This window comes from Fundulus heteroclitus, unplaced genomic scaffold, assembly GCF_011125445.2.
Source record: "Fundulus heteroclitus isolate FHET01 unplaced genomic scaffold, MU-UCD_Fhet_4.1 scaffold_735, whole genome shotgun sequence".
In the NCBI taxonomy this organism is placed as follows: Eukaryota; Metazoa; Chordata; class Actinopteri; order Cyprinodontiformes; family Fundulidae; genus Fundulus; species Fundulus heteroclitus.
This window is the reverse complement of record NW_023397181.1, coordinates 1-58,252: the sequence shown is the minus strand read 5'-3', so window position 1 is coordinate 58,252 and position 58,252 is coordinate 1. Positions and strand designations below refer to the sequence as shown.

General features: G+C 42.4%; 2 protein-coding genes and 1 long non-coding RNA gene across 9 annotated transcripts; 1 reads left to right on the top strand and 2 right to left on the bottom strand.

Annotated features, from left to right (window-relative positions):
* Positions 1-596: 596 nt before the first annotated feature.
* Positions 597-26,144, bottom strand: LOC105926724 (serine/threonine-protein kinase BRSK2). 7 transcript variants are annotated; one of them, XM_036134077.1, is made up of 19 exons: positions 24,719-26,144; positions 24,519-24,613; positions 21,970-22,055; positions 20,661-20,801; positions 20,385-20,501; positions 16,189-16,222; positions 15,005-15,073; positions 14,770-14,916; positions 12,152-12,183; positions 11,884-12,048; positions 11,605-11,702; positions 10,614-10,767; positions 10,437-10,497; positions 6,782-7,412; positions 4,872-4,935; positions 4,645-4,768; positions 4,104-4,314; positions 1,408-1,497; positions 597-1,174 (listed from the first exon to the last, which is right to left on the bottom strand). In XM_036134077.1, exons 1-19 carry the CDS (start codon positions 24,801-24,803, stop codon positions 963-965), a joined length of 2,616 nt encoding a protein of 871 aa, XP_035989970.1. In that variant the 5' UTR covers positions 24,804-26,144; the 3' UTR covers positions 597-962. The 7 variants fall into 7 exon arrangements, with proteins under 7 accessions (XP_035989970.1, XP_035989971.1, XP_035989973.1 ...); XM_036134078.1 differs by having other exon boundaries at positions 4,872-4,920; positions 24,719-26,143; XM_036134080.1 differs by having other exon boundaries at positions 6,782-7,058; positions 10,614-10,764; positions 24,719-26,141.
* A 4,101-nt stretch (positions 26,145-30,245) lies between these two features.
* On the bottom strand, positions 30,246-32,620 carry LOC110368574. Its single transcript, XR_004930306.1, has 3 exons — positions 32,503-32,620; positions 31,743-31,859; positions 30,246-30,856 (listed from the first exon to the last, which is right to left on the bottom strand). It is a non-coding gene; the product is annotated as an uncharacterized LOC110368574 (long non-coding RNA).
* A 6,269-nt stretch (positions 32,621-38,889) lies between these two features.
* Positions 38,890-55,600, top strand: LOC118561838 (proline-rich protein 12-like; the record flags this gene model as incomplete). The annotated part of the gene is given in 7 exon segments (XM_036134084.1): positions 38,890-40,097; positions 41,955-42,112; positions 44,141-44,302; positions 45,233-49,845; positions 52,575-52,802; positions 54,905-55,180; positions 55,183-55,600. Coding segments are annotated over 7 exon segments (5,935 nt in total), but the record flags the coding sequence as incomplete, so codon positions are not given.
* Positions 55,601-58,252: the final 2,652 nt, after the last annotated feature.

The window sequence follows — 58,252 nt, the reverse complement described above, 5'->3', positions numbered from 1 at the left end:
TCACATATTAACAACACACCACCACCCTCCCTCCACCCAGTAATGTTCATACATTTGTTTCAACCAGAGCAACGAGGGTCCGATGCAGAATGGTAGATGAATTGTTTCATAGCGTCTCTGAGTAAAAAGGAAACACAACCAAGCGGATGTTTGCCAGTGAGCAACGTTCAGACAGCGCGGCTCTTCCTGCTGCCGCCCGATGTCACTGTGCTGCTGACAATCCTCAGACAAAAGCCAATACGTTCAACACAAATCAAAACGAAATAAAAAAATACATTTTTTTGTTTTTTTCACATTCACTTACTTAGCTTACTTGTTGGGTTTTTTCTTTAGATCCACACAAAAGCCACTGCTGGAACTCAAGGATGCAGTTTCTCATGAGAAAAGCTCAACCTTGGGGTAAACGGGCTCGTAGAGTTCTGATGCTGCACTGCATCCACGCCTCTCTCCGGATGGACCGTCATCTGCAACGTTGCTCGACAGGGACAGGAGCGCCACCGTTAATCCAAGGGTAATTTCGGGTGTCCGAATCCGTCAGCCGACGGGATCCCGACAGACTAACCTATCTGCTCGAGGACCGACTGGCTAGCCTGGCATGCACATCAGCTCTTCTAAACTCTTGTTTTATCTGGGAAGCTACATTTTTTAATGGATGGATACCAAAACTGCTCATTCTCGGACTCCTTTTGTTTTTTTTAATTAAAGGGTGGTTCCTCAAAACTCGTTCCTCTTTTAATGGTCGGATTAACGGCGATCCAGAACGTCAAGATTATGTTGGCAAACAAAATGCAAGATGGGAGGGAATAAGGATCAGTCCTCGCTATAGTTAAGCACTCTCAGTAACTTGGTCGAGGAAGAATAAGGGGTGGCTCGTAGCTCGCAGGGATACTTGGAGATGGAGTTATTACTGTCTGGTTCGTGGTGCAGCTCAAGCATCCTGCAGCGTCGTCTCGCTCTCTATCCTACGGTTGGGACTGGGTTCCGTTGGAGGACAGGAGGCGGGTTCTCTCCTTCGCCGAGCCTCTGCGCTGCAGGACTCCTCCGCTGCCTCCTATGCCTCCGCCGTCTGCTCGGTCGCCCCACTCGCACCTGTCGCCCCCGCCCTCTGAGCGCCGCGAGTTTTGACGGGTGGGGGTCCCGTGGGGACGACTGTTCTTCTCATCTGGGAAGGGATCTACAGAGCGGAAGAGGAAAAGTGACTCCCAGCGTATTTATGCTGCATTCGTACGATCAAACTAACGGCTCTTATCACAAAGACGTGTCCATGTCCGGATTAAACCATTTCTAAGATAATAAATCAAATTCCGTTACATTTCCAGACTTTTCTAGGGTTCACATTGTCTGTTCGCAGTGTAAATTAAACTAATTGCTCCACTGAGGCTAAAGCTGGCCAATAAGCAGCCTTACCACAAAGGGCTTGCACCAGTGGCTGATCATGAGAGCTGAGAAGCTGGGCTTGGATCGTCTCCACCACTCGTCTGAACCGGCGACTCGGGCCTGTGGACAAAGCGGAAATACCGGTAATTAAAAAAATGATTTTAGGAAACCGTGATCTAGTTTTACACAACAAAAGAGATTGCAGACGGTAAAGCTATTTCACTTAACAGCTGATTATAGCGTCAAAGCCTGAGCCCAAACTGAAAGCAATTTGTTTGAAAACAGAAAGTGTTTAAAAAGAAAGACTTAGGAAGTTTCTTTTCAAAGAAGGCCACCAGCTTTATGCTGCTTGATTGCTCTGAAGCACAAAGGAAGAAGTCATAGCATTGCATTACAGTAAAGATTTAATCTTAATTGCTCAATATTAAGACATTTCTTCATGTAAGTGTCCAAAACTGTCAATTAATGTTTATGTTAAAGCAGGGTGCTTGCTCTTTTTCCAAATTAAAATTCCAGACTTTTTTAAAACTGATATTTTTTTTCCCAAGACCTTAACTTTATGTACTTGTATACTTGTGTGCCTACTGCCTACTTCATTGGTTGAGATTGTACAAACTGTTTATTAGAAATGTTAATTTTTATAGGCTAGTATTTAATGAACAAATGCATTATTCACAGTAAATTATGCTTTTACTGATGAAGACGTTTCAAAACATGAAATCACAAGTACATGAATTTCACATCAAACAAGTGTTTGATTCCATTAGGCGAATACAGTACGTGACCAGTTAGTAAATTATAGTTTTATAGCCTACCTTCCTATTTCTCATTTCACAATGCCTTTGAGCATACTGTAAAATTCTACCATACATTTTTTTTCCCCATACTTTATTAAGACTTTCACACAAAATTCAAGACTTTTCAAGGTCTGGAAAACAGTGTTTCAAAATTCCATACTTATTGAGACTTTCAAGACTTGCGCAAGCACCCTGTAAAGAAAAAAATCATAACTTATCCTTTTATTTTTCTTCTTCTACTTTTTTTTAACATTCTGCTGTATATTTATTATATACTCAGAATAAAGAAGGTTAAAAAATCAGAGCTTAGAACCTTTTATATTTCTTTAATGTTCTTTTTTTTTAGTTTTTTGTTTCAAAAAACTAATATGTCACTCAGCCATTAGATTTCTTCTGTCAGTCCTCTGAGGGGAGATTAGGGTTTTTCAAAGTAACTTCCAGAGTAGAAATCAAGACCCAGAAAGCAACAGCTCTCTACTTATCAACGTCCTCACTGAGTCTCGTTAAGTTCATCAGAAAATCTTTGTGGGAAATATCTCAGGGGAATAAAAACAGAGACTGACTACTTAAAAAGTTTGTCACAGTTAAAAGCTGAAGATAAACCTCAATCCTCTCCACTAAAATGCCTCTCACTAAAAATGGCCGTCTTCAGGCAACGTGAGCACAGAGCTCGTCCTAAATATCGTGTCCTGATTTTCTGTTCATCCTCAGATTGCTTCTATTTATTTTTAAACACAGTTTATAGTCATAACTTGGACATTTCTAACACTGAACCCTTGTTATCGTACCTTTTAAAGAGGATCTGAACTGTTTCACAGGGATTTTAAAAACGATTAAAGAAAAAAATCTTGTCTTTAAAGTGGTTTAAAGCGTTTTAAACCACGCTTTAAAAACATGGCTGTTTTATTGCTCCTTGTTGGTAACACTGTATCGACTGCACTGCATGCTCGGTATGAGGGATTGCTGCAAAGTCACAGACAAGCTACATTCAGACGGCTACATTCTCCTCCAGGAGTGAATGCTGCAAGACAATGACACGATGCAATCTGCTGGATGTCCTTAGACTGAAGAGTTTTTAACCGATCTGTCTGAATGATTTCATTAAACTCAAATTTTAACTGAATAGACAAACTGAACTGAACTGGGTTTAGATCAGGTTTGCTGCTCCAGTCCTTTATCTGAAAGCTAGACTTCACATTGAAGACTTGTTAGGAATCTAACCTGCGCCCTGCAGAGAGACATGAAGATAGAATAATCTGTACTTTTAAGACGTTGGAAATGACCGCTAAATGTAGCAAGTGTTTGTTTTATAGTCTTGCTCTGGTCTAAGTATAAAACGGTGGAGATATTTTAACTGGTTTAACGTATTTTAGCAGCAGTAATTTAGTGTTTATGCAGATGACATTTAGTTTTTTTTATTTTTAGAAGCCAGTGGAGGCCTGCGTTATACAGAACTTCAGGATGTTAAAACATGGATGGAGCTGAACTTCGGCTAATTGAGTGAAAATAAATCGGTAGTGATTGTGTTTTGGAAAACTGACCTGCTGGAAGGATGTTAGGGTGGCTTATGGTACGTTGAAGCGCTTTATGTATAAAGTTTTGATTTAATATCAATTGATGATATTGTGTTTAAAGTAAAAGCAAGTAGAATGTTTTATACGTTATTGTTTTAAGACTTTCTCTTAATAGTTTATTAGAATAAAAAAAGGCTAATGTTGAAAACCACGCTCCTCACTTTCTTTTTCTTTCTTACAGAAATCCATTCTTCTACAACAACAAAAGAAACTGTCTTCTTCCGATTTTACTATAAGAATGATTTCTAGAACACGGCCAAATTTCTAGAAAAATAACTTTACATTTGAGAATAACCAGAATAAGTTAGTTTAGCATCTTGCAGCCGCAGCTGTGGATGTGACACGAAGCATTTGCCTGATATGAGGGAGAAGGTCACGCTGTAGATTCCTGTTTCCCTCCTCCCCTCCCTCTCGCTCCTCTCCCTTTCCCGCTCCCTCTCGCCCTCGGAGAAGGCAATGTCCACTTGGAACTTGACGGGCTTCTGGAAGACGGAGGGACCGCCGGAGGACTTGTACTCTGCCCGGAAACTGGTCTGGGAGATGACGCTGTGGCTGAGCGACGGGATCTGCGTGGTGGGGAGACAGAGAAGAAGCAGAGAGACCGACAGACTTACGAGGCGGGAGAGGTACAGGGGGTCCGACGTGAGCATAGGGAGACAAAGGGTGAGGGTGAGGACAGGAGAGACAGAGAGTGAGCCATTGGTGGACGTAAAAGCGCTCCGTGTACGTGCCACAAGGGAGCGAGAAACCAAAAAAATCAAACAAAGAGTAGAGTGAAATAATGAAAAGCAATGAGGTGCACAGCAAGAGAGTGCATGTGAATGCCTTTCTCCCCCTGAGAGCCATGCTTGTGTACGAACAGAAGTGGACAGAGACAGACCACAGCAGATACTCACTGACAGGAAAGCGTGGACAATGTCGGCTTTGACAGAACTCAAGGGTTTGTCTCGGATCACCACGAAGATCTGCTCCTCTTTCTCCAAACCGATGAAATTCCCGAACCAGGACTTCTTGGCCAGCCTGGAAGCCAAAAAAAAAACAAAAAAAAAAAACACAAACAGTGAGAGAAACTGCAGAGCAGGAGCGTTACGGCAGGATGACAAAAGTTTAGGTCGTAACTCACTCAGGGCTGGATTCTGGCGTCAGACTGGACATGTCCTCTGACGTGGGAACTGGGAGAGAAAGATCTAAATTAAAGTTAATATCATAAACAGCTAGAAGCCGCAAACGTTGTATGCAAGATATAAACAAACAGACCAGTGGATTTTATTGGGTTTAGGACGACACAACGTAGCGCATGTGAGGAGAAAGGAAAATGATCCATGGTTTTCAAAGATTTCTAAGAGTAAAAATCTAAGAGGGATGCATTTGTTACAAGCCTCCTTTACACTAAATGAAGTCTAATGCAAGCAATTTACTTCCAAAGTTGCCTCAATAGTAAAAGTCTTGAATAACAATACTTGAATAATAGTGAACAAACCGTAGGATAAAGGATAAGGCAGGCCTCTTCACTCGTTTTTAAATCCCTTCTTAAGACCCATCTTTTTCCTTTGGCTTTGGGCACAATCTGAGAGGTTTCACTTTGTTTTATTGTGTCTGTATATTAATATGTATTTTATATTCGATCCTTTCTATTTTATAATTGCATTGTATTTTATGATTGTGTACAGCACTTTGGTGCTGTCGCTGTATAAAGTGCTTCATAAATAAAGTCGGTATGGTATGGTATGGTGTGGTAAAGACTGAGGAGCACATTAAACAGGCCAGGGACAAAGAAGATAGAGAAGTTTAAAGCAGAATGAGACCAAAACTGTACAATCTGGCCTACCATATTTTCCGGACTATAAGGCGCAATTAAAATCCTTAAATCTTCCCAAATATTGATGGTGCGCCTTATATATGATTAAAGTTGTGCTTACTGACTGATTTTATGAAGTACAGTATGCTCAAAAATCTGTTAAAATGTGTAAGCACGACTTTAGTTAGCAACGAAGGGAATTGCCAATGGAATAAATACTTATTCCATTGGCAAATAAGACTATTTGCCAATGGAATAAGTATTTTTACCCCTATAATAATATAATTAGATAAACTGCACTTGAAATAAGACGATGGAGAAGAATCGTTCCTATTTTAAGTGCAAAAATCTTATTCCATTGGCAAATAGTCCTATTTACCTGCTCAAATAAGGGAAAAATACTTTAATTTCAAGAAAAAAAATTCTTATTTTTAGGTCTATTTTTGCAGTGAGTTTATCTGTCAATGTGGCCTAGTCAAAGTCTGTTTATTATTATTATTATTATTATTATTATTATTATTATTATTATTATTATTATTATTATTATTATTAATAATAATAATAATAATAATAATAATAATAATAATAATAATAATAATAATAATAATACATTTTATTTAAAAGGCGCCTTTCTGGACACTCAAGGTCACCGTACAAAAAATACATAGAAACACATTAATGTGAAAAACAAAATCGAAACACAGAATAAAAAACATTTTAACAGATTAATTAAACAGCTGAGCTTTGAGTTGTGATTTGAATTGAAGTGAGTACGTGTTTCTAAGTAGGGGTGGTAGAGAGTTCCAGAGGCGGGGGGGCAGAGCGGCTGAATGCTCTGCTCCCCATGGTGGTGAGACGGGCAGAAGGGACAGACGGGTGTAAAGCAGATGAGGATCTGAGAGCACGGGATTTAATTATGAAATTAGAATGTGTGACAAGACTTAAAATTTGAGCTATTTTGCAAAGAAAAAATGGCCCAAATTTGGCAGAGACAAAAGAAATAGTTGCAGTAAAAGGTGGATCTCCACAGGATTCGGTGAAACACTTTTGTTTTGTTTGCAAGAAATGTTGAAAACCATGTCTGATTTCCTTACCACGCTACTTATGCTACTTGTGTTTGCCTATATCACATAAAATCCCAACAGTTCGTAGCTTAAACCTCAGATGGTGAGGGAATTTTAAAATGTTTGTGAATATTGTTGCAAGGTCCTCAGTCTTTGGACACAGAAACTCACCTTGTAACTTACGGCGGTGGAACCGCGGCGACCCCAGCAAGTTGTTCTTGAAAGAGTTGAGGCGAGTCCTCCAGTGGGCGGGGCTGCTGGCCGCCATGCCACCACCCCCTCCTGGGCTGGAGGGAGGGGTGAGCGAGAGCGAGCCCACGCCCCCGCCTCCCTCTGCCCGTGACGAGGATGAGGATGAGGAAGAGGAGGGCGGGGTGGTGGAAGGGTGGTGGGGATGGTGAACAGGGGTGCCCAGCGGTGTGGGCAGCGGAGAGCCCTGGGGGGTAACCTGTGGCACAGAGTGGGCAGAGTTTGGGTAGAAACTCTTAGTCACGGACTTAAGGACAGAGGACGAAGGGAAGAAAAAGCGAGGAATGGGTGACAGGAGCGGGGAGGGGGAGGGAGAGCGGGAGGACGGGTTGTGCAGGGGCAGGGATTTGATGGCCTGCAGGTGGGGACGGTCGCCGGGTCCTTTGGTGGGCAGGGTCTGGGTCTTGGGGTTGGGGGGCGCTTTGGGCTTGTCATGAGGGCGGGCTGAACGAGGAGTCGTGGCGTTTCCCTGTTTGGACTCCTTTGTGAGGGGGGAAGCGGTGGCGCAGGTGACGTCTGATTGGCTGAAAGTGAAGACGGGGCTCTGGTAGGACTGGGGGGGGTGGATTTGGAAGGAGTGTGGGAGTAGTGGGGGAGGAGAGATGGAAAACAAGAAAGAGAAGGGATGGAAAATGGAGAAAGGATGGAAATGAATATCATGCTTCATGACAGAAGAGTGCACCTTATGAACAGTGAATGTGCTAAATGCTGATTATGAAAGCTTTCACTTTGCTATATTTATCCTCCCTACAGCTGTTGAGCCAGAGGTGGAGTTAAAAGTGATGCAGGTACTGTGACCTTAAGTGGCCGCTTTGTACGAGCAATTAACCACTAGTTGTTTTCTGAAAAATGTCCTGTTCAACTGCTGCATGCACAGGGAGGAAGATAAATGAGATAAAGGGAGAAAATGCAAACTTCCTGTTGAGAAAGAGCTTAATTTGAGGAACTGGAAGTGGTGCGATGGTGTGTGTAAATGACTGGAGACACTGACACATGGATAGCACAGACGGTTGCAGAAAGTAGCTTCATATTTGACAGCCGTAGAAAATACTGACCAGGAAAGGATCTTGATGTTTTGACAATTGTTTAGTGAGAGAGTTAGTTGTAAAAAAAAAAAAATAAGCTACAGAAAACATCAAGTAATCACTGCTGTGCTACAGGCAAACATCTGTTTTAAACAAGAAAATGATGAAGAACACTGCAAAAAGGGAACTAAAAATAAATACAATTTTCTTGAAAATAATGTATTTGCCCTTGATTTGAGCAGGTAAATAAGATTCTTTGCCAATGGAATGAGTATTTCTACCCCTAAAATAAGATAATTAGATATGCTGCACTTGAAATAAGGTGATGGAGATGAATTGTTCCTATTTTAAGTGCAAAAATCTTATTCCATTGGCAAATAGTCCTATTTACCTGCTCAAATCAAGGAAAAATACTTAAATTTCAAGAAAAAAAAATCTTATTTTTAGCTCTATTTTTGCAGTGAACTACATTAACATCAGAAGATTGTTACAAAAGGTCATAGAAAACACGGACAAGAACAGTTTCACCTCATGTTAGAAAACAAAAACACTTAAATTTACAGAGACCGAAAATCTGAATAATTTTAGCACAGGGCTCCAACTTTCTGTGTAGCAGAACCCGCTGAACGACTGTAGTTAAATAATGTAAAGTGAAGAATGCGTATCTCTTGAACTTTTTCACATCTTGTCACATTATGACCACAACTTTTAATGTATTTTACTGGGGTTGTATGAGCTAGCCCACAGTGGGACACAATCATGAGACACTGGGTCTATTTTTCTCACTCTGCTGAGTTCTCCTACTGCTCTCCAATCTGCATTGTTTGTTGTTATTTCAACTTTTTGTTCTTTGTCATTTTTCTCTTCATAGAAGGTACACCTGGTCTGGCGTTCTGTTAGCTGTGACATCATCAGGGGAGGCAGATCATCCTCTACTACCATCTAACATAGAAAGTAGTCCTGGGTCAATGTGAGCTTCTGTGCTTTCTGTGTCTCTGCTCTGTCTTCTCTAACATAGAAAGTACTCCTGGGTCAATGTGAGCTTCTGTGCTTTCTGTGTCTCTGCTCTGTCTTCTCTAACATAGAAAGTACTCCTGGGTCAATGTGAGCTTCTGTGCTTTCTGTGTCTCTGCTCTGTCTTCTCTAAGCCCCAGTGGGTGGAGGCAGATGAGCGTTCACACTGAGCCTGGTTCTGGTTCTGCTGGAGGTTCTCCTCCCTGTTAAAGGGGAGTTTTCCTCTCCACTGTCGCTTCATGCATGCTCAGTATGAGCAAACAAAATGCAAGATGAGAGGGAATAATGATCCGTCTTTTTTATTAGTCACGCAGTGTTTCCCCTACACTGCAAAAACAGACATAAAATGTTCTTAAAATTTGTGTTTTTGTCTTTGATTTGAGCAGGTAAATTGTATTATCTGCCAATGGAATGAGTATTTTGACCCATAAAATAAGACAATTAGACATCCTGCACTTGAAATAAGACAATGGAGATGAATTGTTCCTATTTTAAGTGCAAAAATCTTATTCCATTAGCAGATAATCTTATTTACCTGCTCAAATCAAGGACAGATACACTAATTTTAAGAAAATTTTACTTATTTTTAGTTCCGTTTTTGCAGTGTATAGAAATACTGTCATGGGAGTACATGCAATCGCCCTAGGCTGGGTGACTTCTTCTTCTGTGGTGTTGCTAATATTTTCATTCCATTTAACTTTCCATTAACATCCTAGAATACAGCTTTAAAAGAGCAACCAGTTTGTATCTCGGTTTTTATCCTTCTGTCTCTATAATGTTTAGACAGAATCTTTAGACATGGTTATATTTTGCAGCCTACCTGCCTTTCTTCTTTTCTAACTTCTTGATTGAACGAAAGTCTCTTTAAATCTAGATCTGCCAGAGTTTAGAATAATTTGAAGCAGAACTTTATTCAATTTTGATTTTATTACTTGGGATCTTTCACATAATCCATTCATGGGGTCTATTTAGCAACAAGAATAAAGCAGCCGTCTGTTGTCATTGACAGACTCAGAAAGTTGGATTTTTGTCAGAGCTGATTGTACTTTAGTAGGACTTCTGGAAATAGAGCCGTTTACTTGTTGAAAACGTGCTGTATCAAGCGTTAATGTTAATAATGAGTTCAGACAGATGTGATATTCATTGTGTGGAAAACCTTTCTGTCCTTTCTGAAGATAGCATGACGCCGTCTCTTTGGACCACAGAATCTTTTTTTTACGTGTTTGCTGCGTCTCCTACGTGGTTTGTGTCAGACTAAAAACTGGCTTTCAACATAACGCTGTTCCTCTTAATTAAAGGCCAGATAATTAACAGCTGTTCTGTCAACAGAGTTGCAGTAGGCTTCTTGGCTGCCTCTCTGAGTAATTAATGCTCTTCTTTGCCTGACCTGTCAGCCGTGTCTTAGCGGGATTTTGGTTGTAATGTGACAAAATGTTGAAAGGTTTAAGGGGAGTGAACAGTTTTATAATTTGTTTTGAACTCTATTATTACGCGTACATTATTCTATAATAAAGTGCGGTGTGGGAACTCATCCTTACCCTGGGACTGCTGAGAGGACTCGAGGAGAGACCACTTGAAGCTCCGCTGACTGAGCGGGACCTGATGAACACAACCAGGGCACAAGTGACAAGACAAACAGCATAAACCGAACTTTAATGTCTTGAAAGAGTGAATATTGTATCTATTGCACACAATGAAGGATAAAGACACGCCACCTCTGACTGTGTGCGGCCGTGTCGAGGGCCCTGCGGGGTGGGGTGGGAGACCCCTGCTCCGTAACGCTGAGCACTTCTAGACTTTTCCTCTCGGGGCGACAGCGACCGTGACGCGTCAGCATGGGGGAGTCGACACGCTTCCGAGGAGGGTCTGCTGAGGAACGTCAACACAGAGGTGGAACGTCAGGTTTAAAATCGGAACCCGTGCTGGTTTTTTTTGTTTTGTTTTTTTCATAGTAGGTACACCTGGTCTGGCGTTCTGTTAACTGTGACATCATCCAGAGAAGACGGCTCACCCGCTACTACCATCTAATGTAGAACAGATTACTAGATCAATGTGTGCTTCTGTGCTTTTTTGTTTCTCTTGTTGTGTCTCTGCTCTGTCTTCTGTAACCCCAGTCGGTCGAGGCAGATGACCGTTCATACTGAGCCCGGTTCTGCCGGAGGTTTTCCTTCTCGTTAATGGGGAGTTTTTCTTCCCACTGTCGCTTCATGCTTGCTCAGTATGAGGGATTGCAGCAAAGCGATGTACAAAGCAGACGACTCTCCCTGTGGCTCTACGGTTCCCCAGGAGTGAATGCTGCTTGTCGGGACTTTGATGCAATCAACTGGTTTCCTTATATAGGACATTTTTGACCAATCTGTATAATCTGACCCAATCTGTATAATATGATTGAATTTGACTTTGTAAAGTGCCTTGAGATGACATGTTTCATGATTTGGCACTATATAAATAAAATTGAATTGAATTGAATTGAATATATTGGTTACAATCTCGCTTTGATTAAGACGGATTTACTGTCCTGATATTCGCACTGATTTAGTAACAGTAATTCCTCTGGAGGCTTTTGATTCACAGTGATAATCTTAGCTTCATTTGCACTCACAGAACAGTTGCCTTCGCCCAGTGTTTGTTTGTTTTTTTCTGCTAATATAAAGAAAAAGCAGCTTCCTCTCTTAAATGGTTCGCTGCTGCCCCCTATTGACTCACCAACGTCGTTGCGTGGAGGCAGGTCCTCGTCTTCGTAGCTCGGGTAGCGTTCCTTCCTGTCCAGCAGTAGGTAGTAGATCATCTTCTCCTGGTTCTCTCTAAAATGGATCAAGGAATGTTGTCAAAGGGATTTCTACGTCAGTTTAAAGCTTAATACAGGGTGAAACCCTTGTTTACGCCTCAAGTGCTACTTTAGTCCATTAAAATGACAGGGTGGAGCACACTTTATGGTCATTTTCTAAGTTTGGGATACAAAAAAAAAAAAAAAAACCTGCTTACTCTTCACATTGCAAATCACGTGTCAGCTTGACTCTGTCGCGGAAACATCCCAGAGAGTGCATGCTTTCCAACACATCCGGGTCCAGCTCGGTCAGGGAGAGGATCCTCCTCACACACACCCGCCGGGGGGGAGGCTGCTCGGGACACGGCTCGTTACGACCGCCCCTGTGGAGCGCGCACGAAGCACGATGGATCACAACCGAACGGCGGGGCTTGAGCTAACGTTTTTTTTTTTTTGACTGCGTGAAAGAATGAATGTTTTACTCACTGATACCAGGAATGTTTCTGGATGGCCTCTAGCTGTAAGAGGAACAGGACAGATGGGGTCGTTAGTATCTACAGGCTGTTCACAGCCAGATGGCCACAGAGCTGGGATGTGCATACAGTTGGCGCGGCTCGGGACAAATTGCATCATCTCTGAATAATGAATGCCAAAATCTCAGTTTACAACTTTATTCCTTGCTGGAATGGAGGAGAAAATGTATGACAGCAAACATTTTAATCCAGACAGACAATGTCTTGAACAGGAATTCACTTTTCAACAACCCCCTCAATATTTTTATTGGGATTTTATATAAAAGACCTAAACAAAGTAGTCTTGCCAAAGATGGCCAATCAGATTTAGGTCTAGACTTTGACTGGGCCGTTGTCCTGCAAAAGGTGAACCTCTGTCCCAGATTTAAATCTTCTGCAGCCTCTAACGGGGTTTCTGTATCATGATCCATCCATCTTTCTCCCTGTCCCTGCTGACGATAAACGTTCCCACAGCATGATGCTGCCACTACCATGTTTCAACCTGGGGACAATCAGTTCAGGGCTTTTGCCTGGTGGGCGATAAAAGTGACATTTCTTTCTCCCCTGACCTTTGCGGCCGCTTTTAAACATCATCTGTTGTATCCACTGAGCTATAATATACACTGGAGTGCTGATTTTGCCGAAAAACTGAAGTCACTGGCCGCCATCTTGCTACTCCCTACTCTCACAGAATCCCACAGGATTTGGTTGCAACAACAAGCAGTTTTCTGACTGTGTGAAAACGTTTCACAGGTAATTCTACAGTCAGTGGATGTACTAACACTATCAACTACTAGGAAATTAGGTGCTGAAATATTTTACATGTTATTCATATTAAATATATATATATATGTATATATATATATGTATATATAAGTATGTGTATATGTATATATGTATACACATATGTAAATATATGTTTTTGTATATTGTTATTTATATATTTATAAAAGTTATATATATATATATATATATATATATATATATATATATATATATATATATATATATATATATTTAAATAAATAAAATGCAAAATATTTCAGCACATAACTTTCTCATTACTTGATAGTTTTAGAACATAACATAAAAGCATATGGCATTTGACATTTTAAAAGTCTTAAGCCTTCCCTTAACATCAGAAAATCCTCGCTATTCGATGCTGTAGCGCACATATTCCCTAGTTACTGGAGGGAAATAGGGAGTACCAATATGGCGGCTGGTGGCTTCAAAGTGACTCGTTCTAACAGCCGGCGATTAGCACTCCAGTGTATAATATAGCTCAGTGGTTGTATCCCCTACCTTTCAGATAGGGGATACATATGATGCATATGAGACGTCTTTCTAACCCGAGGCTTTCTGCTGGCCACTCCTCCATGGACGTCAGATTTGTGGTCTGCACACTGTCTAAGGATTCTACTACCTGAGCCGTGGATCTTTGCAGCTCCTCCAGAGTTACCATGGGCCTCTATACTAGGCCTGGGCAATAAACTAAAATTAACGACAATAACCAACATAATTGCTCCCATATTGGTGTTTTTTACTATCTAATAAGATAGATAGTTGTTTTTTTTATAGTAAAGGTCGGCTATGCTCCTGTCCCTTTAAGATGCTGAGCCACGTGTCTGCAGTCACATGACTCCACCCCATCCAGCCTGGAACAAGAAGTTCATTAGTCTGACTCTACGTCACATCAATGACGAAACGCCGCACCAGAGCGCTGCAGACGGCACATTTTCCAGCCGATATGGTGATGGTCGGACCAGGTTTGTTACTACTGCTGGAATCTGTCTGCCACTAAAGCTGGAAGTGAGGGTAGTGTTTTGGCCACTATTATCGTCCATTTATTGTTATCATGGCGAACTGCTCAATATATTGCGATACTGACTTTAGGTCCTATTCTAGGCTACTTTAATTGACTAAATGTCTTTGCCCAGCTTGTCAGTTTAGTTGCACTGCAAAAAGAGAACTAAAAATAAGTAACATTTTCTTCAAATTAAAGTATTTGTCCTTGATTTGAGCAGGTGAATAAGATTATTTACCAACGGAATGAAAATTTTTCCCCCTAAAATAAGATAATTAGATATACTGCACTTGAAATAATAAGATGGAGACGAATTGTTCCTATTTCAAGTGCAAATATCTTATTCCATCGGCAAATAATCTTATTTACCTGCTCGAATCAAGGAAAATACTCTCATTTCAAGGAATATTTTCTTATTTTTAGTTTTATTTTTGCAGTGTGGACAACCAGATCTCGATGGGTGTACAGTTCTGCAATACGCCTCTCATTTACAACAAGATTGAATCACGCACAGATGGACTCCAGTTTCTAAACGTATGACTTTCCAGGACAATTTTCCATTTTTATTCAGGGTTCTCAAAGTGAACGGGGCTGAATAGAGACGTACAGCACACATTTCCACTCCACCATCATGCAGCACTATGTCTTGTTCTATCACTTTAAGTGTCTGGTTGTAAAATTCAAGGGGTACGAACACGTGAATTAGACTTATGAGACCAGCTCCAACGTCGTTTTTATCGTTTGATACTGTCTGCATTATTTCTGGGATAGTCTGGTGGGTCACCTACCGTCAGCCTCTTCTCCGGGTTAACTTCTATCATGCCTTTGAGCAGCGACTGGCAGTCCGGCGGGATGAAGTGCGGCATGTGGAACACGCCACTCTTCACCTTTTCCAGCAGCTGCCGTAGGTTGTCGTGGTCGAAAGGCAGGGCACCCTGTGGGCAAGAGGGAGAGAGAAGAATCTTCTGATATAACATAAAACCCGGCCCGACGGCACTGTGAACACTTGGGTTTAAAACTGACCACCAGGAGGGCGAAGAGGATGACCCCGCAGCTCCACACGTCTGCTCTCCTCCCGTCATACTTCTCCCCCTGTCAAAGACGGCAAATTTAAAACCCTGAATCCAAACGGGACTCTAAGATAATTGCTGGAATTTGCTTGTTTTAACTGAATTATGGGTAAAACAAGCGTAAACGTGACTGTATTTTATTCTGTCTCCGCCAACACTGTGAAAACTACATTTCATTTATGGAGCTGGAGAATCCTTCTAGTGCTGAGCGCGATAGGAACATTCGCTTTTACAAGAGATGAGCCCCCCAACAAAATGAGTTTTAATATCAGTTTGAGAGATTTATAATTTATCTTTGATGGGTTTTAACTAGGGCTGAACAATTAATCGCATTTTCAATATAATCGTGATTTAAAATAACGCAATTTCCAAATCGCAGAGGTCTGCAATTTTTGGCTATGTAACAATCAGGGAATTAGACATGTCCATTAAGTGTTGGTAAAATGTTTAAAGTGGGTTTGCCTCCACATGGAAGGGAAGACGGTTGCAGCAGTGAGAAAATCTAATTTTATTACTTGTTTTAGAGTTTATATAATCATACATAGCATTAAGTACAGGTCAATCAGTTTAATACATAGACTTGTTTGTTGGTTGGACTTTGCACTTTATGTTCAACAGGGATTGATGTCCAATTAAATTAAAAGCTGTTCTCTTGAATAATATTCTGATCAATAGAAACATTAAATTTCATATTTAAAATAGTCCTTGTTTACAAACATCTTTATTTAGATGCCTTTTTTGTTGCTTGTGGTTGATGAGGAGAAAAGTCAAAATTGCAGTTTAGGTTGAAATATATTGTAGGACAGAACACAATCATTACTGCTCCGAGTTTAGATGCTGCGGGTCTTTTAGCAACTAATCCACATGGCGAGGAAACAAATTGATTTGTTGTTTGTATATATTTTGAAACACATGATAAATTTAACTGGAAAAAAAATCGTATTAAATCACAATATTAAGAAAAAAAATCGCAATTAGATTATTTTACAAAATCGTTCAGCCCTAGTTATAACTCATTAGTGCCATCGGTTGTGGATGTGTTTGCTTCAAAATCAATGATTTAATAACAGCGTTTGCTCTTTTTCAGCACAGGTGCAGGCGTATGAGGAGGACACAGTGTGAAGGCAGCTCCCTCACCCGTATAACTTCAGGACAGGCGTAATGTGGCGACCTGAAATCAAAGAAAAACGTGTCACAGAGAATACGGAGCGAATGACAGGAGTAGTGACAACTGCGTAATTATAACAGCATAAAAAAGCATTGTGCAACAGCTGGACTCTTTCAAAACAGTACAAGCTAAGATCCACTGTCTGTAGCTCCTGTGGCTAATGCTAGGTTCTGTTTCTGCAAACCACAGAATACTGGCCTCATGTATCGGCAACGCTGGTAAAGACGTGTAAAGGCCTTAGGATATCTGTGCATCTTTCATGGTACCAGCTTTTAACTACCCACAAAAAAAAGTAATTATCCAATCATTAATGTGAGTACATTTAGTCAGAGGCGTCGCCTTTGGCTTGATGACTTGTAACTAGACCTGGACTTCAGCATCTTTGCTTCAAATTACTCGATGCTCTTAAAGTGAGAAAAAATGAAGTAAAAGGTTTATAACGCAAGATACAAATAGTAAAAATAAACAGAATGTCCTGAGCCACAACTATTGCTACTTCTTGCAAAGCCTTTAAAAAACACAACACCGCTGAACGAGGACCCATATTTATTTTGCCACCGCACGCTGTGACAGGAGAAGTAGAGAATCTGTAAAGATCTCCAAGTCTCCCAAACTATTGGACGCGTCCTACAGGCGTACATTTGGAAAAGCACCTCATAGCCGCTGCTAAATATGAAGGAGGACCTGTTTCTCTCCTGAGGGCCCTGGGAACCTTGGATGGCATCATGAACTTTTCAGAAAAACCTCATTTCAGATACCTCTCTGGTAGTATCTGCCAGTAAGATGAATATGTATCGTCATTTGGTTTTTAATTAGGAAAATTATCCAAACCGTGAGATTTAAATCCCACATAAATGGTTCACTAGATAAAAAAAAACAAAAAAAAATCAGCTAAATTTGGCAGAAACCCTTTAAGCTGAGCAGATGAGAAGAGAGGTTTTTGTGCGGCCCTCCAACTGCCTTTTGTCAAACGGTTTGGCTCCACCAGCACCGGTTATTAATTAGGGAAAAATTATTAAAGACAAGTTAAAATCTTCTTTCCACTGAAAATATTAAGACAAAGTATCTGTCTTTTTATCACTACACTTTTTATATTCTCTTTAATTTCATAGCAAATGGGACCACAACTTTACCTGACTCCGCCAGATAGATTTGCTCCGCTTATCCATCTGGAAACCTTCCGTTGAAGTAATTTTGGGAAGGGGCGAAAATACTGGTTAGCTGATTGGCCTATGTTGGTGATAGACGGGCCAAATGAACCAATCAGATTCGTCGTCGCTCTGTTACGAGCGACGATGAAAACACAACCACAAGCCAAGCTACTCTTGCTGCTGCAGGTAAAGGCTCTTTAGCTCAGCAAAGAATTACTCTGTAATGCCGATAAAACTTGCTCGATAGCCACGCTAACGCTAGTTTCATCGGCTGAAGCCGCCATGTTGTTTAGACTGAACTGTCGCGCTTCCCGTTGCGTCACACCTCAACCCGCCTCAAAGCCAACGCTGATTGGACGTTCGTTTGGTGAACGGCTCCAAATTTTCTTTAACGGAGGGTAGCCAGACTGATCTGCGAGTGAAACCTTGAAAGCTCGCGAGATCAGGATGGTCTCACGAGGCTAACCACAACTACCCAATGACCTAAATGCAGACTTTTGTACACAAACTGGTTTTATTTGTTTAATAAAATTGTTTGAAAGAAAGACTGACCCCAAATTTTGTTCTTATAGCTTAGAGAACGCAAAACATTTATTAATATACAAAGTCAATCGATTCCAAGAGATTTTGAAAACGGGATGACCAAATTTTTATTTGGCAAGTGTGCAAAACAATTTTTGAGTTTTGGATCTACTTGCATATTCTCTTTACAACAGAAATCTGGACGAATTTAATTTAGATCTTTCATGTACATACTTTGTAGAGCAGGTAAAAATATAATCACAATAGAATTTTTTGGATTTGAACAGTGACGGAAAAAACACGATTGCGAGGCTCAACCGAGTTTACCCAAAGATGGAAAGAAGAAATGCTGTGGTACACCTCCGTTCATTCTTTACAATTTCCCGACAGAAAAGAATAATCCAGACAAAGGTGTACAAAAACTGCAAGATATTTGCACATAATCATTGTGACTAATCTTCATCTTTATCAAGGCTATCTAATCTTGAAACCTGGGAAGATGTCGGGCTCAGGGCGGCTGCCCTGCGCTATAGCGGACAAAGTAAGAGAGTAAAGAGACAGAACATAGAATCAGTTTGATAGAAATTTTATTCTGCTCGCTGTCACTTTTTAAATAATTCAAATGCATCTTCAGAGAAAAGTTGATAAATAAAGTAGATGACCGCTAAGTCAGCAGCACCATACGCCGTCATAACACTTCACTCACATTAATGTGGCCAAAGCAACACTTCATTTAGGGTAACTGGATTTTAGCGGATTACAGAAAAAGAATAATAAGGTTTACATGTCATACAACGTATTGCTTTAAAAACTACGACGATATATTCCTCTTTATTATCGTAGTAAGGTGCGCTGTGCAAAAGCATTTTATCATGGATGGTGCAGTCAGCTAACCTGACGCCACCAGATAGATTTGCTCCGCATATCCATCTGTAAACCTTCCGTTGAAGTAATTTTGGGACGGGGCGAAAATACTGGTTAGCTGATTGGCCTATGTTGGTGATAGACGGGCCAAATAAACCAATCAGATCAACGAAGCATATGACGTACTTGTCAACATGATTCGTCGTCGCTCTGTTACGAGCAACCACAGGCCAAGCTACTCTTGCTGCTGCAGGTAAAGGCTTGTTAGCTCAGTAAAGAAATACTCTGTAATTCCGATAAAACTTGCTCGATAGCCGCGCTAACGCTAGTTTCATCGACTGAAGCCTCCATGTTCTTTAGACTGAACTGACGATCTTCTCGTTGCGTCACACCTCAACCCGCCTCAAAGCCAACGCTGATTGGACGTTCGTTTGGTGAACGGCTCCAAATTTTCTTTAACGGAGAGTAGCCAGACTGATCTGCGAGTGAAACCTTGAAAGCTCGCGAGATCAGGATGGTCTCACGAGGCTAGCAGTCAGCACCTACCATCCATCTCGCTCTCTGTTCCCCCCCCCCCCACCCCCATCTCTTAAATCGCTCTTTCTTCCACCAAATCAGCGGTTTAAGCTCTAAACTGAGCCTAACCTTAGTGTCCCAGCTTCAGACAGAGACTCTGTCCCTGCAGAAGACAGACTGTGTCATTTGACAGCTGAGAATCTTAGCTCTTGTCATGCTTTCCAATATCTTTAAATGTTGTTTGGTAGCCAAAAAAAAGGAACTTACACATAATGCACCGCACAACCCGAAATCTGCAACTCCCTTATTGTCAAACGGGGGAAGTACATAGTAACATAGACAGGAGAAAGAATACTTGTGCCACTTATTTTTAGGGCTGTGCATAAAAATCAATACAAAGATTAATATCGATGTTTTTAAAAACGAGTTAATATCGATATTCTGGCTTTCAATATCGATATACTTCCCAACACCTAGGGGGCGTTGTTACAGCGCCATTACTGTTCACAGCGAGGAAGAGAAAGTTAGACGAATTAGCGGAGCGGCCGACAGGATTTTAGAAGCGCCTTCGTCCCTAAAATCAGACGTTTGGGCACATTTTTGGTTTCTGAGATACGTTAAACGCATTGAACCAAATTAGCTTTATTTTCCTGTTAATATATCAGTGTTCAATAAATTGAACATAAATATAATATTTGGATGGTTTTGTTGATTGAATGACTTTGAGTATCAATTTGAAAGTAATAAATATCGATATTGGAGTCAAATCAGGCTGAGCTATGTTTCGAGAATCGTATTGAATCGGCTCATCCTAGATGATACCCAGCCCTACTTATTTTGTTAAAAAACTATATCCTCCTACGCGCTGAATAAATGTACCCAAATTAATTAAAATTAAAGGTTTTCATGGTGCCATGTTGATGCTGCAATAAATTATTTCTTATTTTAGGGCTCTGTACACATCTTTCCATGTGTGCCAATAAATCTGTCTGCCACTTAACTACATAAAACAAAAATTATCGTCTTTCCATCCCTTCCTTAAAATGTAAGATTTGAAATTGTTGATGTATGAAGACATAATTTCTGATCTGTCACACGTTGCTGGTACTCACCCACAGCTGGTCTCCAGCAGGCTGTCCCCCACCTGCAGGGAGGCCATCCCGAAGTCAGCGATACGAATGTTGTTCTTCTCATCGAGCAGCAAGTTCTCCGGCTTCAGGTCTCTGTGACTGCAGAAACACCACGCACACAGATTTCAGCATTGTTCCCATCAACCTGGGAATGACTGCCCGTTACGTAAAATGACACCTTAGATGACCAGAAGAGGATATCTGTTTGTGAGCCGATCAAAATCTAAGAGCCAGAGCTTGAAAAAAGCCAAAACCCACCAGATGGAATGACTGTGGCAGAAATCCAGGGCAGAGATGATCTGCCTGAAGAACTTCCTGGCCTCTTTGGGCGTTAGGCGGCCCTTCTTCACCAGGTAGTCAAAGAGCTCTCCTCCAGACACATGCTCCAACACCAGGTATCTGTTAAGAAGCAAAGCACAACAACGTGACAAATAAATACTAAAACTCTTCCATCTTAGGACTGGGTTCATAGCTACTAGGGGTATAAATCTCCAGCTTCATCATGATACGATCTATTTGTGAGGATGACAATACGATATTTGCCGATATCACAGTCTGTTACGATTTTTTGCTCATTTAACACTATTATTTACATTGATATTAACTCAAAAAAGCCAAATATGACTTGACAATTTATTTCTAAACAGGCATTTAAATCAAAACCAGCATTCTTCTAATTTTAAAATGATAAAAACAGATCACCTGTTCATTTTTAACCTCGTGCATTGTGAATTTCTAAATAAAGATGCGTTTTAAAAATGACGACATGCAACGGTTATTTTCATTTTGCATCGATGTAACTGGATCGTCAATCTTTTAATAGATATATCGATGTGGTTTGATGCAGTGTTACACCCCTGATAACAACTCAAAGCACGTTCACCCATTTGCACCTACAAACATTTATTCACCATTACACAGATCAGAAGGCAACTTGCTACATGTCAGAAAGCTGGAATCGAACATATAACCTTCAAATTGCAAGATGACTACTCTACCTAATAAGCTGAGTTTTCACTGCAAAAAGGGGAAGTAAAAGTAAGTGAAATGTTCTTGAAATGAGTCTATTTCCCTTGATTTGAGCAGCTAAATAAGACTATTTGCCAATGGAATAAGATTTCTGCACTTGAAATAAGAACAACTCATCTCCATCACCTTAGTTTCAGTGCAGGATATTTAATTATCTTTTTTTAGGGGTAAAAATACACATTCCACTGGCAAATAGTTTTATTTAGCTGCTTAAATCAAGGAAGAATATACTAATTTCAACAAAATTTTATATTTCATTATGAAATGTCGATAATATCCCCAGACTAATTTTACTTTGAGGGAGTAAATACTGGTAAATGTTATGTTTACGATGTTTACAATTAGGGACTATATGTTTTTACCAGCCTTCCACAGGAGCCACTTTTAATGACACTACAACATGTTAAAAATAAGGAGAATTACTGTAAAGGCAGGAGGTTTTACACCCTTCCAAAGATAATACTTGTCTCCATCTGACTCCCCAAGTTCATTATTGGGTCAGAAAAGCAGGCAGGTCTGAATTGCAGAGGAAACTCACAGATATTTGTTGTTCTCGTAAACGTCATGCAGCTTCAACACATGCGGATGCTCGATCAGTTTCAGGATGGCAATCTCCCTCTCAACCTAGTTAGACAGAAGAGGAAGGATAAAGATTACGCAGTTGGGACAGTTTGTTTATAGCTTAATGCAGCAGGCAGCACAAATAAAAAATCCTCACTAGGCATGGGCCAGTTTCTGATCCTTTTAATGAGCTCCCACAGTAACCAGAGTCAGCTCTGGCTGCGTGGAGAATAAAGTTGCTACACACAGCCTGTCAGCTGGCTGAAAGAAGGCTACTACAGACACATTTAGTAGTTTAAAAATATTTCTGCAAACACACAAACATTCATGGCGTAAAAACCACAGAAGCACCACCTATCACTTTTTTTATGGAAACAAGGTTTACAGCCGATACGCTACAAGAGGCGTATCTGCAAAGCAGCCGACTGCAGGCCGGACACGCGAGGCTTTAACTCCTTAATCTGCCAGCTAATAGCATACTTGTTGTACTGCTATTCAATAAAGAGCAGAATACCAAAAATATATATATAACATGATTACTTCAATATTGCAACTTTCAAAATAAAGGTTTCAAATACTCTTCAAATGAACAATTTGCTCTCCTTTTTCTACGAGCAGCAGCCATATTGGAGAAAATTCAGGACTGCTTGTAATGCTCTGAATTTCCCATTTGGATTTCCGACATTAAGGGGCGTTCTTTTTGACTTTTCTAAAGGAGAGCTCGGCAAAATCTGACTTTCGCATACAAAAAGAACGCTCCCATTTGCAAAAGTAGCTCCCACATCCCTAACTGAACAAAACCGTTGACGAGAAATGGATTTTATTAACCTTTCAAACTCCTGCATTCTATTCAATCATAGAATAAATAAAAATATTACCATAATCATTGCCAGACCAAATTTCTAGCTAACCTGAAAAAAAGTGATGCTGTTGGCTCTCCATAATAAAGCTCACAGAAACTTCTTAAGATAAAAGTCTTGCATTTTATTGGTTTAATTATCACAAATGTTGGTTCCATTTTTCCTAATGGGCTTTAAAGCCTACAGCTGATGCATTTTGGGTATAACTAAGCACCAAAACCTTGAATATGCTGCAGGGTTTTCAGGTACCTGCAGCAAAAGGCAAGCAACTGAATATGTTTATACATAAATCTAGGTAACCAGACCAAAAATGCCATAAATACACGATAAAGATAACATTATAATAACTGTAATAACTAATAGGGATGGGCATTTATCATATCGTTTATCATTATTGTGAAAAATTCCTTATGATCATTAGGGGTTGTGAGGGTTGTAGCAGGACCAAAAACCCAGACTGGAACTCAGAAGTCGCATGATTAAAAACGAGGATTTAATTGAAACTACAAAGCTGACTGACAGCAGGCACGAGGGGAAAAGAACATTTCGAAACAGCGCAGAGCACGAGATCAAACGGATGAAACCAGCGATGAGAAACACAGAGGAACGTGTGGAGAAACGCGAGGCAGAAACAGGTGACGGAAACCAAGAAGAGAACGAGGAACAGCTGAGGCCAATGAAAACCGATGAGCTGAGGGAAGGGGTGCAATGAACAGGAAGTGAAGGGAAACACATGGAGGGAATCTAACAGAAAGAATACAAAACGTACAAAGAATGAACTGAGAACAAAATCCACAAAAAAAGAGAAATCAACTGAAATACTCGAAACTAGTAAATGTAGACAGGAAGAAACGTACACATAAAGAAACCCAGAAATTCAAGCACCTAAGAATAATAAGTATAATAAAGAACTAAGAAGGCATGAGGGAAGGAACGTAACGGCGAAGAAAAAGTCAAATACAAACACAAAAGAAAAATCCAACTCCAATTACCTGGAGATCGTGAAAATTATGAGGATTTTGATTTATCATGACATGATGAATTCCAAAAAATTATATTTGAAAACCACAAAAACTGTCTGTATTCTTGAAATGTTTTTTTTTTTTTTTTTTTACAATTTTCTGCACTGCCCACAAGCCTATTCAAAGAAATAGTTCAACCCCCCCCCCCCCCCCCCCCCCCCCCAGTGAGCTGCATCTAAAAAGCTCTTCCTTTTTAATCATACTTGTATTCAATTGGATTTAAAAAGCTAAATGCATTAAAAACATGTTAACGTTACATAAAGTTGAACGTTTCAGGTAGCCCTTCGTATGACACAGTACCAATGTAGTAGTTCTCAACGTCTAAAAGGTTGGTGAGCCATGCATTAGAGCATCATTAAATATCAGTAAATTCAATATTATGGTTCAATGCAGTTAGATTCTTATGTATCTGTTGTCCTAAAGAAGCATATTCCATTCACAGGTACCTGAAAAAGACTGGAAACATGTTATAAATACGTATTTAAAGTGACTGTCATGTCACTTTAGGTCCACATCTTCTACCTCAAGGAATACCATTTTGTTTTGCTTTTTTAAAAGCAATGATTCGTTTGGTTTTGGCAGTGAGGATCTCATACAGGCCCATGCTTAGCGAGAACAGCCACATCAGAGGCGCCATACTGTACCTTCATCAGGACTGACTCAGACAGCTTCTCGCGGTTGACTATTTTGATCGCCACCTTCTGACCCGTAATACAGTGGACGCCGAGTTTGACCAGCCCTGAGTGTAGAAAAGAGACAGGTTTTTATTTTTGACTCAGAGTGCCCAGCGGGGTTTTTTTTTTTTTGCTATTGTTCGTTCTACGATGGGCATGTGCGCTCTCACCTGTCTGTCCCTTCCCCAGAGTCTTCTCCAGTCGATAGGGCCCAACATATTGAGCAGACTGACTCAGAGACAGTTCCTTACTCATACTGCTCCCACTGAAGGCCTGACACACGACCAGAACTAATACTGCTCTCAGGGGGTTTATTGCAATTTCTCCAGCAGATTCTGTGCAGGTCCTACACCGAGTTGGCGCCGGGCGTTAACGCTCAACTTTAGATTTCAGGGATGCCACACTTATTTCTAGGTTACCCAACACCTATTGTGAAAATAACGCACAAGTCTGACCCTTTCACAAATTAAAAAAAATAAAATAAAATAAAATTAAGGTTGATCAATTAAGCTGAGATAAATATTTCCCTGCTATAGGACGTGGTAAACATGGCGTTACAATTTAACAAAAATATATAGTTTAAAGCAGAGACACTGGGATGCCAGTTGAGTTAAACACTAACCACTGTCCTTAAAAAATGAACATAAGGTACTGCAGGCTAACTACGCTTTTATGTACATTAGCTTATAAGGGTACTTTAGTTACATTTATGGCGTTAACTACATATATAATACTGTATGTTATTAAGCTATGGCTGTAAAAACAAGCCGTCTCCTCGATGTCTTCACTTATGTCATGTTCCGTTCGCGCAAAACGGGCGAAATGTCCGATGCGTGCGCGTAGATGTTAGCCGTGAAAACGTAATAATTGCCGTTTTCTGCCCGTCTCCTCCTCGTCTCTGTCAGGCCTGTTTTTCCAGGTGCAACAACATGCTATCCGCGGCTAGCTTTAGCTTCAACGGCCGTGTCTCGCGCCTGTCACAAACACCGACCCCGCGTGAAGTTTCCCGGCGTCGCCAAACGGTCACTTTTATCGCGCGGCTGCCACATCCTCTCGGTCGTTCGCGGTGAAACGCGCAGTCCTCGCCGGACCACCATCTTTTTTTTCTTTTTTTTTTTTTAAATGTATAAATGTGTGTCCTGTTCGTTAGGGTTTTTATTGGCGAAGCGTAGTCCTCCCCCGTCCCCTGCCTCAGCTCTGCCTCTGCCTCCCTACATCACTGCAAGTGGCGGATCACAGCATCTTCTTCCCCCTCTCTCCTCTCCTTCTGCGTGTCCTCCATGGGCGGATACACACACACACACAGGTGGAAAAAAAAACACGGCACAGACCAGCTTAGGTTCTGCCTCGATTCCGATCCTGGTTCACGCCAGCGGAAGGGCCCCCCCTTTGGATGATGGTCCGTTTTCTTGCCGTAAATCGATATTTTTCGCTCCCCTCTTCCCTTCCTTCGCCCCGCTCGCATCAGCATCCGGGTCTCACTCCCTCTCCATCCTCTCTCCTCTCGGCTTCAGTTCCCCGCCCTCCTGGTCGTCTTTCCTCAAAATGCGCTTATCGCTGCATTCACCCCAGCACCTGCCACACCGTGGGCTCCGTGGGCCGCAAAGGACACCCCCCTTTCTGTTAGGGGGAGACGGGCGTGAACGTCGCCTCGGGCGGCGGGGACATGGTGGCTGGGAGAGATGTTGGAATAACTTGATGGGTCTGCAGCACTTAGCAGGTTTAAGCAGGGATTTTTATTTTATTTTTAATTAATGTTTTTGTAGTTTCTGTGCCCTGCAAGCATATTCATACCCCATTGAACTTTTTCTCATCATGTCACAACTACAAACTCAATTTTAATGAGATAGAACAACGCAAACCGTGTTTTGTTTTGTTTTTTGGACTTGTATAATTCTGAAAAGTGTGGAGTGTTTCTCAATTCAATTCAAAAATACTTTATAGATCCAAAAGGGTTATTTTAATGCTATAATGTTATACTAGTTTGGGTTTCAGATCAGAAAGGATTTACCTGGTTTATTTCTTATTATTAATAGAAGGGTTACTAGTAGTGTGATTTTATGCTTTCTGTATGTTTGCTAATGTCTAAACAGAAACAATTAAGCTTTGAAAGTTAGTGCTTGTTTCAGTGAAACCAAATAAGTCTAGTCAAGGATTTACTAAGCTTATTCCTTTGTTAATGTCCTATGTGATATTTCCCTTTGTAATGTTTTTTCTGTTCGTGTACAGTGCTTTGAATCATCTTTTTGCTGAAAAGTCCCATATAAATAAGCCTGCCTTGCCTTGCCAAGGGTGTGAAATTATAAGTTGAAATTTGTATTGTAATCATATGTTTGTATGTATGCTATTGTATGTTCAACTCAGTTAAATTTTATTTATATAGCACCAATTCATCACATGTCATCTCAAAGCTCTTTATAAAGTCAAATTCAATCAAATCTTCCAGGTTGGTGAGAAAGTTTCCTCTCTAAGGAAACCCAGCAGGTTGCATCAAGTCTCTCCAAGCAGCATTCACTCCTCCTGAAAGAGCGTAGAGCCACAGGGACAGTCGTCTGCATTGTTGATGGCTTTGCAGCAATCCCTCATACTGAGCATGCATGAAGCAACAGTGGAGAGGAAAACTCCTCTTTAACAGGGAGGAGAACCTCCAGCAGAACCAGAACCAGGCTCAGTGTGAACGCTCATCTGCCTCCACCCACTGGGGCTTAGAGAAGACAGAGCAGAGACACAGAAAGCACAGAAGCTCACATTGACCCAGGAGTACTTTCTATGTTAGAGAAGACAAAGCAGAGACACAGAAAGCACAGAAGCTCACATTGACCCAGGAGTACTTTCTATGTTAGATGGTAATAGTGGATGATCTGCCTCCCCTGGATGATGTCACAGCTAACAGAACGCCAGACCAGGTGTACCTTCTGTGAAGAGAAAGAGGACAGAGAGAACATAAAGTTAAAAGTTGAAATAACAACAAACAATGCAAATTGGAGAACAGTAAAAGAACTCATTAGAGTGCGAGAAATACATTTTGATGTTTTCCAGCAGCCTAAGCCTATAGCAGCACAACTATAGAGATAGCTCAGGGTAACATACGCCACTCTAACTATAAGCTTTGTCAAAAAGGAAAGTTTTAAGATTAGTCTTAAAAGTAGACGGGGTGTCTGCCTCACGGACCAAAACTGGGAGTTGGTTCCACAGGAGAGGAGCCTGATAGCTAAAGGATCTGCCTCCCATTCTACTTTTAGAGACTCTAGGAACCACCAGCAGACCTGCAGTCTGAGAGCGAAGTGCTCTGTTAGGAACATACGGGGTAATCAGAGCTCTGATATATGATGGAGCTTGATTATTAAGGGCTTTATAGGTTAGAAGGAGAATTTTAAATTCTATTCCTGATTTAACAGGAAGCCAATGAAGGGAAGCTAAAATTGGAGAAATATGATCCCTCTTGTTGATTTTCATCAGAACTCTTGCTGCAGCATTTTGGATCAGCTGAAGGCTTTGAACTGCATTTGTGGACTTCCTGATAGTAAAGAATTACAATAGTCCAGCCTTGAAGTAAACAACCCTGGGTCTTTCTGCATGGAGTTTGCATGTTCTCCCTGTCCATGCGTAGGTTCTCTCCGGGTACTCCAGCTACCTCCCACAGTCCAAAAACATGACTGTTAGGTTAATTGGCCTCTCTAAATTCTCCTTAGGTGTGAATGTGTGTGTGTGTGTGTGTGTGTGTGTGTGTGTGTGTGTGTGTGTGTGTGTGTGTGTGTGTGTGTGTGTGTGTGTGTGTGGTTGTTTGTCCTGTTTGTCTTAGCTGCCCTGAAATAGACTGGGGACCTGTCCAGGGTATACCCCAGCAGGCTTAAAAAAGCATCATATTATTTAAACTAAATAAGATGCTGTACTTGAGTGCGTGTGTCTAAAATGGGTACTTCATGTTCACAAAATTAGATGGTATTTAATTATTTTGCATTCAAATAGCAATATATTGTGTGCTGTCTGTATTTGTACAGAAGAATTTTTGTATTAATATTGAAGTCTTGAATGGTGGAATGTGTGCACTTAATATATAAATAAAAATTTAACTCTTGGGGATTTCTTCAAAGAGTTGTTGTAGATGCCGATTACTCTGGGCACGAAGGATCTCCTCCAGCGGTGTGTCTTACAACGGTTGTGAACAAACCTGACTGAAGACAATGTTGTTGGATGACAGTCTGATAAAGATGATGCTCAGGGTTCTTCGTAATGTAATCCCTCTCTGCACATTCCTCTCCAGGGATGGTAGAGGAGACCACATAACAGAACCACCCTTCTTTATTAGCTTCTTGAGCTTTTTTAAGTCACTAGCTCTGATGCTGCTACCCCAACAGATGAAGGGAGAAGCGATCACACTCACCACAAACCTAAGATCTGCAGCATCTCGTTATTTCATGGCAGCTATTTGACATGCAGCCCACAAATCTGGCACAGATTTCATGTTTCACTTGTTAAATTTAGTTTCATTACAAAGCTGCTCTTTTTTCAGAACTACTATCGATCTAATGTTCAAAAATGTATTTTTTGTCACCTTCTGCTGATGGGTGAAATATTCCATTGGATGCAGAACTGCTTTGACTTCACAAACGTAGCGCTCTGTAAGAATCAGCCGAGCTGATCTCACAGATGGCAGCGCAGTGAGAAAAGTAATGTAGGACATTTTATGTGTATCATCTTTAACCTCAAACATCTCAGTTTGATTTGTTGTGTGAATAGTTCCCTAAAGAGCATGATAAATGGACTGAACTTATGCAGCATTTTTCTAGACTAAAAGCACTTTATACCAGAGGTGCTCTACCCACTGATCCCCAATCTGCAGGGCTACTTTATCTGTGCCTAGTGGTTTGATTTTTATACACAAAAAGAAACTTGTTTTGTTTAAAAATAAAACAAATTAAAATAGTAAGCAAAAAAAAAAAGGACTCCAATAATATGTTGTGTTTGGCACTTACATTTTTTGATCCATTAGAGTGATTAACCTGTTTAGGCCAGAGTTATCCAGGATAAGTCGACTTCACTTAAAGTTAACATTATAAAAATACAAACTTTAATAATTGTTTTCAACTTGCAAAAAATCCTCCTTCAATTATCTTCCTAAACATCTCCTTTAGTTTTATTTTAAAGGAAAATCCTTGACTGAGATCTGTGTGAATTCTCATAATCCATACATTAGTTGCCAGAGGCTGAAGTGGTGCCATTACGCCGCTCTTTGCAGGTTCTTATGTAGGGATTAAGCAGAGCTTACAAGAGTCTTTTTAACTGAAAGGGTAATGACTCAACGCTCTTTTCAATCAGTGCAGAGCTCCCAGCTACACACCAGCTTGTGGGATTTTTTAAATAAATAAAAAAAATGACATATCTGTGCTCGGCAAAAAATAAATACATGCTGTTTTTTAGCTGTTTCACATCATTTGTATGGTTTTAATTTAAGCATGTGTTGCACATAATGCAATTACTTTCAAAATTATACATCAAGTTTTCTGGTTCAGTGTGCCGAGTAAAGCGCCGGAAACAGTGTTTTTATAGAAGAAAATGCAATATATGAAAATGCATTGTTAGGCAACCTTTTCAGAGACCCGATAAATCTGCCGACACAGAAATAAATGTTTAAAAGGTTTATTGAATGAACTGGTGCAGCCGGAACAGGAACAAAACTCTTGAACTGCTGTGGGGGGGGGGGGGGGGGGGTGCAGGGTTTGTGCCCAAGAACAACTCAGTGAGATTGTGAGAACACTGAATAAGAGACACTAACCTTCTCAGATACCCCAAGGTTGCACTGGCACTGGTGAAAAGCTCCAATGGCTCTGTCTGTGTGATCCATATCACTGAATGAATGATCCACTCCACATAGATGGTGTTCAGGGCAGAGACAGAGGGGGACTCTAAAGCCAGGTCTTGGGTCATATACAGTAAGCAGTTTATCAGGCAGAGGCGAATCCGGGATCCAGGCTTTGAGGGGCTGGCTCAGTCAAGAGAAGCAAAGCAGGAGGTCAATGTCCAGAATTCAGGGTGGAGAACCACAGGGATGAGGCAGATTCAAAAATCTGGCGGTTACACGCTGGGAGAGGCTGGTATATGTAGTTCTCCTCCCAGGTGCAGGGACTGCACTTAATTGGAGCCGCCGCAGGTGTAACTGCTCAGACCCTGATTAGCAGGAGCTGGGAATGACATCCCAGAGACTGCAGACGAAGTTTTCACAAGCAGGATCAGATGGAATAATAACAAAAGGAATATTTCTAACCCTTCATTTCGTCCTCTGGTCACACGGACCGTCAGCTTCAATTCTGGGGGGAAAAGGGGAAGGTTCTTGTGATCATTTCACGTCTGAGGCCTGAAGAGTCTGATGATTAGATATACTTGATATGTGTGTTTCTTTCTGCCTGAGACAGTTATTTGTATGATTTCTATGATTTTTTTCATGCTTTTAAAGGACTGTGCTGTTGTTTGTGGATATTGTGCTTTTCATGCTATCCAAGGATTTTCTAAGGCCTGTATACTTAAACATCTCCCTTGCTTTTTAAAAGGTTAGTTGAGGGTTTGTCAAATATCCTGCCAGATTTAATGTTCTAGGTTACCTTTTTGATACCCGTAGGTAGATACAGTTTTCAGTTCATACAAAACAATTAATACAAAATAAATATAATATTGCTGAAAGTGCTCCAAGCTTCGCAAATCAAAGAAGATGAGAGCAAGACTTAAAATCAGGATAAATACACAAAAAGGTAAAAACAATTGGGCATAAACCAAAATAATCCAGATTTCATATGAATCTATTGAATCCATTAAAATACAAATTTAAATCACAAAAGGAATAGAAGAAGAAATAAGTTGATCCTCTTTAACATGAATAAGGTAAGATAGAGTCAGATCAAAGGGAGATCTTTTTATACAAAGGTTCAGAAAAGTCTGGATAAGCAATTAGAGCCAAATCCCTTGACTACTTGGATTGTTCCTTCATTACTACAAACACCCCTTATATTCTTCTGAGTGAACATAGATTGCTCTTTAATTGTCCATGTATGTGTTGCTAGTTCCGCTTCCTACTTATTTCTAATTGGTAAAAACTTGTAAATATATTTCAGTTGGGAAAGCTTTGAAACAACCAATGCTTTACCTGAAGAAGACAAAAGCATAAATATGTAACAATAACTTCTGTGTGGTGAGTGTGACCTTAGTAATTTGAATCCATGTTTCTTCATTTATCATGATCCCTCAGAGAGAGTTTTGATGCAGGCCTGGAAGGCATCCATCAGGTCCTTGCAGTCCTCCACGTTCTTTTCTTGAAGGCTGTAACACAAGACGAGACACAATTAGCCCCCTAAACGCCGAAGGCCTTCGTCATAGAACTGAAAACACATAGAAATATAGCTAAATGCTTTCTGGAAGTGCATCACTGCAACCTGTAATATCTAAAGTTTTATTTATTTATCTATTTATTTATTTGTTTTTGCAGCTCAGACCTGTGCAGTCTTTTCATCCGCCACCAGTAAAGTACAGGAACGTGAGTCATGCACCAAATATCTGCTCCTTCTTAAAGTGACAGCTACATTTGTTATCAGCTCTGATTGAGATGTGTAAAAAAAAAAAAAAAAAAACTCATGTTTTATTGCTGGCGCCTAATCTGATTCAGAAACATCTTTACCAGAGGTGCCAGCCAGCGTGTCCCTCTCTGTAACATGAACCGACACCTCGGTATGAACCGTCCTCATGTGAGGAAGTCTATTTTAGACATCTGATCCATTTGTGCATTTCAAGAACATTGCGTTCTCGGGCTTTAAGTGTTATTGCAAATAATATAAGCCAGTGATCTGTGTGTGATGCCGTTAATAAGGCTTCTGGTGCCCCAGTTGTGCTGATTCCCTTTATTGTTTGAATCAAATGTGTGTTTTTTTTTTACCTGCAATTGTACGTCTCGCCTGTTAAAACTCACCACTTATCAGCATCCTCCTTGATAATCTGGCATGGCGCTGGCGCTGCGTCGACAGGAACTGGCATTTGGACTGAACAGAGCCGGAGGTGTGCTGCTGCAACAGCTGCGGTCAAGTGGGACCACAGTGAGGCAGAGAGGTGGAAATATACTGAGGTGGGTGGGTGGGGTGGGGGCAGGACGGAGACCTAACATGACAATCTCAGGAAACACATCATTTCATTTTCTGCTAATGTTTAAAGGTTTTCTCGCTTTTTTTTTTTTAAATCTCAAAGTCACATCAAATCTAAGTTAATTAGTTAATTGAGGAAATTAATGCATGGAGGTGCTACAGCCCAAAAGATTATTTCTGCTTTTGCTTGTTACTCCAACCTTGATGTTTCAGATCATCAAACAAGTTTGAAAATCAGATGGATATAACCGAAGAAAATACAAAATGCAGTTTTAAATTATGTTTCCGTAACATTTAAAAAAAAAATTATTAACCAAACCCAGTGGAGTAGATGCTAACACTGCAAAAACGGACATAAAAATAAGTAAAATGTTCTTAAAATTTGTGTTTTTGTCTTTGATTTGAGCAGGTAAATTGTATTATCTGCCAATGGAATGAGTATTTTGACCCATAAAATAAGACAATTAGACATCCTGCAGTTGAAATAAGATGATGGAGATGAGTTGTTCCTATTTTAAGTGCAAAAATCTTATTCCATTGGCAGATCATCTTATTTACCTGCTCAAATCAAGGACAGATACACAAATTTTAAGAAAATTTTACTTATTTTTAGTTCCGTTTTTGCAGTGAACCAAGTATACATATTGTATTCGTCAGCCTTGTGAGGGTTTGTATATGATGTGATCTGGGCTGAAAGTATATTAAATATATTTCCATATCACTGGTTGTTTTTCTTTTACATTTACAAATTATCTTATCTAAGTAAAATTCACCAAATTATATCTTTTGTTTTCTTATCCCTCTAATGATTGTTTGCATGCCCGACCTTTGGGGTCAACTGGTATGCATCACAATGTCCTCTTGAACGCTCTCTGCATGAGGTCGGACAGGGAGGGACCCTTCTGGTTTTCTGACTTTGTTTTAAACCAGTTTGTTGGCTTAAGGGGCTGACATGTGAGAAGTGACATTTGCATGAAAAATGGAAAGAAAAAGGAAACAGGATTAGTTGTGAGAAAGGAGGAACCAGGTATTCTGAAGATAATGGAAAGTTTTTGGCTTTTAATGAGAAAAAAAAATGGACGAGCATTGTCTTTTTTCTAATTTCCTCTGCTTAATTTGACCGTCAGCGTTAGTACATATCCAGGCAAAATAAAAACATGTTTACCTTTAAAAATGAGAATAACTTACAAAGGATAGCAAAAAAAACCAACATGTAATTTATGGCACACTCAAAATATATGGTCATGCTAATGACATAATTTATTAAAATATGCAAAAAAGAGAACATTAGAGCAGTAACATGCATGCTAGATTGTTGCTAGATTTGTTAACTTAAAATAATCTGTCGTTTTTTTCCCTGGCAGCATCTTATAGCTCCGTTCAGTTAAAATATTATTGAAGAATATCCTTTTCGAGACGGCATGTAGATTCAGCACCATTTCTCCGGAAATTGTAAACCTGTGTTTGACCCTGTGTGGATTTTATTTCTATATTTGAATACATTTTAATCAAAAAGATGACTTATATATCAGCATGCATGGTAGCAGCTATGCTAAAGGTACAGTGTTTTGCAAAAAGATGTATCCTCCTTGAACCTTTTCACATTTCGTCAACTAAATAGTTGTGCATTTTATTACAATCCAATGTAATTGTAATAAAATTACAGAGGCAGCCCAATTAGTAAATTGAGTGTGTAATTTAAAATCAGCTGTTCTGTGAAAGCCTCAGAGGCTTCTTAGAGAACATCTGATTATAAAAAGCATAGTAAAGACTAAATTAAGTTGAAATTTAAAGCAAGACCATCAAACAAGTATCCAAGGTTTAGTTATCTATCTGGGAACTGTTTAATCTGCCATCCAAAAATATGCGGTATATCTGAAAATGTACTAAAACCCCACCATCCACTTAAACTGACAGAATGGGAAAGGAAAGCATTAATCAGCTAAGTGGTCAGGAGACCTGTGGTAACTTTGGATGAGCTGTAGAGCTCCACAGCTCAGGTGGGAGCATCTGCCAGCAGAATGACTATTAATCTTACACTCCACAAATCTTGCCTTTATGGAAGGGTGGCAAAAAAGGAGATAAAGCAAATATGAGGAAGATGTGTGGTTGTAAATTCACGCTGCACATTACCGTGAACACGTCATACCCACCATAAAACATGGTGGTAACAGCATCATGCTGTGGGGTTTCCCTTCTTTTGCAGCGATAGGGAAGGTGTTCAGAGTTGATGGTAAGATACATGGAACTAAAGTAGCCCAGTCAAAGTTCAGAGCCAAAACATTATTGTCCCTGTGGTAAAAACTGGGAAACCTATGTTCACAGATGCTCTTCATCAAATCTAACTTGGTCTGAGGTCTTCTGTGAAGAATTAATAAGTAAATGGTAAATAGGTAAATGTACTGAACCAACTTATATAGAGCTTTTCCAGTCATACTGACCACTCAAAGCACTCCTGTTTTTCAATGAAAGGTGAAAAATAAGGTTCTTGATGTGTTAAGCCGGTAGACGTAGCCAAAATGTGTGAAAGATGTGCAGCTGTAAAACTGCAGCAAAATGTGGTTCTACAAAGTGTTGATTTGGGGCTGAATAGATATGCATGCCACACCTTTCAGATTTTATAGAGCATATTAGAAATCTGTGGACCATTTTACTTTTGTTTCACTATTATTTGGTGATCATCTTTGTTGTTCACAATAAAACACAATGAGGACTTTTTTTTTTTTTTTTGCTGTGACATGACAAGGGACACTACTTTTGGAAGGCAGAGCATGTCAACTTAATACGAGAGGCAGCAAAGGTACTAAGAATGTGTCCATTTGGCAGGTTATAGATTTTATTTAAACCATAGGACGTTATTGCAAGACTGAGGAGAAACTTTAATTGCAGTGTTTGGTATCTCCCCTGCCTGTCCAGTCTTATAAGTTCTTTTTCAACTGTAGAATTAAACCTCTCCACCAGAGGGCAGCAAACACTCACACGACATTGAACAGTCAGTAGGCCTGTAGTGTCTGTGGGGACAATACAGTCATATGATATGAACTGGAATATGTGTTCTGATGAGGCTCGTTTGTCCGATTAAAAGCACCGGAAAGCTCCAAACATATCTGCAGACCCCACACATCCTGCACACAAACAGTTTAGACTCTCCCCTTCAGGTCAGCGGCACTAAAACCAGCCGCCAGAGAGGAGGTTTCTCCCCTCCAGCTGTCTCTCTGATGGTGAAGCCTTAACATTCAGGGTGCTCACATAAATGCAATGCATATTTGCACAAATTCAACCATCTTTTTCTCTTTTGTAAAAACAACATATGTGTACAAATTTAAAAAACAACAACAACTTGTATGTGTATTTAAAATGTCTTTGTTAGGAGCAAAGTTGAATCAAAGTCAAATGTATTGTTTGTGTACAAAAACCTGGTGTATAAGGCTGATTCTGATTTCTATGTTAATTATTTTTTTTATCTTATGTACTGTGTTTTCATTAGCTGAAATTCATCACTGTTACCACAAAGAGTTAAAAACATCATTGTATAATTATAATGTGTTTTATTTAGTGAACTGAGTCACTGAAATGAATTAACATTTCATAATATTCTAATCCCATGTCTTTTCTTCTCATCTGTCTTAATGTAAAAGTTTAATAACTTTTCCAAATTGTATCTCAGCTTATGTTTGCACCTGGAAAAGTCTAGCCTGGGGGGTTCTGCAACCTGTGGCTCCAGAGCCATGAGGCGATCTTTGGGACTTTCACAATGACTTTTAATACCTTTGGCTAAAAATGATAAACACATATTTAAATTAAAAAAATTAGAGACGTAATATGAAGTGTGTAGAATTTCCATAATAGAATGAAACCAAAAGAATAAGAATAAGAATTCCTTTATTGTCCCGTAATGGGGAAATTCGGGTGTGACGGTAGCAAAGACATAGACGGTTACACACAGATGAATAAAAGAGCAAACCGGTCTAATCCAAAGTTAGCTCAAATAAAACACCAAGAGTAGAAGATAAAGGGAAAATACCAGAGTAAATATTGAACAAAGGAAAAAAAGCTATTTGACAGTGGAAAAAAACTCCAGCCTATTTACGTAACACACAATAATAGAATATGCAATATTTACACAACATACAACAATACAATATGCAATATGATGGGTAGTGGAGCAACATCCCAGGTAAGGCGTGTGCAATTTATCTTAGCTGATGGAGAAGTCTGCAGGGTAAAAGGTGAACAGAACCAGTACCAGCACATCTCCCTGTGGTGCTCCGTGCTGCAGGTCAGCTTGTCAGAACCACATCACATGTGTCCTCACATACTGGGTCGACCAGTGAGGTGGTCCAGCACCACTGGGACGGGTGGTGGTCCTCTCTGACCGCTCCAACTGGTCCTTCAGCAGTCCTGGTTGGATCGTGTTGAACGCACTGGAGAAATCGTAGAACATGATCCTCACCGCGCTCCCAGGATTGTCCAGATGTGCAAAGCAAAATTTTTCAGATCTATTTTTCTTTTCATAAACTGGGAAACTATGTGTTTCTTTTTTTTTTTTTTACATAATATTCCACAAATATCAAAATCCTATTGAAGAAAACGTGTTTTTTTCTTCATATTAAAACCTTAAAGTAGAGGAAAAATGGAGGCTTGCATATATATATATATATATATATATATATATATATATATATATATACATCAGTAAGTCAGTTTGTTTTTTGTGTAAGTAGGTATATGTGTAATACTATTATATTGGTGTTTTCATGTGTTTCTATGTAGCTGGAGAAGGGGAATGAATAAATAGGTTTTACTTCTTCACACCCCTGTTTTAGGCATATTGACTAAATAAGGTGCCGTATTTGTGTATGTTTGGAAATGTATTCTTCAGTTGTATATGATGGGTACTTCATGTTTACAAAAGGAATTAGTTTGTATGTAATTTGCAATAATATATGATGCAGAAGATTAATTATGTGTTCATTTTGATGTTTTCTTGAGTATAGTGGAATGCCTCATATAAATTATTATAAATAGAAAAATAAAGTTCTTTAAAATGACAAGTTTCCATTAATACACTTTTATCCAAAATCACAAGTTTTCTATATATTTTTTCAATGCAATGTAACATTTGTGACTCTGAACGGGTTTTGTTTAGCAGGACTGAGGGCAATTATGCCTCTTTGGACTGTAAAGGTTACAAACCCCTGGTTGGAGCCCTTTAGTGTCAGAGAAAACCTGCCAGTAAGTAGATGTGGATTAAATCATCTCCATCTGACCCAGGACCAATGATCCCTTGATCACTATAATTACTAGAAAGCTCAGTGTGCCATCTGCTGGCCTAAACAATTATGTACATAGGATAGTCTGCCAGGCAGGTTCTCTAAATAATAAGCTTCACCAGAAGCATGTAAACAACTGTTGCCATGTCAGGAGGAGAGCACATGAATGGAATCTGAAACAACGGGTCCCTGGGGAGAGGCCGAAAGGGGTTACATGCAGACCCAGAGAGATTTACAACAGGTTTAAAACAGGAAATTGGACCTATTGGGGAAAAAGTTTAACTATTTCCACCTGTTTATATATATATATATATATATATATATATATATATATATATATATATATATATATATATATATATATATAACCTACTAGAACTGACTTTGTAAAGTGTCTTTAGATGACATGCAGTGTGAATTAGCACTTTCTAGATAAAGTGAATAACATTCATAATTGTTTATTTTTTATAAAATGTATTTTTATTTGTTGCAAGTACAACTGGTAACTTTTGCATTTTCAACCAAATCTGTTGGCATTTGTTTTTATTTAGTTTATTGTCTTAGCTTTTGTTTTCTCCCTTAATTGACCTGGTCCCTGTTGCTGAACATTCAATATTTCTATTTACTTATGTTCTATTTATTACCATACGTTTTGTTTTTCTAATAACGTATCTCTTTTCATAAGGCTGCAAACCCTTTTTTTTAGCTGTAAAGTATTGTCTTGCTTAATTAGTTTTCTATTATTTTGTTGTACCGTGTTTCTCTATTTAACAGTTCATTAATAACGATATATGCCATGTTGTTTTTGTCTTAATTCTACCACTCTGTCATCAAATTGCTCCATAATCAGAGCATCGCAAAACGCCACATTTAGTTTGCAAATGGTCAACATGAATTTGCAAACTAATCTAGTCCAGCTCGAGGAAAATCTGGTCGTTACGGGATTTTTTTTTTTTCTCCGCTTGCACTCGAACGCGTCTCGGGCAAACTGCAGCGTGCATGGCGACCCGCTCGGTATTTGGCGTCGATTAGTGGTTTTGTCCCTCCGGAGAGGAGGAAATGTGGACGAGCGAGCAGGGCTTGTTGGCGGACCGGTAGCCGGTGAATGGAGGTCACAGCAGACTCCGAGTGAGACACAAGAGGAGAGGGGAGGAGAGGGGAGGACGGACAGCGGCTATCCGCCTTCAAAAATGGCGTCTCCGGAGGAAAATGAGTAAAAAAAAAAATATTTAAACGCGGCCTATTTCTCTACACTTCCTCGTTTGGCTTTTATTTTTTTATCCTTCGTGTTCTCGCGTCGCCTTTTTGAATCTTAAACGACCCGGTTGCTGCTATTATTCGGGAGGCCTTGGGAGAAAAGCGAGGGGGGGAATAAAAGCAGCCGTTTTATTTTGGTGCGTCGTCGCTGACAGCTAGCATCTGCTGCTAGCTCCGCTCCGGAGGAAAAGGGGGGGTGGGAACCATTTAGAGCAGCAGCAGGAGGAGGAGGAGGAGGGGGGGGGGAGAGAGAAAAGAAGAAGAAGAAGAGGTTTTCAAATTGGGGATTTTCTTTTTGCTCGTCCATGGGGGAATGATTGCTACCAACGTGGCCCCGTCGATTGCTATCTTTTCTAGAGCTAGCATCAGCGTAGCCGGAGCTAGCCTGAAGAAAGGGGGAGGAGAGACGGCGGAAAAAGGGACGCGTTCAAGGCAAATGTTTAAAAGCAATTCGCCCATCGGCGAGCAAATCCGCGGCATCTTCATCATGACCGTGACCGGATTCGGAGCGAGGAAATGATAAAGGGAGAGGAAAAGGTGAAAGACTGGCTTTTTCTGGAGGCGCTTGGATTGTAACCCCGTCAGACCCCCCTCTTTTTTTTTTTTTCTTCTTCTCCAATCCAGCTTTCTCCTCCTCCCCACCATTTCTCTTTCAATATGCTGTTTTCCACTCCGGAGGACTCGCTTATGAAACCGGGGAAAATAGCTTGAAAAGCGAGAACGTGGAAAGGACTGGATTTCTCGTCGCTTTCACCACCACCCCGTCCCCCACCACCCCGTCCCCCGATCGCACGGTGCACCGTAACCGCGTCCTAAATGGATAGGAATTACCCGGGAACAGGATTTGGCGATTTGGGCGCAGGAGCGGGATGGAGCTACGACAGGACGGCGAAAAGGTAACAAGGCATCGGGGGATCCAGACAATGTGTGCACGCATCGGGTGCGGAGGGGGGGGGCACGGCGTGTGACCTCCCCGTGTAAACAAATTGGAAGCCGGGAGGCTGGTTTGCAGCGCCCCGTGTAGTGCATTGTCATCCAAACAGTTTGCATAGTAATATTATTATAAACGGGAACGGGCTAAACGTGTGTCGTGGGGGTGGGCGGGGTGGAGAAAGGCAAAGGTGGGTGGTGGTGGTGGAAAGGAGGGGGGGGGGATGTGATTGACAGACATTGGGCTTTTAGGTAGGACCTGGCGGGATGGATGGAGGTGGGGGATGTCTGGGTGTCCATTGGAATTATTGTTCCCCGGGTTGCAGGCCTGAACGCGGATAGATTCACAGGGAGTGATGGTTGGTTGGGGGGGAGGAAAGAGTGCGAGGAGTGCAGACGCAGCAACCCCCCCCCCCCTCCTTTCTGACAGTAATCAACAAGATAAACTGATGCATAATAATCAAACACGTCTCCCGCTGTCACGCAGAACAGCCACAGCCGAATGGAAATAACGCAGACGGCTCGATGCGTCTCCGCTTAGCCTCCAGTTGTGATTTTCTTCTTCTTCTTCTTTTAAATATATATATTATTTTATTTCTAATGGCTTTTCTTGGTTTGATCCTCATTTGCATAATACAACTCTGTCACCAGACACAAAAAAAAAAAACAACAACCACCTCATGCATTGAAGGCGCAATCTGCAGCCTAGCTAAGACTAGAGAAATCCTCATGGACGTGAATGCATCACATCGGAGGATGAGGGCTGCAAAAGAAAGGGCCGAGGGGAGCTCGGCGCTGTAGCTCCGGTTAGCCTGCCAGCTAGCGCCTGGCTGCGGGGAAGCGTAGCTGAGGCCTGTCCACGCAAACATCATCCCTCCTCCTCCTCCCCCCCTCACCACCACCCCCACTTCTGCTTAAAACGTTTAAGGCTACATTTCTTTGCAAACTAAAACAAATGCAATATACTGCTTTCAATAAAAGCGTTTTTTTTTTAGCAAACATATTGTTGTTTTTTTTGTTTTGTTTTGCATGCAGCTTAGCATGCATTTGCGTCGGCATGCACTGTTAGCTGCATCGCCATACTAATTAGCGGTTACGGGCATGCTAGTTGTCTTGTCTGCGGTTCAAACTGATAAACTCGCGTATATATGTGTGTATATATGTATCTATATATAGATGTTTTTCGTTTAGTTTCGCTGCGTGTTGCGCCGTGGTGTCATGTGCTTTATTTATACGCAGCGCAGGCCTCGCACAGTTCGCGGCCTAGGCTCTGCATTTCTCCCAAGTGATGCTACCGAGGCTGCACGAAATGTTAGCATGCATCCGAGCAGCCAGCCAGCCAGCCACGCATTTCATCCCGGGCTGTTTTTATCCTGCTGCTATGAGAACCAGGCGAAGCAGGTCGGGGAAGCTGTGTGCAGGCATTGCACCGCAGCTGCGTGCTGTTGGTTTGCAAATAAGCCCGTCGTGGTGTAATTAAATGTGCCTCACAAGGTGGGCTTGACAGATTTATGACTGCTGTAATGGACCTTAATAAAACGAGCGTGGATGCAATTAGGTGGTTCCTTAAGAACTAAATTGACTAAATTAACATAAAAAAAAAGTATAACCTTAATCTTAAATTGGAACCAATTATAATTGGTATTAAATTAACCATAAAATGTAGATTAATAGATATTGTGGGATTTTGTGTGCACTGAGATTAACTTTTACCTGTCCGTCTTCAGGGGTCACATTTTAGGAAGTGATTAGCTTTATGTTAATATACCATGAGGACTGATTTAACCCCCTCCCTCCCCAATATATATTCTCTTCCTCCCCAGCCTGGTTTATGGCAGTTCCAGATCATCCCACCCTGACTCTGAGCTCCTCCACAGACAAGCCTACTCCACCCCACACCCTCTGCAGGGCTATGCCACCAATCACCACCCAGGGAGCTCTGGCCAAGGCGGGGCTTGGGGAGCAGCTGGACGGAGTTTGGGTAAGATAAATGTCATACCTTCCATGTCACCGCCACCATCAGGGGCCCTGGCGCTGAATTATTTTGTCTGTCGGTGCAGGATCTGGTCGGTTACCTTCACTGACAAATGTGCAAATTCTCACTCGGAAGTTTTAAAACCTCCCGAGTGCCAAAAGCAGAATTCCTCCTAATGCAGCTTTGCAAGTTGATCAATATATTTAGAGCTAGACTTTTAACCTCTGGACTATTTTCGACGTTACAACAGATTATCCAGAGGAAGTTGCGATGTCGCTCACAGGTTTACACACACACACACACACACACTCGTCACTGGGATACATATGTAAATTTAGCGGTTTTGTGATTAATTTAAACCATTCTTTTTTCAGAGTGGACAGTTTCGCATTTATTTATATGACGGCGTGTCATCTCAAGGCACTTTACAAAGTCAAATTCAATCAAATTATACATACCATACGGTACATAATTATAATGAATTATAGAAACAAGTTTGATTTTTAATTTAGGTTTTCTTTAATCCACACAGGCACAAAAATAATTTAGACTCACCAGTTGACATACACCTGTTTTGTGTATTTATAGCATCATATACAGTCCCTGACAAAAGTCTAGTTACTTATCCATTTTGTAGAAACAGTAGCTTATAACCTGATTTTTAATTAATCTGTTGGGTTTAGAAATGGCTCATATGAAAGTTAAAAGCCTCCCAAATGATGTTCAATATACTAAAATAAATGTTCTTCACTGAAGAAAGATTGATCATTTATTGAACGCAGAACTGTGTGGTTTTGGCAAGACAAAAGTTGTTGCCTCGTCATATGAAGCACCCAGTCCTACATTACAGCCTCACCTGTGATCAGTAATTGATTAATTAATTAGTGGGCGTGTATAAAAAGAAGCTGCTTTTTGTTTTAGGATATTGAATATAATTTGGGAGGCTTTCAGCTTTCATACGAGCCATTTCTGCAACCAATGGATCAATTAAAAATCAGGTTATAAGCTTTTGTTTCTACAAAATGGATGAGTGACAAGACTTTAGTCAGGGACTGTAAATGAACGGTTACCTTCGAAGTAAAGAAATGCAGCCAGAATGATGTTGGAGGCTTGGTGGTGGCTACAAAAGGCATGTAGCCTGATAGCAACGTGCTAATGGACGTTTTACCAGGTGTTAGTGGGAATTACTTTATACATCCCAGCCTGTATGCAGGATTTTGACTAGGCTGAGTTAAAAGAAAATAACCTAAACGTAGGGCTGGGCGATAAATCGATTTAATCGATTAATTCGAATTTACAATTCTTTAAGATTTCATTTTTGGAAAATCTGGATTTTATTTTGCCAATACACTCATTGGGTTTCCATGAAGAGAACAGCATGTGATGCTGAATATATGTTTAGGCAAAAATATTGTCAAAATATTGTTAAGTGGAAACTTTTTTTTTTTTACCATAATACGAGGTACTTCATTTACTTATTGACTTTTTTTTTTAACTTAGTTTGAAGTTCACAAGTGCAGTGAAGCCTGTTCTTAGCTCAATGTGTAATACCACTAGCAGCAAATGTTTTGTTATATTTTCATTGTTTATAATGGCACGGCTGCCATCTTGTTTTACAAGCATGTTTCACAGCTTGTTTTTAGTTGCACTTTGAATCCAGGTCAACTCCCTGACCAAATGCTTGACATAAAAAGCAGGGTTTTAAAATAATTTCTTTAATTTCTTTTTATGAAACAAAAAGGAGAAAAAAAATCCATTAATCGGATTTGGTATGATAAAATCGGAGATTTATTTTTTAATTCATATCGCCCAGCCCTACCTAAACGTCTTCCCCTTGTTCATAAGATTCATTTAGGTTGTATGTTCGTTCCACCGTGTAAAAATGATGCCGACAAAACATAAAAATATCACATCTCTGTCCCTCATAGCTGAATTTCTTCTGCATTTTCTCACAGGGTTTTTAATTTTCTTTTTAACATTTTGACCTTAAGTCAGATATTGTGATTTATTCATTTGCGTTTTCCTTCCTTAAAGGTCTGTCTGGGCTTTTCGACACGGGCCTGCACCACGCCAGCCCTTCTGCTCCCGACGCCTCGGTGATGAACCTGATCTCCGCCCTGGAGTCCCGAGGTCCCCAGCCCCCGCCCTCCGCCTCCTCCCTCCTCTCTCAGTTCCGCACGCCATCCTGGCAGACAGGTGGGGGCCTTGTTAGATCCTCCCTGATGCGTTGACATTCAGGCAGACCCAATGTCAATATGACATTTAAAAAAGTAAAAAAAAAAAAAAAAATGTTTGCAGATATTATTATAATAAAAAAAATGTGTGTAGGGTAGGGCTGAACAATTAATCACATTTTCAATATAATCGTGATTTAAAAAAAAACCATTTCCAAATTGTAGAGGTCTGCAATTTTTGGCTATGTAACAATTAGGGAATTAGACACGTCCATTAGGTGTTGGTAAAATGTTTGAAGTGGGTTTGCACCACATGGAAGGGAAGACAGTTGCAGCAGGGAGATAATATAACTTTATTACTTGTTTTAGAGTTTATATAATCATACAAAGCATTACGTACAGGTCAATCAGTTTAATACATAGACTTGCTTTTTGGTTGGACTTTATGTTCAACAAGGATTGATGTCCAATTAAATTAAAAGCTGTTCTCTTGAATAATATTCTGATCAATAGAAACATTAAAAGTTCATGTTTTAAATAGTCCTTGTTTGCAAACATCTTTATTTAGAGGCCATTTTTGTTGCTTGTGGTTAATGTGGAGAAAAGTCAAAATTGCAACTTTGGTTGAAATATATTGTAGGCAGAACGCAATAATTTCTGCTCCGAGTTTAGATGCTGCGGGTCTTTTAGCAACTAATCCGCACGGCGAGGAAACAAATTGATTTGTTGTTTACATATATTTTAAAACACATGATAAATTAAACTGAAAAAAAAATGCATTAAATCGCAATATTAAGAAAAAAAATCGCAATTAGATTATTTTCCAAAATCCCCTAATGTAGGGGGCATTCTTTGTGCTTAAAGCCCCACTTTTTCATTTCTTTTTATAATTTTGAGTAATAAATTGCCAATTTCTGAGTAATTTTTCCACGTTTTCCTCCTTTTTTTCCAGCGATGCACACGCCTGCCCCCCCTGAACTGTTCATCTCCGGAGCCCTTCCCGGCTCTGGGTCCTTCCCCTCCTCTTCAGCGCTGTCGGCCTATCAACATCCGGCGTCCTTCTCCAGTCGCTCCTTCCCCGCGGCCTCCCTCTCCCTCCAGGACACGCCCACATTCAGCCCCACCTCCAACGGGCTGCTCTCCCCCCACGACCCCCTGATACACATCAAAGCGCCGTCCCAGTCCAGCCTGGGCTTCGACAGACTCCTGTCCTCGCAGGGCGCCGCCGCCGCCGCCTACAGGGGCAGCCAGGACCCCACGGGCGCCACGTCGGCCCAGGCGTCGTCCGCCCGGCACCTGCAGTCGCACCAGTTCAACCTGCTGTCGTCTCAGCTCCAGGATCAGTCCTCGCAGCTGTACAACCCGTCGGTGTTCTCCTCGGCCCAGCCGCAGCCCCAGTCCCAGTCGCAGTCCAACGCGGCCCAGGAACGCGCCATGCCGCGGCAGGACAGCGTCATCAAGCACTACCAGCGGCCCACGCCCGCCCAGTCGCAGCTCTCGTCCTCGGCCGCTCACTCGCTCCAGCACTACCTGAGCTGCGGCGGGGCGGGCTACCAGCAGATCGCCACCCACCACAGGCACGCCGGCCTTCCCTGCAGTCCGCTGGGCGACCAGAGCCCCTCCTCGGACCACAAGCCCGCCTCTCGCACCGAACAGTATCGACCCATCATCCAGCCTCCCTACTCCTCATCTTCCTCCTCGTCTTCTTCCTCGGCGGGAAAGGGCACGAAAAGCAGTTCCAGCAGCGGCTATTCTTCGGGCAGCTCTGCGTCGTCGTCGCGAACTCCTCACACGCCCCCCTCCGCCTCCTCCACCTCCTCTTCCTCGTCGTCGTCTTCCGCGACGTCGGGCGCTCACCCTTCAAACTCCATCCCCACCTCCAGCTCCAGCGCGGCGCCGTCTCGGCAGCAGCCGCCCCCCCAGCCTGCCCCGCCGCCCCCAACCCCGCAGCAGCAGCAGCCCCCCTCCACCTCCACCTCGGCTCCCCAGTCTCTCCCCAAATCCTGCCTTTCTGGCTACGGGTCCCCCGTTCCCCCGGTGAAGACCCCCACCTCCGCTCTCACTGGCCAGACGCCGCCTCAGCAACAGACTCAGTCGTACTCCCCTAACCAGCCCCCTACGTCCCACCTGGGGCCGTCCTATGGAGGCTTTAACTCGCCACAAGCCCAGGACCTGAGCTCTGGGACGGGCGGCAAAGGGTACGGCAGCTTAGGCGGGCGGAGCCATTCGTATTCCACCGACCTGTACGGAGCGGATTCCGCATACGGGTCCCTGCCCTCCTCTCTGGGCGGAGCCGGCAGCCCGTCGCTCGGCTACGGCGCCCCCGGTCACTCGCCGGCCCTCCTGAGGTCCAGCGGCTCATCGGGCAGCGGAGCGTCTGGCGGAGGGAGCAGCGGCGGCGGCGGGAGCGGGACCTCCGGGTCAGGAGGAGCGACGGGAGGCAGCATGAGCAGCGAGAGAGGCGGGGGAGGCAGCGGTGGGGGCTCCTATCATATCCCAGACTCAAGCCCCTCTCCGTCGGGCAACTCTGGCATCATCCGGCCGGGGCTGCACTCCCCCGTGCCCACCTGTCCCACGCAGTCTCCGGGCGGCGCTGGCTCCAATAAGTACATCCCCTCCGTCCTCTCGCCCACGTTCCTCGCCTCCCCCCAGGCGTACCCCGACACCAGGGGCCCCGCCTCCCAGCCGCAGCCGTATCACTCCGGCTCCTCCAAAGCCAAGCCCGACGGCTCCATGATGGGCGTGGGCTCCCAGCGGTCCCAGGAGGAAGTGGACGACGACGACGAGTTCTTGATTCAGCACCTGCTGCAGGCCCAAGCGAGCCCCGCCCCCCAGGCGGCCCACCACCACGCTCAGCAGCCGCCGCAGCAGCCGCCGCAGCAGAGCCAGCCGCCGCCGCAGTCGGTGCCGCCGACCAGCGACTCGGGCAAAGGGATGAGCTACGACATGGGCAAGACGCCCGAGGAGCGGTACCACCCACAGAGCGTCATCCGTACGCACAGCGCCACGTCCGCCGCCGGCGTTGGAAACGCGGGTTCTGGAGGGTCCATCTCCGGGCTGGACAGCCAGCTGGAGATGTCGCTGAAGAAGCAGCAGCATCACCACCACCAGACGCAGCAGCAGCAGCAGCAACGGGGCGACCGATCTGTTGGCAGCAGCAGGAACGGCAACGGACGAGGCAGCGGCGAGCAAGTGCACTCGCACCTGCACCACCACGACGGCCTCGGCTCCGTCGTTCACTACGGCCGGGGCGACCCGTACACCCAGCACTCGCTCGCCGCGCAGCACCCCTCGCAGCACGGCCAGCACGTGTCGTCGCATCCTCAGATGCCCCCGCACCAGATGGAGCTCCAGAAGAAGCCGCAGGACCGCGGCGACATCCCGTACCCCCGGAAAACGCCGGAGCTGCAGCAGCAGCAGCAGCAGCAGCAGTCCCAGGCCGCCGTGTCCCTCATGGACTCGCCCACAGACCAGTCCCGCCAGCCGCCCCACCTGCTCCAGTCGGTGCTGTCGCACACCACCCGCAACAAGCTGGAGCCCCACCAGCCGCACCACAAGATGGACTCCCACCGCCAACACCAACAGCACCAGAAGATGGAGTCCCATCCTCAGCATCAGCAGCACCAGAAGATGGACTCCCATCAGCACCCGCAGCACCACAAACTCGACTCTCATGCGCAGCACCAACAGCACCATAAGATGGACTCCCACAGCCAGCAGCAGCAGCAGCAGCACTCCATCAGCCAGCAGCAGGCTGTGATGGAGGGCGGCGGCGGGCGACTCGGCTCCAGCAAGCACCAGACCCAGTCCCAGACCACCCAGCTGCAGCTGCAGCTGCAGTCCCAGGCGCTGGAGGTGGCGGCGGCCCACTACAACCACGGCCCCCACCAGCACGACCAGGGCCAGGTCAAACAGAGCTCGGTGGTGTCGTCCCTGGACATGCTGGAGCGCTCCCTCTCTCAGAGCTCCGGCGCAGACGAGGACCGGCGCGGCGGACCGGGGAGCGCGGGGAGGAGCGGCGGCGGGGGCGGCGGCGGCGAGCGCCACCGGCAGCAGCAGGAGCCGCAGAGGCAGCACGCCCCCCACCATCAGCCGCAGCAAGCCCACCACTCGGCCCCCGAGCTCCACTCCTTCCTGACGGAGCCCGACATCGGCCTGTCCACGCCGTCTCACATGCACCACCTCTCGCAGCATCACGCCCAGCAGCAGCAGCAGCAGCAGCAGCAGCACCACCTCCCCCCCCACCACATCCCCGCGCCCCCCGCCCAGGCTCAGCCCGACCCGCAGCAGAGCCAGCTGGACCAGCAGCGCTCCGAGCAGCACCAGTTCGACACCGTCAGTCCGGTGGAGAAGGCGGACCAGAACCAGCAGGGCAACCGCTTCGTGCCCCTGACCTCCATCTGCTTCCCGGACTCCCTCCTCCAGGACGAGGACCGCTCCTTCTTCCCGGTGATGGAGGACATGTTCTGCACGGAGGACTACAAGTCCAGCTGCGCCGGCGGCGCCGGTCCGGGGCAGGAGGAGATGAACGACAGCCACCCGGGCCAGGAGGGCATGGACTCCATGAAGGGCGGGCAGAGCGCGGGGGGAGCTGCGGGGAGCGGCGGCCCGGGCTACAACATGATGGGCCACCATGGCGGGGACCAGGCGTATGAGCAGTACTGCCACGGCCTGGAGGAACCCAGCAACAACACCATGACGCTGGACCTGGACTCTCTAAAGACCCACGAGCTCCCCTCCACGGTCAACACCGAGCAGCTGGGTCTGATCCAGTCTCAGGCGCCGGCCATGGGCATGGGCTCCAACGCGGCCGGACCCAACAACACCGGCGCTAAGATGTCCTCCGGTCCTGGAGGAGCCGGCTCAGGAGGCGGGTCCGGAGGCCTCCAGTCTCCCATCTTCTGCTCGTCCCGTCCCAAGAAACTCCTCAAGTCCAGCTCGTTCCACCTGCTGAAGGAGCGCCGGGACCCCAACACACTACCGAAGAAGAGTTACGCCCAGGAATACGAGTTTGAGGACGACGAAGATAAAGCCGACCAGCCGGCGGACATCCGGCTGAACAGCCGCAGGCTGCCCGACCTCCTGCCCGATCTGGTGTCCAGCTGCAGGAAGGGAGGAGGAGGAGGATCGCTGAGCCCTTTGATGGGCGACATCGACTTTTACCACTCCTCTGGCTACTCCTCCATGGGTTCCCACTCCATCCTTCCTCCGGACGGGCCCAAGAAGAGGGGCCGCAAGCCCACCAGGCCCAAAAGAGAGGGCCCCCCGAGGCCGAGAGGCAGGCCACGCATCCGCCCCATGCCGGAGCCCTACACGCCCCGCGGCATGATGGGGGAAATGGGTGGATCCACAGTCGGAGGGGGATTCAGCGTGGAGGGCCGAGGCAGGGGCAGAGGGCGCGGAAGCCGAGGCAGAGGAGGAGGAAGGAGGGAGGATATGTACATGGAGATGAGCGGGAAGGAGCAGGACCAGATGCACTCGCATCACCTGCAGCAGCAGCAGCAGCAGCTCCACCACCAGCAGCAGCAGCAGCAGCAGCAGCATGAGCCCATCCCGCCTCTGAAGGTCAGTGCTCCTCTAACAAACCTCAGACAGCTGTGGCTGGGATCGCTGCAGAAAAGGAGTTCATTTTTCCTGACAGGTCTGAGCTGCTGCTTCAGATTTTCAATTACATTTATTTATTTATATAGCGCCAATTCATGATACATGTCATCTCGAAGCACTTTCCAAAGTCAAATTCAATCAGATTATACAGATTTAATCTCTAAGGAAACCCTTTATAAGGACTAAGACACATAAAAGGGTAAAACTTTGCTGTGTTTTGGTGCTTTTAATCATCCATTTACAGCCATTTTATTTCTGCGTGGACTCATACCTAAATTACCTTTAAAAACAAAACAAATTTGGGTGCATTTTTTTTTTCTTTTAAATCCAAAAAAGTCCAAAATTATACCTGTAGGCTCAAATATATACATATGTGGGGTGGGGGTGGGTGTAGTGGCTTTATAGCCGGGTGATTGTGTCCTAGGAATGCTCCCTATGCGATGGCTTAAATGCAGAGGACACTTTTCACTGGAATCTATGTGTTATGACAAATCAAGACGATTATTATCATCATATTTCAATAGAATATGTTAAATCTTAGCAAGTTGAAGAGCAATTAGCAGCGGCACCACATGGTCAAGCTAAATTTCCTCTGGACTAAAGTTTGTTTGAGCAGCCGGTGTTACTGGTGCGTTGGGGAGAGAAAATGGAGTCCACGGAGAAGGACTATGTCCAGAAAGCCCTGGTACACTGCAAAAACAGAACTTAAAATAAGTAAAATGTTCTTAAGTTAGTGTATTTGTCCTTGATTTGAGCAGGTAAATAAGATGATTTGCCAATGGAACAAGATTTTTGATCTTAAAATAGGAACTACTCATCTCCATCATCTTATTTCAAGTGCAGGATGTCTAATTCTTATTTTAGGGGTCAAAATACTCATTCCATTGGCAAATAATCTTATTTATCTGCTCAAATCAAGGACAAATACACTAACTTTAAGAACATTTTGCATATTTTTAGATCCGTTTTTGCAGTGTAAGCGCAAACAAAGGAACCTGGGTCAGATGTTCAGCCAGAATTACACCAGGACCTTGTTGATGGCAACACAAGGCGTGTGGTTTATCAAAACAATTATCAACGTTTTAATGGGAGGGGTGTGAACCGATTTCAGAGAAAATCAATCACACTGCAAAAAGGGAACTAAAAGGAAGTAAAATCTTGAAATGACTGTTTTTGTCCCCGATTACAGCAGGTAAATAAGATTATCTGCCAATGAAATTAGATTTTTACACTTAAAATAGGAACGACTCATGTCCATCGTCTTATTTCAAGTGCAGGATATGTAAATATCTTATTTTAGGGGTAATCACGGACAAATACGCTAATTTGAAGAACTTCTTGGAGAAAATGGACCATTGACGTCATCAGTCCTCTCTGCAAAAGAACAACAGCTTGAATGCATCAAAGCTGTTTGGTGTACAGGGCTGGACGATATGGCCGAAACTTATATCAGGATATATTTCTTAATTTTGGTCGATACAATATAATTATATAGATATTAACAAAATAAAAGCCTCAGAAAGATGGCAAAGAATGCCCACAACAGATGCCTGCACAAACTCCTGAAAATTATTTGACCATGTTTATAAAACTCCTCCAATATAACATTTTAGTAATATTTGCTTCAATAAATAAAATGCATAAAACTACCATATTTTTCAGACTATAAGTCACTTTTTTTTTCATAGTTTGGCCAATCTTGTGACTAATATTCAGGTGCGACTTATAGGGCTGGACAATATAGGAAGAAAAAAAAACATTGATAAAATAGAAATCATAATGATCGATATCGATAATTATCAACAAATTCAAAACATATATTTTAAGGCAACCCTGGCCATTTTATGCTGTTGCTTAGCAACCTATTTTTAGATAAAGACACACAAACACTGAATTCAAACTCAACCCATTATTGAACCAACCTTTTACCAAAACTGCAAGTTTTAAAAAAATTAAAAAGAAAATGTGCTCTCTGAGCCCTTTGAAGGGGGCGGAGCTTGGTTCCTGGGTCTGCGTTGTGATTGGTTGGGAAGATGTAATGACTGTAATATTAACCTACATGATAGGCTAGAATGCAAAAGGAAGGAAAACTGTTCTATTTAACTTTTTATTGACCCTTTTCTTCTATCTATCTATCTATCTATCTATCTATCTATCTATCTATCTATCTATCTATCTATCTATCTATCTATCTATCTATCTATCTATCTATCTATCTATCTATCTATCTATCTATCTATCTATCTATCTATCTATCTATCTATCTATCTATCTATCTATCTATCTATCTATCTATCTATCTATCTATCTATCTATCTATCTATCTGATATTGAATTATCGTTCAGCCGTAGTGGTGTATGTAAACTTCAGAACCCAGCTGTAGCAGACTCTGAAACCGCGAGTTGGTGCGTTTTGCATCGTGACAACCCAGAGATATAAAGTCCTGCCTGTAAAGCTCAGCAGGACTTTTCTTTTTTTTTGAGAATGCATAAATTAATGTGGAGCTGCAGCAGATGATCGGTCGTCTTCCATCTCCTGCCACGGATCTCCTGCCACACCTCGGCGCTCTCTCCGTTTTGTTTTAACACTCAATTAGTTCTTATTTTAAAGTAGTTAACTTCAAACTAATGGCTTTTAAGTCGTCTTTAGGAGTCGTGACGTTTTTTTTTTTTTTGTTTTGTTCTTGCAGATCAAGTTGCCAGTTGGGACCCTGTCCTCCTCTGACGCCTTGCTGAGGACAGACTCGCTGTCTGGCACCGACCCGGCTTTGTCAGACGGCTCGGTTGGCTCGGCTCCCTCGCTGGGTTTGAGTCCTGGCCCCCCCTGCAGCACGGAGAGCACCAGGAGCCAGGACAAGAACAAGCAGAAAAGCCAGATGATGAGCGAAGGCGTGGATGAAGAGGGACTGGATGAGAGGGTAAAAGCTAGAAGATTCAATTCAATTCAATCTTATTTATATAGCGCCAAATCATGAAACATGTCATCTCAAGGCACTTTACAAAGTCAAATTCAATCATATTATACAGATTGGGTCAGATTATACACAGGGTTCCCACGGGTCCTTGAAATCCTTGAAAGTTTGTGAATCTGAAAAAATAAATTCAAGGCCCTTGAAAGTTCTTGAAAACAGCCAAAAAAAACACCTTGTCCTTGAAAGTCCTTGAATTTTTTTGTGGGGTTGAAAGTTTACACAGATGACGTCTCATGTGTCATTATTTTACTGCCACACGACCTTTTAAAATTGTGTTGATTCCGCAGACTTTTAATTTGCAAAAGTACGTTCGCTCTTCTTCGTTAGTTGGTAGTGTTGCCAACTCAGCGACTTTGTCGCTATATTTAGCGACTTTTCAGAGTCAAAGTCAAAAACTAGCTTAATGAAAGATGAAAGTAAGTGAAACAAATTGATATAATTCTGAACATCTCAATGCTGCACTTTTTTCCATAAAATTCCATGAAACGGTAGGCTAATGTACATCTTATATGTAATGTAGTATGGCATAGCCATGTACTGTGGATATAAATGTAGGCTATGAATATGATCAATATCAATGTAGGCTATAAATTAAGTCCACTTTCTTGCATTGCTTCTGACCCAACAACCTCTATGCCGTTTAGTCTTTTATTGAATTTCCATTGTATTAAAATATGATAACCTATTCAGCGGTCACAGTAGGTAAATGCCGCCACGTGTGGTCCTTGAATTTGAGGAAATTGGTCCTGGAAAGTCATTGAAAGGTCCTTGAATTTGATGTTCACCAAGGTGTGGGAACCCTGTATACAGATTGGTCAAAATGTCCTATATAAGGAAACCAGTTGATTGCATCAAAGTCCCGACAAGCAGCATTCACTCCTGGGGAACCGTAGAGCCACAGGGAGAGTCGCCTGCATTGTACATGGCTTTGCAGCAATCCCTCATACTGAGCAAGCATGAAGCGACAGTGGGAAGAAAAACTCCCCATTAACGGGAAGGAAAACCTCCGGCAGAACCGGGCTCAGTATGAACGGTCATCTGCCTCGACCGACTGGGGTTACAGAAGACAGAGCAGAGACACAACAAGAGAGACAAAAAAGCACAGAAGCACACATTGATCTAGTAATCTGTTCTACATTAGATGGTAGTAGCAGGTGAGCCGTCTTCTCTGGATGATGTCACAGTTAACAGAACGCCAGACCAGGTGTACCTACTATGAAGAGAAAAGAGAGAGAACAGAAAGTTAAAGCAGAAATGACAACACATAATGCATAATTGAAGAACAATAGAACTCTATAGAGCAGGGGTGTCAAACATACGGCCCGCGGCCCTGTGGCTAAATGCATTATCATAATAAAAAAAAAAATGTGGCAATAAGATGCCACAAAGAGCTCATCAGATTTGACTTTCACAAGTGGACAAGATAAAAGGAAGAGAATGATAAAACAATTATTGAAAAAAACATGTACTTCGTTTAATTGAAAATATGCAGTTCCTATATTGTCCACGGGGGGCGCTGTGTTTTAATCAGCAGATTAAGCTTCAGGTGTGGAAAAATTCAAATCATTTCTTAATTTTTATCTGTTTGATGTATTTTGTCATGCAGGACAGTGTTTTTAAGTTCCAAAAAATGTGAATAAATGTTTTTCAACATTGTACAATCACTGTGATCAGTTCTTATGCATAATGCACAAGTAAATGTTTAACTGAGTAAAAGTATTGTTGAAATTGCACATACTTTTCTTAAAAACGCTGAGGTTATTCATAATATATTGTGTAAAAGTGAAATTAACTTAATATAAAAATCAACAACAAGTCCACTTTTATTAGTTCTATTTAATCTTGCAATGAGTTAACTCGTGTGGCCCTCTTGAGATCAGATTAAGCTGTAAGCCTAAACCAAAATGAGTTTGACACCCCTGCTATAGAGTGATGAAATTTGCAGGAGCGAGCACAGAATTCCTCAACATTAACATAATTTACTGCTGCAGCTCAGCCATGTTCTCTCTCTCTCTCTCTCTCTCTCTCTCTCTCTCTCGTTCTTCCAGGGAGATGAGAAGGACTCGGAGTCCAAAGCGGGCTTCGTGGCCTCCTTCCTGGACTTCCTAAAGACGGGGAAGAGGCCGCCGGGGTTGGACATCTCGCCAGGAATGGAGCACGACAACGGCGAGACGTCGCCCTGTAAAGCAGGGGGTCTGCGCCCCCTGTCTCCGGCGCCGCCTCCCCCGCCGCCGCCGCCTCCCTTCGGGGACGGTGAGGGCAACGGGGGACTGGCGCTTGGCAACTGCCCCAGCCCCAAGCGCCTGGAGGATGAGCTAAAAGCGAAACCTGGAGGACGTTGCCGTCGTTCTCGTCCGACGAGGAGGATTCGGTGGGGAAGAACCAGGACCTCCAGAAGAGCATCTCCTCGGCCATTTCGGCTCTGTACGACACGCCTCAGCTGACGTCGAACCTCCAGGCCCCTCTGCCTCCGCCGCCTCCTCAGCCCCAGACTCAGCCCATTCAGGCCTCGCTCTCCCCCGCCATGCAGCCGCCCACGCTGAGTCCACAGCCCGCCGTGCAGAGCGCACACTCCCAGGCCGAGTCTGACGAACCGGACGTCCTTCCGCCAGAAGACGGGGACATGGAGGAGGCCAAGGAGGAGGAGAACGAGGAGGAGAGGAGTACGGGAGGGGAGGAGGAGCCGGATATAACGGAGGAGATGGAGCCCCAGCTGGAAACTCTGGGAGCGCCTAAACTTGATGGTGAGTTTTGCCGTTGTCTTAATTTAGTTTAGCCTGAGCTGCTATGGTCTGGAAGATCAGTGGTTTTATTTTGGGTTTATTAAAGCATTAATAAGGCCTGTTTAGCTTTAACGTATATTTTTTACTTATCCTGGTGGAAAATCGTTTCATTGAGATTAAAACCTTTCTCTTTTTTTTTTTTAAAGAAAAATTACGATTTAGGGCTGAACAATTAATCGCATTTTCAATATAATCGCGATTTAAAAAAACGCAATTTCCAAATCGCAGAGGTCTGCGATTTTTGGCTATGTAACAATTAGGGAATTAGACACGTCCATTAGGTGTTGGTAAAATGTTTAAAGTGGGTTTGCCTCCACATGGAAGGGAAGACAGTTGCAGCAGTGAGATAATCTAACTTTTTTACTTGTTTTAGAGTTTATATAATCATACATAGCATTAAGTACAGGTCAATCAGTTTAATACATAGACTTGTTTGTTGGTTGCACTTTATGTTCAACAAGGATTGATGTCCAAATCAACTAAAAGCTGTTCTCTTGAATAATATTCTGATTATTAGAAACATTAAAAGTTTTTGTTTTAAATAGTCCTTGTTTACAAACATCTTTATTTAGAGGCCATTTTTGTTGCTTGTGGTTAATGCAGAGAAAAGTCAAAATTGCAATTTTGGTTGAAATATATTGTAGGCAGAACGCAATTATTTCTGCTCTGAGTTTAGATGCTGTGGGTCTTTTAGCAACTAATCTGCACAGCGAGGAAACAAATTGGTTTGTTGTTTGTATATGTTTAAAAAGACATGATAAATTAAACTGGGGGGAAAAATCGCATTAAATCGCAATATTAAGAAAAAAAATCGCAATTACATTATTTTCCAAAATCGTTCAGCCCTAATTACGATGCGTACAAAAGGCAGAAAACACCAACATTATCCGCTAGAAATACAAATACTCAGATATTGAGCCAAACTAGGAAGCTGTGCTGGATCTGTGGTAACGGTTGGAGACTTTCAGGTTAATCGTCTCCAGCTGGGTCAGTTGCTCTGAAAGGTGTTGAGCAGCCTGTCGTCAGCGCCCAGCCAGGGGTTGGTTAGGAGCTCTGGGTGGTTCTGAAACCTGCGTTCAGTGTTTGTTTCTTCCTGTTTGACGGAGACGGCCGTTATCGCTCCGCTCCCTGAACCACCGACCTCTGAGACGCTTTCCCTCCTGCCTTCAGTCTAAACCAGTGTCCAACCAAAAATCATAAAGTTTAAAGCACTAGTGGGGCAAAAATTATATTTTTCTTTAAATAAAAATGTAAAAGTAATGTTTTTATCCCTTTTTATTTCATTTGCTTCTAATACATTTAACACGAAGGAGTGGATTGTAATGTTGAAAAGTGATCTTTAAGTCGTTGTTGCTCCAAAGCAGAGTCCTTGATGATTGTGTTCTTATAAGACACTTTCTACTTTTTTTTGGAGGGGGTGTGATTGTTTTATTATATATTTTAGTCTCAGCTCAGCAACACGATCAGGAGCCGGGTCGCTTTCCTTATATTAATCAATAAAGTAAGTAAGGCTGGGCGATATGGATTAAAAAATAAATCTCAGATTTTATCATACCAAATCCGATTAATTGATTTTTTTTCCTCCTTTTTGTTTCATAAAAAGAAATTAAAGAAATTATTTTAAAACCTTTCTTTTATGTCAAGCATTTCGTCAGGGAGTTTACCTGAATTCAAAGTGCAACTAAAAACAAGCTGTGAAACATGCTTGTAAAACAAGATGGCAGCCGTGCCATTATAAACAATGAAATATAAACAAAACATTTGCTGCTAGTGGTATTACACATTGAGCTAAGAACAGGCTTCACTGCACTTGTGAACTTCAAACTAAGTTGAAAAAAAAAGTAAATAAGTAAAATGAAGTACCTCGTATTATGTAAAATAAAAAAAGTTTCCACTTAACAATATTTTGACAATATATTTGCCTAAACATATATTCAGCATCACATGCTGTTCTCTCATGGAAACCCAATGAGTGTATTGGCAAAATAAATCCAGATTTTCCAAAAATGAAATCTTAAAGAATTGTAAATTCGAATTAATCGATTAAATCGATTTTTCGCCCAGCCCTAAAAGGAAGGGGTGGGAGCAGCCGAGCAAAAAGTCACCAGATGTCCAAAATAAGATTAATGCAGAAACCTGGATAATAAGTTATAATTTTTTTAAAAAGATTTTGCCTTTTAAAATTGTTGTCCTGAAAGATAAAAAAAAGCATCTATCTGCATTTACCGCCTTGAGGCAATATTTTCTCCATTTTTAGATAAGTCTTGGGGGGGGGGCAAATGGCCACACTTTGGACACCGCTGGTCTAAACAGGGTCTGGGTTGGTTGACTGGCTTTGCTCAGGTTTGCACAGAGAAGTCAGTTTTCTCGCTGGAGTGGCCCTCATGGCCAGAAACTCAAAAATCATTTAGATTTTAGTTATTGAGTAAATATTGAGTAAGAAGACTTAAAGTTTGCATTACCTGTGTCTGATGTGCCTAGAAAAGTCAGAGGAAGCAGAATCTGTATAAATCTGCTCTCATGTGAACTCGTTGGAGGCTGCATTAGGGTGAGAGAGAGCAAGACTTTGAGCAGAAAACAAAAAATGCCAAACAGAGCACAGCAAATGTATCT

Coding starts and splice junctions, on each gene's coding strand:
- LOC105926724 (XM_036134077.1), bottom strand. CDS start 24,803: ATGAGTAAGGAACTGTCTCTGAGTCAGTCTGCTCAATATGTTGGGCCC. Junction 10,498..10,613: donor ACGGCCGCACACAGTCAGAG/GTGGCGTGTCTT, acceptor TGTGTTCATCAG/GTCCCGCTCAGTCAGCGGAG. Junction 7,413..10,436: donor GTCCTCTCAGCAGTCCCAGG/GTAAGGATGAGT, acceptor CACCCCCCCCAG/TCCTACCAGAGCCCCGTCTT.